The sequence below is a fragment of the Triticum urartu genome, chromosome 2 (genome assembly GCF_003073215.2).
Source record: "Triticum urartu cultivar G1812 chromosome 2, Tu2.1, whole genome shotgun sequence".
NCBI classification, from domain to species: Eukaryota; Viridiplantae; Streptophyta; class Magnoliopsida; order Poales; family Poaceae; genus Triticum; species Triticum urartu.
The window spans coordinates 662,908,048-662,975,948 of record NC_053023.1 but is presented as its reverse complement, the minus strand read 5'-3'; the positions used below and the strand labels follow the sequence as shown (position 1 = coordinate 662,975,948).

The 67,901-nt window shown below is 46.0% G+C and overlaps 2 protein-coding genes across 2 annotated transcripts; one reads left to right on the top strand and one right to left on the bottom strand.

Annotated features, from left to right (window-relative positions):
- The first annotated feature begins 31,593 nt into the window (after nucleotides 1-31,593).
- Nucleotides 31,594-34,414, top strand: LOC125539553 (putative xyloglucan endotransglucosylase/hydrolase protein 13). The gene is made up of 3 exons (XM_048703039.1): nucleotides 31,594-31,960; nucleotides 32,142-32,350; nucleotides 33,700-34,414. The coding sequence occupies exons 1-3, from the start codon at nucleotides 31,652-31,654 to the stop codon at nucleotides 34,118-34,120; spliced, it is 939 nt and encodes a 312-aa protein (XP_048558996.1). The 5' UTR covers nucleotides 31,594-31,651; the 3' UTR covers nucleotides 34,121-34,414.
- A 27-nt stretch (nucleotides 34,415-34,441) lies between these two features.
- On the bottom strand, nucleotides 34,442-36,119 carry LOC125539554 (xyloglucan endotransglucosylase protein 7-like). Its single transcript, XM_048703040.1, has 3 exons — nucleotides 35,480-36,119; nucleotides 35,167-35,366; nucleotides 34,442-35,065 (listed from the first exon to the last, which is right to left on the bottom strand). Exons 1-3 carry the CDS (start codon nucleotides 35,768-35,770, stop codon nucleotides 34,666-34,668), a joined length of 891 nt encoding a protein of 296 aa, XP_048558997.1. The 5' UTR covers nucleotides 35,771-36,119; the 3' UTR covers nucleotides 34,442-34,665.
- Between the last annotated feature and the right edge of the window lie 31,782 nt (nucleotides 36,120-67,901).

Sequence of the window (67,901 nt, the reverse complement as noted above, 5' to 3'; positions counted from 1 at the left end):
AACTTTTGTTGCTATTTTGAAAAATATTCAGAACTTGAAAAAAGTTTTCCATTTTTTTAAAAAAATTATTGTTTTCAAAATCGTTTGAGATTTCTAAAAAATATGGTATGTTAAAAAATGCTTCAAATTCGAAATATATTGTCTGTTTAGTGAAAGAATTCAAAATAATGTTCGTGTATAAAAGATAAACTTTTTTCGAAAAATGTTATGAATTTTCAATACATGTTCCTATTTTAAAAAGATGCTCACAAATTCAAATGGTGTTCATGTTTTTATAAAAAAAGTTGGTGTTATAAAAAATGTTTGTGAATTTTAAAAGATGTTCCTGTTTCAAATTTTGTTCGCGTTTTTCTGAAAGTCTACATAATTTTCAAAAACTTGTTCAGGATTTAAAAAATTGTTCATGTTTCCTACAATATTAAGAAAATTCATACCTTAAAATCTCCTCGGTTCAAAGGAAAATTAGATTGAATAATTCATGGGCCTTCTCTGAGGTACAATGACGTAACAAAACTCTTAAATTCCCTCGATCAATGAATGGAAAATAGCGGATTGATTACTTAACAGCCCGCGAAACTGAGAAACTAAATGTTCTTTTTCACGTGCACACAGGGTTTTGCTTGTATAGATAATTCTCACTAACTTTAAATGTATATTGTCTTTTCTCCCATTGCAACACACGGGCATATGTGCTAGTAAGAATATAAAGAAAGTAAATATAAAATAAAAGATAAAAACCTTTCTTAAAATAAGTAGAAAAATAAAGAGGGAATAAACTACAACATCAACAAAAGAAAATGGTAAAAAAATGGGAAAAAGGCAAACAAATCGGTGCTACAAGGCCAACCAGTGTAATAATGCATGGGAGCGATATATACTGTTTCCAATTTCGGTTGCCATACTTGGTGGTATTTGATATTTTTTATGCTAAAAATAAATATTTGATTTTTTTCAGGTTACAAATAGACCATATATCTACCATGTGATTCATGTGAGCAAAATTTAAAACTGCACACACAACATAACATGAGAAACAAACAAAGTAGCAAAATGGTCAAAATTCACATGTCAATTTAAATTGGCTACTATTCACTTTGAGAAATGTCTTTTTTATGGACTTGTGTTTTGGGTTTAATTTTTCTTTTCTTTTTTTCCGCAAAAAAATTGAAACCTTGTGCCTCCTCATTTCCAGATTATTGGAAGTATCTGGCTTTGTCATGGGTCAAACTGCTCTATATTTGAGCAAGTTTACATAAACTTGCCTCTATATTCGACCAAGTTTATAGGTAATGCACGAATATTTACAACATCATTATATATAGTATGAAGATATAGTTTATGACGAAATAATGAAACAAATTGAGTAATATAGATGTTGATATGCCTTTCTGTACACTTCTTGGTCAAACGCTAAAAGATTTGACTTAGGATAAAACTAAAAATTCAAATAATTTGGAACGAAAGAAGTAACATGGTACATATATGTTGTGTCTACATCGATTTTTTTCTTTGGATTTTTTTGAACATTTCTAAATAGGGTACGTTGTCGGGTACAATCGGTGCACCACGGTCCCAATTCACACACATTGCTAGCCCAATGAGCCTAGAGCTGGTTTGGATAATTTTCTTGTGTTGCCTGAGATAGCAGTCAAGATGGCGATATCCAAAAATCTAGTTTCTGGCATCAACCCACATTTTTAATAACGAAAAAACACTACCTAATGACTTTATAAAAGAAATTGTACATACAAAATTCACATGTTTTTGAGCAAAACCTATCCAGAGAAAGTTATAAAGAAAAACAATCCCTATCCTCCTAGAAGATAGTTCTGGGCCAAATCTTCATAAGCCAAATTGGCCACCTCCTGGTAATATAAATATCAGAGGAATACGATAGTTTCGTTTCCATCCAAATATTCTGAAACAACCTAGAGAAGCCACCCATTTTGCTGGAGCTTGAAGGGTCCATTCTGATAGTAAGAAGCATGTCGACAACATCAACTTACTACCTGGCATCCAGTTGATGAGATACACCCATGTTTCTCGATCATCAATTTGACCAACAAGATGAAAATTACATGCTACAAGAAGTAGACCACTTAATTCGAATTTGACCGAAGTTTTTAGTGAATATGTTTTGTGGCATATAACTAATATTTCATTTATCAAATTGAGTGAACGATTCATATCACTTAAAGAATAAACATGCACATATACAAGATTGTTTGTTGTTGCTTCGGCAAACAAGTGTGATTGTGTTTCATGAGAGATATACAAGCTTAGTTAACTATCTGAAATGGTGTCCTGCTTCATTTGTTCAAGGTGTCGCCTTACTAAAAAGTGCACCTTGAGAGATATACAACCTTAGTTAACTCTATCTGAAATGGTGTCCTACTTTTTAGTAAGTGTTGAGGTTAGATTTAAACCTTCCAGAAAACAACTACATATATATAGGTTGGGTGATTAGTGGAGATAATTGATAATTGTATCTCTGCTCCACAGGAATCAAACACCATATTTGACGACCTATATATCGTCTCGGCAGGACAGTTTACCAATTTACTGTAAGTGTTCTACATACTCGTCGATAATGAGACATGTATGATGAATTCTTTAATCTTAAAGCTGCATGCCTTGCATCCCTATATTCTTGCTCTTTTCATAAGAAAAATGTGAAGCTTCAAACATCCAAAAATATCAAAGCATGTGGCGTAGAGCCCTAGCTAGAGCACTAGATTTTTTGGGCTAGCCAACCAATAAAAAACGGTTTACGTTCGCCACAAGTTGACCCTATACAGGAAACCAGAAAAACCCTAGAAAGGAACAGATATATGCTCCATGGTAACACAACCACGTCGGCAGCCGTCCAGAACCCAGCCACCACCAGCAGCCGGTCGCGGCAGTTTTCAAAACTCAATTTGACAAAGCAAGCGCGACCAACCAGGAGCATGCATGTATATGTATACCTGACGATACATTCTTCTAGACTCCAAGGAAATTACATACTCTAGTATGGCTCATGACTAGAACTTCTGACCGCGACGCAGTCACCTGCGTCCAATTAGCAGACATGGAGCTGAGAGTGACTAAGCGAGACCCGCCAAGACATGGAGATAAGATGGACACGCACGCGACGTGCACGACGCGTGCAATCCAGCGCAAACCTATTACGTACCGGCTAAGTATTACAATACGGCTAGTTATCTAGCTGCATCAGCCGGCCATGGATGCTGGGTCTCAGAAACTTATCCTTAATTACATGTGTAAGATTTAACAGCGACGTGTAAGCAATACATATCTGTCCGCTAATCCGACATCGAACATGGACAAGTAACACACAAAAGGGGCTACACAGAGCCACGTACGAATACGTAATTGGCAGTATGAATTAAGGAACTGCAGCGAAGTCGACTGCAGTTGCACCAGGACCAGGCGTTTCAGTCGACAGGTTGCCCTTCCATACGCGCCACCCCAACCATATCTGTTCATTTTTTTGTATATTTATTTATAATTTCTCTAGACTAAGGAGGAGCTAGCTAGATCTTCTCATCATTTCAGAGAGAGGATCTACGGCGCTCCTAATTAAGGAGCTCGTTTCTATGTATGTAGAACACAAGTGAAAGACTTAATTACAAATTTGAATTAAAACCACGGCCAGTATTTTGGAATGGAGGTCGTACCCCCTATTTGATCGATTAAAGTTCGTTAATTTTCTGTTGGTGTGGAGCTCTATGAGTATACAGAAGAAAGACAACTTATCCAGTGACAGAACGAGTCTTCTACCGGTGGTATACAAGGATTGGACTCTTGAGAGTGCCGTGCAGATAATTCTCTCGTGAATTCAAGAAGAGATAATTCTCTCGTGAATTCAAGAAGAGACAATATCATACGCTCTCTTGTGGAATAAACTTACGTAAAACAGAAGAGGTGAACATGTGATGAGAGTTTGGGTGTTTATTTCTGTCCGTTCAACTTCCATACTTAGCTAGGTTTGACCACGGCTAGAGAGTGGATTATGTGAGCTTTAGACTCTTATTCCTCCCAATTTAATTGCATTTTCTATCAAGTTATGTGGGATTTTGGTCCTAGCCTCCTAGGCCAGGGCTCCTGCAGGCTGCACCTCTGTCTTTTATTCCTATATATATAGATATAGACTAGTATGGTACAGAGACATACTCTTCTTATACTTGAGAAAAGAAAAGGTCCATATGTTGCACTCCATCCTCGCTCCAACCTGCTGTTTATTTTTGGTCTCTAATTTATTGAAGATGTTACCATTTATGGATTGAGATATTGATTCTCTCTCCTTTAAATATTGAACTTAGGACTAACACCGTGTTTGGGATGCACCGATGCAGAAGACTACCAGAAGATGGTGAGGTTGCAACTTATACCAAACACACACACGTGGATGTAAAGAACGTACCTAAACAACACTAAACTACGTGCTCACCGTCCTCGTGCACCCACGTAGCAGCAGGCAAGTATCCAAGCAGGTCAGGAGCCTCTGGCTGGCAGCCGACCGGCCTCCGGTCTGAGAATTCAACTTGACGTCCGGGAGGAAGAATCAGGTGACCATGAGCATATACTTCCAAGTGAATCACGCCAAGCAAAAGCAATAGTCCCATTGTGATTGCAACGTACGCCCGCCACTTAGCATAGATCGACTTGAAAAGTGAGAACGGGACGGCCCAGATATTTGAAAGATGTGTCGAAATAATATCGATAGGATCGACATGCACGCGGCGTAACTGACGCGTCCAATACAGTACAAGTCGGTCGGTTACTCCATTGATGTTATGCATGAAGCTGTCCGTCGCAGTATGGACGAATTTCTGATTTTCAAACCGCCCAGTGTTGATTTACCACGGGATTATTCAAAATCGCCGAAATTTGCACCGTCCAACTACAAAACATGGCGTTGCTTTTGCCCTCAGATTGTCTTGACGCTGATTTTCGCTGATGCAGTGGTTTTTCTCGTCACCGTCCAACTAATATGTGCTCGCATGCCATGCTAGTACAGCCACGTAGGGAAATTATTCGAAGCAGGGAGGAGCTTCCAAGCCTCCAAGGTCTAAGGTCACGGCCGACTGGCCGAATTTAGATTTGAACTTGACAACCAGGAAGGAAGAATCCTCCGGCCGGTGACCGGCCACCGGCCGTGAGCATACTCCGTGTGAACCATGACAAGTAGTAGCCCCATCTAGATTGCGACGTACTCCCCGTTTAGCATACGTCGATATATACGGAAAGATATAACATATGAGCCTCTTTATTCCTAGAGCTTTTTTGCCGAGTTATTACGTTTTTGTGACGTGGTAGACGAGTGGAGTTGATGTGTCAGTCACATAGAGCTCCACAAAAGTACAATTGCAAGATCTAACTGGATCAAAGCAAGTCAGACCTAGGCATTACTATGAGAGATACTGTGTGAACACGCAGAAGTGAAAAGTACTCGTTGGTTTGGAGAACCTCGTCGAAAATCATATATATGGCCAATAGTTGAAGATTTTCTCTAGAATATATGTGCATCCATACATCTCTAATTTGTACGGTTAAATACAAAATCGCTAGCTAATCTATTAGGAAAATTAATATCATGACATATCACAGAACTTTTTTCATGATCATCTTACGGTTCGGCACTAACATATTTATCTCTACTTCTAATGGACAAATTGATGAATAGTCTCCGCGGTTTATTTCCGTTGGTTTTTTTCGTCTCTCCTCCCACCACCCCCTCCCACCCTAGTTCATCGGTTTATTTTCCTCTCCACTCTTTATTACAACCAGAACTTTCCTAACGTATAACAAATCACAGATCTAACTTCCTTAAATTATGCAAATCAATCGATTCCTTTTATTGATTCAATTTGTCTTAGGAAACAAATAACAGATTTTCAGGAAACAAATAATACATTTTAATCTAACTTTCCTAACTTATCTAAATCAATCGATTTCTCTTATTAGTGAAATTTGTTTTAGGAAACAAATAACAGACACGTCACAAATTTCCTCCCAATAAATAGTTTCTTAACATTTGCAAACTTTCCTAATCAGACACGTCACAAACGAGTAGGTACTGATATTACGTACTAAACAATAAAACCCCATTTGCATAGAAATCAGTTCAAAAATCCTAACTTTCCTAAATTTTTACATTTCCTTTATAGCAACCAATATTTCCTATGTTTCCACCTATTGAAGGAAATCACCCCTCCATCGATATTAGCATTTTTTGGAATGAGATCTCCGGGTTATGATTTTTTTTGCGATTCTTTCCAATTGTGACCTCTCCTTTCACTCCGGCTGCTTCTCGCATAAACACCTCCACCACAGCCAGGTGACACCATCTCAGACCTCCTGCCTCTCCACATCTTCTCCGCCACCTCCTTCTCGTACTCCATTAACAATCCCTTCGCCACATTTGTCCACGGCGGTGTTGAGGGCATGTCGCAGTAGCATACCAGCGATAGACCAGCGCATAGCAGCAGGAAGCCGCACGCAGTAGGCGAGGCGAGCGGACGACGATGGAGGGCAGAGATGCGGCCGGCATGGCTGGGGGGCGGCCGGCAGAAGATGGCCACGACTGGAGGCGGCGCGAGGCAGGGGCGCGACAGCGGAGCGAGCGAAGGGATAGGCGGTAGCAGACGGGGCGAGCGCAGCCAGCGAGAGTGTGGCGCACGGCCAGGGTGTGTGTCACGCGGGGCACAGTGGTGCGGTGGCTGCGGTGAGCGCGACGGCAGCGGCGGGCGCGACCTACGCGGTGTAGCACGGGCGTGGGCATGGAGAGGGAGTGGCCCCGCGGGCGCGGAAGAAAAGCGGCAGGCTCGGGGATGGGCGTGCATAGGAGCGGGCATGTGCCACGGGGTCAATCCGAGGAGCTCGGTGCGTACCCCTGCAATGGCCATGGTGGACGGCGGTTCTCGGCCACGGCGAAATACCTAATGAGAGCAAACGAGAGGGGAAACAGGGGAAAGGCAAGAGAAGATCATGGCGGTGTCAATGGTGCCCTAGGGGAAGACATGGGAGCTTGGGGCGGCGCGGATCGAACGGCAATGTCGCGGTGGCCCAAGGTTGAGGAAGACGGCAGCGACGTCGATGCGGGGGTGCTGGACTTGATCTAAATATATCGGCTAAATAGGCTATGCTGATTGGCACTAAAGTTGAGCTAGCACCGCTTGATTATGTTACATATAATCGCCAAGATCTCATCAGCGGCGTCATCTCTTTCATGTGCTTTACTGCATCACATATGTGAGAATTTAATGGTAAAAAAGGTCGTCAATGTTACTTAATATGTATGAGAATATTAAATGTAATATTAACATAATTGATATTGAACTCTTAAAGTTAATGTGGCCCCGTTGCAACGCATGGGCGTTCTTCTAGTATTCTACAAAGTACAAGCTGTCAAGCCACAAAATCAATTGTGTGAAGGGTACCTTGGCTCCTGCTCTCTATGAACTCATCTAGGGTTTCCCTGCCTCTCGTCGGCGCCGCCACCGGTCCGCCTTGTCTCCTATGATCCTTGGACCATGGAGGCGTGGTGGATCCCGATCTTTGCTGGCGGGAGGACTCCATTTTTAGGTTCTTTTCTGAGTTTTGTTAGGGTTTGTGATATGCTCAAGAAGACGAGACGGTGGCAGCTTCTTGAAGTTTGAATAAGGTCCTCCCCGTCTAGCCCCCGTCCCGGTGATGTTTCAAGCACCGTCGGAAGGCACGTGGAGGTTTGTCTTCGGCGGATCTCGTGGGATCCGGTTGGGGTTTGTCTTCGGTGGATCCGATTGGATCCGATCTTCGTTTGTCTATGTTTGTGTGTCTGCAGGTTGGATCTTTTCAATCTGCGCTTCTCTTCATCGGCGTCAGTTACTATTCTGGTGCGCTGGTCCTACGGGGCCTTAACACGGCGACTTACCGACTGTCTACCACAACAATGTTTGCTCAACTCCGACGAAGGAGGGCGATGACGGCGGCGCGCTTCGGCTCGCTCTAGTACTTGTAGTCGTCACTAAAGGAAATATGCCCTAGAGGCAATAATAAAGTTATTATATATTTCCTTATATCATGATAAATTTTTATTATTCATGCTAGAATTGTATTAACCGGAAACATAATACTTGTGTGAATACATAGACAAACAGAGTGTCACTAGTATGCCTCTACTTGACTAGCTCGTTGATCAAAGATGGTTATGTTTCCTAGCCATAGACATGAGTTGTCATTTGATTAACGGGATCACATCATTAGGAGAATGATGTGATTGACTTGACCCATTCTGTTAGCTTAGCACTCGATCGTTTAGTATGTTGCTATTGCTTTCTTCATGACTTATACATGTTCCTATGACTATGAGATTATGCAACTCCCGTTTACCGGAGGAACACTTTGTGTGCTACCAAACGTCAAAACGTAACTGAGTGATTATAAAGGTGCTCTACAGGTGTCTCCGAAGGTACTTGTTGGGTTGGCGTATTTCGAGATTAGGATTTTTCACTCCGATTGTCGGAGAGGTATCTCTGGGCCCACTCGATAATGCACATTACTTAAGCCTTGCAAGCATTGCAACTAATTAGTTAGTTACGGGATGATGTATTACGGAACGAGTAAAGAGACTTGCCTGTAACGAGATTGAACTAGGTATTGAGATACCAACGACCGAATCTCGGGCAAGTAACATACCGATGACAAAGGGAACAACATATGTTGTTATGCGGTCTGACCGATAAAGATCTTCGTAGAATATGTGGGAGCCAATATGAGCATCCAGGTTCCGCTATTGGTTATTTACCGGAGACGTGTCTCGGTCATGTCTACATAGTTCTCGAACCCGTAGGGTCCGCACGCTTAAAGTTTCAATGACGGTTATATTATGAGTTTATGAGTTTTGATGTACCGAAGGTTGTTCGGAGTCCCGGATGTGTTCACGGACATGACGAAGAGTCTCGAAATGGTCGAGACATGAAGATTGATATATTGGAAGCCTATATTTGGATATCGGAAATGTTCCGGATGAAATCGGGATTTTATCGGAGTACCGAGGGGTTATCGGAACCCCTCGGGGGCTTAATGGGCCATAGTGGGCCTTAGTGGAGAAGAGGAGAGGCGGCTAGGGCAGGGCCGCGCGCCCCTCCCCCTCTAGTCCGAATAGGACAAGGAGAGGGGGGCGCCCCCCCCCCTTTCCTTCCTCTCTCCCTCCTCTTTCCCCCCTTCTCCTAATCCAACAAGGAAGGGAGGGAGTCCTACTCCCAGTGGGAGTAGGACTCCTCCTGGAGCGCCTCCTCCTGGCCGGCCGCACCTCCCCCCTTGCTCCTTTATATACGGGGGTAGGGGGCACCCCATAGACACAACAATTCATTTGATCTTTTAGCCGTGTGCGGTGCCCCCCTCCACCATAGTCCACCTCGATAATACTATAGCGGTGCTTAGGCGAAGCCCTGTGTCGGTAGAACATCATCATCGTCACCACGCCGTCGTGCTGACGAAACTCTCCCTCAACACTCGGCTGGATCAGAGTTCGAGGGACGTCATCGGGCTGAACATGTGCTGAACTCAGAGGTGTCGTGCGTTCGGTACTTGATCGGTCGGATCGTGAAGACGTACGACTACATCAACCGCGTTGTGCTAACGCTTCTGCTTTCGGTCTACGAGGGTACGTGGACAACACTCTCCCCTCTCGTTGCTATGCATCACCATGATCTTGCGTGTGCATAGGATTTTTTTTGAAATTACTACGTTCCCCAACAGTCGCTAGGTGGTCTACGGACCTGGATGTAAATTTTACTTCTAGTATTCTATGTACTACCTTGAAAGTTGATGAATAGATCAGAAGTTTTCTCGGAAAAAAAGAAAGAAATACAAGCTGTCAAAGTTAGACGCTCAAGACTCTGTTTATGCTCCAAAGTGACACATATATTTACTCACCAAGAGCTGGAGTAACAAAATACATACTGTCTCAAAGTGAGAACTAAAAAAGTACAGCCTACGTAGCTAGCCATTAGGCGTGATGTGAGGAACTTCTCAAAGTCCTCCGGCCCTTGCTTACAGGTGTAAGGAATAACAGCGACCCCTGCTCTAATTAAGCTCCACTGGTAAACCTAACACAATGATTAAACTAGACGCACGATAGGGGCATCTTCAATGTCGACCCGCAAACCTCCCGCAACCGTTCGGACCACGCGGTCCGGAACGCGGGGAGCCATCCAACACCGATCTGTATCGGTCCGTGGAGTGGTCCGGACGGGATTTCTCCTGTAAACTGGAGACAAAAGTGGGGGCGGTTTGCAGGAGTCCAGATCGATCCCAACGATGCTTCTAACCGTCTTGACCCACCAAAACCCCTTCCCCCCTCCCACGCATTTTCGGTGAGCGCCACCCGAGGCATCTCGTCTGACGCCACCCGTACGTCCCTCTGCCGCCCACTGGTGCTATATAAACCGCTGCCCTGGTCATAGCCATAGCCATCCCTCTCTGCGCCACTCCCCACCATGGATCCCTCCGCCGCCAAAGCTCTCTGGGACGAGCTGACGTCGAAGCAGAAGAAAACCATGGCTGCCATTGCTGCCGACTAGCAGGCCGGCAGGCACCCGGACGACGCGCAAATGGAGGACGCCTCCGACGACGAGCCAGCGCCACCCTCCTCTTCCTCGGTGGCACCCTCCTCCTCCACTCCATCCTCGCCGATGCATTGTGAAAGGATCGAGAAGAGGTGTCTAGAGGGGGGGGGGTGATTAGACACTAAGTGCCAAAAGTTGCAGTTTTTAATATTCTTAAGTTTAAGTGGAGTTTAAGCACAAGTTTAACAAACACAATACATATCAAGCAAGCATGCAATGAGTATATGAGCAGCGGAAAGTAAAGCATGCAACTTGCAAGAATGTAAAGAGAAGGGTTTGGAGTATTCAAACGCAATTGGAGACACGGATGTTTTTGTCGTGGTTCCGATAGGTGGTGCTATCGTACATCCACGTTGATGGAGAATTCAACCCACGGAGGGTAACGGTTGCGCGAGTCCACGGAGGGCTCCACCCACGAAGGGTCCACGAAGAAGCAACCTTGTCTATTCCATCACGGCCGTCGCCCATGAAGGACTTGCCTCGCTAGCGGTAGATCTTCACGAAGTAGGCGATCTCCTTGCCCTTACAAACTCCTTGGTTCAACTCCACAATCTTGTCGGAGGCTCCCAAGTGACACCTAGCCAATCTAGGAGACACCACTCTCCAAGAGGTAACAAATGGTGTGTTGATGATGAACCCCTTGCTCTTGTGCTTCAAATGATAGTTTCCCCAACACTCAACTCTCTCTCACAGGATTTGGATTTGGTGGAAAGAAGATTTGAGTGGAAAACAACTTGGGAAAGGCTAGAGATCAAGATTCATATGGTTGGAATAGAATATCTTGACCTCAACACAAGTGTAGGTGGTTCTCTCTCAGAAAATGTGTATTGGAAGTGTAGGTATGTTCTGATGGCTCTCTCCACGAATGAAGAGTGGGTGGAGGAGTATATATAGCCTCCACACTAAATCTAACCGTTACACACAATTTGCCAAACTCGGTGGGACCGGATGGTTAAACTCGGTCGGACCGATTCAGCAAACTTACACTACAAGAAATATGTCAACTTATGACCTTCTGTCAGTGACCCTCGAAGAATTGGTCATAAATTTATGACCATTTTAGACCAATTGGTCAAAAGCTGCCTGGGGGGCTCTAAACTCTAAACCATAACGACCATTTTGGTCAGAAAGGTCATAATTTCATTAGAGGAAATGGTCATAAAGCAAATAGCGCTAGTCCACTGCCTTATTTCTAGTTGTTAACGACCAATATAGATGGTCATAGCCTTGTAAATTGTGGTGGGTTGCTATGACTAGGCGCCACCTCATCAGTTTTGCCTATGTGTCATGTCCATGTGGCAGTTTTTGCCCTAGGTTGTGAAGCAACCTATATTTCTGTCATTCCCAAAATTCCCAAAAAAATCTCATAAATTCTTTGGGTCATATCTTCGTCAAATATGTGAAAACCTTCCTTGCCTAGTTCAAAAATAATTCAAAAATATTCATTTTCCTATTCTGTTCAAAACAACAGTTTGTGAAGGAAGTACCACTTTGGCATGTCCAAATAGTATCCATTTTCTACAGTGCTTTCCTATGCCCAAATAACCATCCTCCACCAAATGCCAGCTCAATCCATTCATTATTTTGAGCCGAGCTTCAACATTCGTATTTATGTCCAGTGTGGTAGTTTGCAAAGCAAGTACCACCTAGGACTCTCCTTTTGAGCTGAAAATTTGTGAAGGCGGTCTTCTTAGTAACTGTTCATCCTCAGCCAAAACTCACTCCCATTAGCCATGTACATTTCCCGTACCGCTAATCAAACACTTGGCTACTAATTCATGTTTGAGCATCGATCGGTCTCCTCGTGAGAATCTTATGTTGTAATTTTCTTCCTAGCACCTACCTGGGGAGTGCCCAACCCACTAGACATGCCTAGGCCGCCCAGAACACATGGAAACACCACGGTCACGCGGTGACCACGTGGCGGGCATGCGAGTTTACGCGCTCTAGAGTTGGGGCCCTCGGCCACCGCCCAAACCTCGACGTATCGCCACCAAACCATGTATTTATGATTAAATAGGTACTTATGTAACTAGAAATGATTTTTGGAAAAAATAAATAACAAACTATGAGGCAGCTGCAGTTCAAATTTGACCCGCTTCCAACTGAATCGGCGGAAATTTGTCTTTTTCATGAGAGGTGGATCAAAAATTTTTACACCCAACAATTTTGTCAATTGTGCATTAAATATGTCCTAGTATTTTATAAAATTTATTTGGTACAATTTTGCAACAATTATTTGGGAGGTCCTTCACAAAAAAACCTCCTTTTGGGCACTCAAAAAATGGAAAATGGTTTTTTCGTCCAAAGAAAATGAAAACTTCCTTAGGCAACATTGTTTGGAATTCCAAGATGTACCCTTGTGCACAATATGAGATCATTTTAACAAACCATGCCATGAACGTGGCCATAAGATTGATCATTTGGCTTGAAAGCCATGAATCTTCACGCATGATAGCTCGTTTCTGAGAACACTTTTTTAAAATAATTGCCGTATTACAAGTTTGTTATTTTTCTTGGGAACTTGGCCACATATAATGAAACAATGCGAAGGTTTTCCATTTTTTTTGATTTTTTTTGAATTTTTATGCCCGTTTCAAAATGCGGTCAAAATGGCGGGAATAACCGTTCCTAGCTAGTGGTTGAATCTTGAATTTTTTTGGTGTTTCTTTGATTAAATAGATACTTATGTACCTAGAAATGATTTTTGGAAAAAATAAAGAGCAAACTACGAGGTAGCTACAGTTCAAATTTGACCCGCTTCCAACTGAATCGGTGGAAATTTGTCTTTTTCACGAGAGGTGGATCAAATTTTTTTACACCCAACCATTTGGTCAATTTTGCATTAAATATGTCCTAGTATTTTAGAAAATTGATTTGGTACAATTTTGCAACAAATATATGGTAGGTCCTTCACAAAAAAACCTCTTTTCGGGCACTTGAAAAATGGAAAATGAACTTTCCGTGCAAAGAAAATGAAAACTCCCTTAGGCAACATTGTTTGAAATTCCAAGATGCACCATTGTGCACAATATGAGATCATTTGAACAAACTATGCCATGAATGTGGCCATAAGATTGATCATTTGGCTTGAAAGCCATGAATCTTCACGCTTGATAGCTCGTTTCTCGTATTACACACATATAATGACACAATGCGAAGGTTTTCCAATTTTTTGATTTTTTTGAATTTTTTATGCCCGTTTCAAAATGCGGTCAAAAACCGTTCCTAGCTAGTGGTTGAATCTTGGAAATTTTTTGATGTTTCTCTGATTAAATAGATACTTATGTACCTAGAAATGATTTTTGGAAAAAATAAAGAGCAAACTATGAGGCAGCTACAGTTAAAATTTGACCCACTTCCAGCTGAATCGGTGGAAATTTGTCTTTTTCACCAGAGGTGGACCAAAACTTCTCACACCCAACAATTTGGTAAATTGTGGTTTAAATATGTCCTATTATTTTAGAAAATTGTTTTTGTACAATTTTGCAACAATTATTTGGTAGGCCCTTCAAAAAAACTCATTTCAGGCACTCGGAAAATGGAAAATGAATTTTCCGTGCAAAGAATAAGAAAACTTCATTAGTCAACATTGTTTGCCATTCCAATATGCACCCTTGTGAACAATATTAGATCATTTAAACAAACTATGCCATGAATGTGGCCATAAGATTGAGCATTCGGGTTGAAAGTCATGAATCTTCACACAAGATAGCTCATTTCTGAGAACACTTTTTTAAAATAATTGTCGTATTACAAGTTTATTATTTTTCCTGATAACTTGATCACATATAATGACTCAATGCGAAGGTTTTCCAATTTTTTGATTTTTTTTAATTTTTATGCCTGTTTCAAAATGCGGTCAAAACGGCGGGCATGACTGTTCCTAGCTAGTTGTTGAATCTTGGAAAACTTTTTGTGTTTCTCTAATTAAATAGATACTCATGTACCTAGAAATAATTTTTTGAAAAAATAAAGTGCAAACTATGAGGGAGCTGTAGTTCAAATTTGAACCGCTTCCAGTTGAATCGGCGGAAATTTGTCTTTTTCACCAGAGGTGGATCAAAACTTCTGACACCCAACAATTTGGTAAATTGTGGTTTAAATATGTCCTAGTATTTTAGAAAAATGATTTGGTACAATTTTTTAACAATTATTTGGTATGCCCTTCACAAAAAAACTCATTTTGGGCACTCGAATAATGATTAAAAATAGCTACAAAGATAAAAAAAATTGCATGCAAACTGGCTATCATCCATAAAATATGCTCTAAATTGATAGAAAATTTTAGTTGTGCCATTTTGCAAAATATTTTTGATGGTTGCTTCACAAAACCCTCCTAGTTTTAGTACATAGAAACTATTCTAAATCATAATTTTTCTGAACCAATCAGAGCTCTTCACGCGGATCACCCCCCTTAGCCGATCTGGACCGTCCACATCCGACGGATCCAACGTCTCTCAGGTCCCCTCTCAACCCAACCCAACCCAAACCCTAGTAGCCCCCCTCTCCTCGCTCGATCCAGATCTCGCTCCCCTCGTCTCCCACAACGCCGCCGCCACCCACCCCGATCCCATCCCCCCTCGCCTCCCTCCCAAACCTTGCCGCCGGCGGCCTCTCCCCCTCCTCTCTGCTTCCCTCCCACCTCGTCCCCATCTCCTCTAGTGCTATCTACCTCTAGTGCAAAACCACCGCCCGCCCGCCGCAACCAGCCCACAGATTTCCTCCCACCTTTCCCCTCCTCCCCTTCTCCGGCCAAGAACCTCGCCGCCGCCTCCGCCCCTTCCTCGTCGGCCCGCCATGGCGCTGTACCATTATCCCCTTCGCCGCTGCCGCTCATGCTCCCTTCTCCCCATCGCCGTCGCCACCTCTGCTTGCTACACCATAGCCACACGGCCACGTAGACGAGGCGGCGGGCGGGCGAGGCGCACCGGCGCGACCCTCCGTGCGCGCGCACCGGCAGGCCCTCGAGGTGGCGCCGTCGGGGATCGTCTCCGGGCTCGACCTCTGCCGCCTCAACTCCTCCCGCGCCGGTGGCTCGCTCCGCAAGGTCGCTGCCGAGGCCGGCGCCGCTGGGGCCTGCGTCTTTGCCGACCTATATGCCCTCGGGGGCGCGTCCCTGCCGGACCCGCTGGATGAGGAGGACAGGGCCAAGTGCCTGCACTCCATCGTGCTCGCCGGCGACGAGTTCCCTCCACGACCATGGCCTCGGCCTCCCTTCCCCGACCGCCAAGACGCCGGCGCGGAGGCTGCTCTCCGCCACCGTCAGGGCCATGGCGCCGGCTAGCCCCAACAAAGGTACTGCGCAGTCACGGCGGCGGATGGCAAGTTCATGCCGGTCATCGACAAGAAGGCCGACTACTCCTTCGTCTACCCATTCGGATGGCAGGTACTCCTCCATGAATCCTCTCCTCTGCTCTGCTCCATACGCATGCATACACTTGGTGATGCTGCTGAATGAATGAATGAATGTGTGTGTGGGTGGGTGCAGGAGGTGTATGTGCAAGGGCAGGACAAGGTGTACAAGGACGTGATCGACCCCGCCGTCCGCGAGTGGACCTCAAGGGCAAGAGCTTCCAGAAGAACATGCAAGCAGCTCCGCTGCCAAGCCATCAGCCCAACCAGATGGAGTTGGCTGTGCTAACCTCTTTAGAGCCATAACAATAAGTTTACTCGAATCAGGGAAGATTCTGCATAAGTAACTAAATTCAGCAGCCCAATGCTGTACAACATAGCAAATGCCAAACTGCCCATTTATGCTCTGTTTTTCTAATCCTGGTTATGTACCTCCAGCTAAATGCCTTGCCTGTGTATTATATACTTTATTCTTCTTGCTGGAGTACTAGAAGAGTAGTGCTATCTTGCTGCTGGTGACACTCCATCGACTACTCACTGTTAATTTATTCTAAGTGGCCATAATTCCCTTCCTAGCAGCACCACAGAGTACCACCTGCTCTCTTGTCTCACCCATAACAACAATTTACTCGTAGTATGTGTCTTGGGTACTGATTCATTAGTCAAGCAAAGACCGAAGTCATCTTTTGCTACTGTTAGCTCTATGGATGTGTATTTACCTGCAACTTCTGCCAGCTCTAACTTGGTTATATACCAGTTCAATTCAGTCAATCTGTTGGAACTAGTTTGTCTATTACTTGTATTCGATTTCATATCCTGCCATATGCCATTGTCGACTTTCTTAGGTACATAATTGTTATGTCTTGCAATCTGGTATTGATGATTGTCAATGTATTCATTTATACCTTTCTAGTGTACCTTGTATGTGACCCAGCTGATCTGTATATCAATGCTCTGTTTCCAATAGATGTATGCTGATGCCTGATGGCTGATTCCTTAAAACTTCATTGTTGCAGCAGTAGCATTTTTCCTTAGTGCATAGATGTATGAGCGATCACTTATGCTTGAAACCTTGCTCTCTTTCCCAGGAACCATCGTGGTCTGCATCACTACTGGGGCGGGAGAGGAAAGATTGTTGGTGTCTCCAAGAAGCAATAAATTGCTTCACAAAGATCCCCGCATAGCTTCACTACTACTGTGTTGGTCCATTTCCAGAATCTTAAGCAGTGTTCTTGTTTAGACGATTACCTTGGATGATGCTTTTGCTTAAGGAGAGGCTCAAGAAGATCAAGTATAAACTCCTCCCCCTCTTGTTTGTTTTTGCTTCATACTGTTTGGTGGTTGATACATTACTGTGCAAGTTCTATGGTATGTGAGTTCTTTCTGTTGCTGCAAGCATTGACACAATATGTCATGTGCAGGGAGCTCCGCATCCGAGTTTCAGCCATCCTCTACAGCAAGGAGCTCTGGGCCAAAGGAGCAAGCAGCGCTGCTAGTTCCTTGAGGCCAGATCGAGTAAGATGGTGCACCATGGCGTGTGGTGGTGTATTTTGCTTCCGAGAACAATACTGTTTATTTGAAGTGAGATGTACTCATCTAGTGCCTGGCAAAAACTTGAAGGATGAAGTGTCATGTACTGTGTATGTTGTAGTGAGCTGTAGTAGGAGTGAAACGAAAATTTATCTGCTATTGTATGTGTTATTTCCATGTAATGTCTTGTGTACATTTTACTTGAACATTAAATTCTCCAGAAAAATGTTCTTACTAGACCTGGTAGTGGCCACGGCCCAAATATACTCGTACTATTAAGATGCCATGGCCCAAAATAACCTGGGCTGAAAAGCTATTCAGAAGTATTATAAGCAGGCCTCGACTCAAATAGAAAATAGAAACAAAAAGGAAACAAACTATGTGGAAGGTAAAAGCCCATTATAGAAAAGGCCCAAAAACATCAAGAAAAAAAATCCTAAAAGGCTGAATTAATGGGCTCGGCCCATGTAAAACGCCGAATCGGACCAGGCTGAATCTTGTGCCACATCAGCTTACCACGGTGGATGCCTACGTGGCCTGGGGAGGTTGCTAGTGACCAAAACGCCACAGTAGACGTATTTTGGTCATAAACGTCTTCGACCATTCCAGAAGAAAGGTCGCTATAGTCAGTTTATGACCGCCAGCTTTTGACCTTCTGTTTTTGGTCACAAAAAGGTCGCAAATGAAAAACCATGACCTTTCAGTGACCAATAGTGGTGGTCACAAGTTGACATATTTCTTTTAGTGTTAGTGACCGTTAGGATTTTCGGTGGGACTGAGATGCAACTCGGTAGGACCGATATGGTTAGGGTTAGGGCATAACGTAATCTCGGTGTGACCGATTACACAAACTCGGTGGGACCGATTTTGGTAATAAGCTAACCAAAGAGTTGGTCAGGCAAACTCGGTGAGACCGATTACACAAACTCGGTGGGACCGATTTTGGTAATAAGCTAACCAGAGGGTTTGCATTGTAATCTCGGTAGTACCGATTGCTCAAACTCGGTGAGACCGATTTTGGTAATGGACATACACAGAGAGATTACAATCCCATCTCGGTGAGACCGAGATCCCTATCGGTGAAACCGATTTGCTAGGGTTTGTGGCAGTGGCTATGACATCTGAAACTTGGTGGCGCCGGATAGATAGAATCGGTGGGGCCGAGTTTGACTTTTGGTTTAGGTCATATGTGGATGTGGGAAGGTAGTTGAGGGTTTTGGAGCATATCACTAAGCACTTTGAGCAAGCAAGCCATTAAGCAACACCTCATCCCCTCTTGATAGTATTGGCTTTTCCTACAGACTCAATGTGATCTTGGATCACTAAAATAGAAAATGTAGAGTCTTGATCTTGAAGCTTGAGCCAATCCTTTGTCCTTAGCATCTTGAAGGGGTTCCACATCCTCTAGTCCATGCCACTCCATTGTTGAACTATTCTGAAGCATACTAGGTAAAAGTGTTAGTCCAACAAGAGATATGTTGACATTAATTACCAAAACCACCCAGGGAGCACTTGTGCTTTCATGTTGCACCATGACCATTGGCGAGGCCTGTGCCCATTATATGGACATGGTGTGGGAGGAGCAGCTCTGGGAGGCACTGGCCGATGCCAACTACAACCACAACCTCCTCTAGGAGCATCTGCAGGAGGAGGAGCAGTTCGCCACCAGCATGGCGGTTGCGCCGGATGCGAACTTGGCGAAGCAAGAGGCGCAGCTCGAGTCCTACCTCTTCACCCGTGAGATCCGCCTCGCCGATTGGCGGTACCGACAGCGGGTGGCGGTCGCGAACAACGAGCGCGGTGACGACGCTGGCGTGGCGTTGTTCGGCGACACCGAGGAGGTGGACATCGTCGAGGCTGCGCCCCGGTGACAAGACGACAAAGAAGATGGCAGGTCTGCGGGCGCCGCCGGATGCGAGGAAGAGTAGTGCACGGTAGGTCGCGCCGCTCGGGTTCTAGGAAGGCCACCGCTCCTCCCCCCCCCCCCGTCAACGGTAAGCTTGCTGGGATGAGCATCTTCGACCGATTAGTCACTTGGCGGTGACGTCAAGGCGAACAGCTTCAGTTCCCGGGGCTCCGAATGCGGTGGTCAAGGAGGCAGAGCTGGAGAGCACCGAGGTGGAACTGGAGATGGTGAAGCTTCAGTTCTCAGGGCTGATGGTCGGAGACGGGGACTGGACACCATCGATTATTTAGATTAGGTATTAATTATACTCTAGAGCCCACCTAGGGCCGCATTGATGTATTCGTAACGAAATCCGTCATATTTATATAAAATACGGTATGTTTATATGAAATCCGGTCTTGTTTATATGAATTCCGAACTTGTTTGAACGAATTTCGTCTGGTTGGTTCGAGTTGTTGTGAAAATGTATACGAGGTTCAATGTCGATCTCCAGCATCCATGTCCACGAATTGATCTCCTCAGTCCGCAGACAAATGTGGGATATTTTTTTTCGAGAGTATGCCAATAGCGTACCATATTTTTATAGAAGGGAGAAAAAATTTACAAGATTCGTGCGATCAATGCGAACATCGATCACCCGAGCACCCACACACACCTACAGGAATATCAAACGGGACCTCTCACAAAATGATCTAAGGCACCCACTCCACCTGCACTATGCCAGTCTCGGATTTCGTCAAGGATGGCTCTAGCTAACTCATTGTAGTCCTTGACTTGTTCCGGTCGGTTGAACACCTTAGCGTTCCTCTGCTTCCACAACAACCAAGCCGCAGCAATGACGAGCGAGTCAAAGCCTCTCTTTTGCTTCCCTTGAAAGCCAGCTCGTTCCCTTAACCACCATTCGGCAAAAGTGTCCGTGTTGTTGGGGGGTAGAATGTTGATTTGCAGGGAGTCGAAACATGTGTGCCACACCTGTCTTGCGTAGACACATTGCACCACGATATGCTCAACCGTGTCCTCGTCCTGCAGACAAGTGTAAAGGGGTTGTCCTGCAGACCATGTCGTGCCCATCTGTCAAATGTTCATAAGCGGTGCTGCACCGCGAGTGAGGGAGTCCTGGATTAGGGGGTGTCCGGGACTATATCCTTTGGCCGGACTGTTGGATATGAAGATACAAGATTGAAGACTCGTCCCGTGTCCGGCGGTCTATATAAACCGGAGGGTTTTAGTTCGTAGGACAACGTACACATCAAGAATCATACCATAGGCTAGCTTCTAGGGTTTAGCCTCTGATCTCGTGGTAGATCTACTCTTGTACTACCCATATCATCAATATTAATCAAGCAGGACGTAGGGTTTTACCTCCATCGAGAGGGCCCGAACCTGGGTAAAACTTTGTGTCCCTTGCCTCCTGTTACCATCCGTCCTAGACGCACAGTTCGGGACCCCCTACCCGAGATCCGCCGGTTTTGACACCGACATTGGTGCTTTCATTGAGAGTTCCTCTGTGTCGTCGCCATCAGGAAGGATGCCTCGCCCTGTCTTTAAAGACGCCACCGTTGCTAAGGGAGCTTTGGCCGTCGGCCAAACCCTCCGGCTAGGTGGTTTTCTTATGACCGCCCGTTCGGCTTCTGCGCCGACGATGACCTCTCGAGCCATCAAAAACAATCTTCATGTCAGCTCGGAACTCGCCGAGCAGTTAGATCCAATGGAGCTCTCCTCCATAAACGAGCTCTTGGATCGCTTCGCCGCCCTGGGAGTCACCACAGATTACGACCAGATTGGGCCTAAACCCGATCTGAGAGAGATTAACTCTCCCCAAGTCACCCATCACGTTGCCGTGGTAGAGGGACAGTGCGGCGACCCTTCATCTATCTTAAGGACTCGCTACATCCGGATTCCCGATCCCTCCAAGCCGGATACCCGCGGAGGGGAGGATATCACTCAAGACCTGAATTTAGAGTCAGGCGACGAGCTGGATTCATTGGACAACATCCAGGAATCCAAATTTTCGAGTTCGGAAATTCCTCGGCCTCTGAGCCTTAGATGGGGCGAGGCTTCGGATTTAATTCCACCCACCCACCCCAACATAAGCGATCTATCCAAAATCAGGCAAGAACCCGATGAAACAGTACATCATTACTGGGCCAGATTCCTCCTGGTTAAGAACAGGCTAAGGGACTGCCGCGAGGAAGACGCAATCTCAATCTTCTGCAATAATTGCACGGACAAGGGAATACTCAACGCCATAAGTCGCCGTGATATTACACGCTTCGCTGACTTGGCGTCCATTGTACGAAAGTACTGTGCGATGGAAAGCGCCTGGAAAACCGAAACAAAATTTTGGGACAATCCGGCCCTGAATACAAACCCAGTCCGAAATAAAAGGGTGCATCATCACCAGTCACCCAGGTCAAGCATTAAAAAGCAAAAACCCTCTACAAAGCATGGAACCGTACTGGAAGGATGGCTTAATGGACCATGTAAAATTCACAGTACAGAGGACGCCACACCAACTCACAGCCTCAGAGCATGTTGGATACTCCGGCAAGTGGCCAAAATTGGCGAAAAAATCCTAATTCCGGAGGCCACAGAAAGCCACCCCAGAGACACCAATACGGTATTAACAGTCTTCGAGACTTCCGCATCAAATAATATGCGAAAAAGGACACTCCGGAGCCTTGCCGAAGTCTACCAAGTAGCAACAATAAACCCATGGAGTGACACGGCTATTACCTTTAATGCCAGTGATGAACCTAAATCCCGAACAGCCCGAGCACCAGCCGCATTGGTCCTCAGTCCAATAGTGGACGGCTTTCGTCTTACCAAGGTACTCATGGACGGCGGCAGCGGATTGAACCTCATTTATGAGGAGACCCTTGAAAAATGGAAATAGACTGGAACCGCATTGAGCGAAGCAGCACAACCTTTAGAGGAATAATCCCCAGTCGGGAAGCGCGCTGTAGAGGAAAAATCACACTAGATGTGGTGTTCAGCATGCCGGATAATTACAGGTCCGAAGAGGTCACGTTCCAGGTGGCTCCATTCAGCAGCGGTTATCACGCTCTGCTAGGGCGGGAAGCGTTTACAATCTTCCAAGCAATACCCCATTACGGGTACATGAAGCTCAAGATGCCCGGGCCTAACGGGATCATCACTCTCGCTAGTGATCCGGACATAGCACTCCGCGCCGAAAACAAGACAGCCGCACTGGCCCTCGAGGCACTATCCGAAGCCCTAGCGGCTGAGGAGCTAACTACGCTACGCTCTACGGTGAATAGGGACGATGTGGTACTCGACAAAAGATCCAAGTCCACCTCCTTTAAACCGGCAGATGAAATAGTCAAATTCCAAGTCCATCCAACGGACCCCAATAAAACAGCTTCCATCGGGGCACAGTTAAACCCTGATGTCGACGCCGCATTGCGAGAGTTCCTACGAGAGAACTGGGACATTTTCGCCTGGCACCCTTCAGACATGCCAGCAATCCCACGCAGGCTGGCCGAGCATATCTTAAATATCCAAGCAGGATTCAAACCTGTCAAACAGGCACTTCGGTGTTTTTCCGAACCTAAGAGACAGGCCATGGGAGAGGAGCTAGCAAAGCTATTGGAGGCCGGATTCATCAGAGATATAAAACATCCGGACTGGCTAGCAAACCTGGTGATGGTACCAAAGAAGGACAAATCCTGGCGCCTGTGTGTTGATTTTAAAGACCTTAACAAGGCTTGCCCAAAGGATCCCTTCCCCCTCCCCTGCATCGATCAAATTATCGATGCTACCGCAGGACACGATTCATTGTGTTTCCTCGACGCATATTCTGGCTACCATCAAATCAAGATGGCAGAACCAGACCAAGCCGCAACGGCATTTATCACACCATACGGGCATTCTGCTTCAACACAATGCCCTTCGGGCTCAAAAACGCCGGCGCAACATATCAACGCATGATTCAGACATGTTTGGCAAGCCAGATCGGCAAAACAGTGGAGGCATATGTAGATGATGTGGTCGTCAAAACAAGACATGTTGAATCTCTAGTAGACGACTTGAGGCTCACATTTGATAACCTCCGAACATACGACATCAAGCTCAACCCGGAAAAATGCGTTTTCGGCGTTCCAGCCGGAAAGCTCTTGGGCTTCATAGTATCCGGTAGAGGAATTGAAGCAAATCCAGCCAATATCCGAGCTCTGTCGCAACTGGATATCCCAAAGGACCTCAAACAAATACAAAAGTTAACCGGATGCGTGGCGGCTCTAAGCCGCTTTATCTCCCGCTTGGGAGAAAAGGCCCTACCCCTTTACCGCCTCCTTCAGCGCACCGAACACTTCAAATGGACGGATGCAGCCACGGTCGGACTCAACGAAATAAAAGCCATACTGGCAACAAACCCAGTCCTGGCCGCACCAAACATTGGCGAACCAATGCTATTATACATTGCAGCAACACATCAGGTTGTAAGCGCAGTGCTCGTCGTCGAACGAGAAGCGGACGGACACAAATTCCCCCTTCAAAAGCCGGTCTATTACGTGTCCACTGTCCTCACTCCCTGCAAATCACGGTACCCGCATTATCAAAAGATTGCGTACGCGGTATTCATGGCATCCCGAAAGCTACGACACTACTTTCAAGAGTATTCAATAACAGTAGCCTCGGAAGTACCACTTAACACGAGTGGGCGGACACCTATTCGGGGTACCGGGACTTCGATCTCAGGTACCTGGGGGGTCAGGATTAGCCCTGGGTAATCGGCCGTAATGGCCACCAAGGCGTTGTCCTTGCTCAATTGATGGAACACTCTATCAATCAGCTCCACAGATATGTCCGGATCCTCTTGAGAGTCCGGGTCGAGGGACCGTCCTGGGTCCTCGGGTTGTGGAGGAGGGCTGCTTATTTCCTTAACAACCCGGCGCAGTTCCTGTGTTGAAGTCATCAGACTGAATATTTAACAATGGGAATACAAAATGGATGGACAAGTAAATACGGCCGCTTACCCAGCTTGGGGGATTGTGCATGGAGAATCCACCCTGAGGGTTGACGCGGAGAAATTCCTTATCTTCTCCCTTATACAAAGTGGACAAGATCTTTAGTAGAGCGGCAGCTGAATCCGGCCCCTTACGGCCGTAGCGGGTGGCGTCATCCTCCCCGTTGAAGTCCCACATGGGGTGGCTTCTATACTGAAGCGGTTGCACCCCCGCATAATGCATTCGGCCATAACCCCGATCATGGTTAGTCCGGAATGGGCTAACAATCTTATTCGGCCCATCAGGTAAATGATGTCCCTGTCACCTCCCCTCTGAGGGCTCCGTGGGCGCCAGCTTAGGCGCTTCTTTAAGGGAGCACTGTTGAATTCAGGGAGGCCGATCCGGACAGGATCCGGCAGCGGGACGTCTTCTATATAAAACCATTCCGAGGGCCATTCTTCGAACGCCTTCTTTGGGGTTCCGGACAGATATCCGGTCCCGGCGATGCACCACACTTCGGCTCTGCCCACTTGATACATTGACCTTCTTGGAACGGGGCACGAGGCAAAATAGCTCCTTCCACAGTCCGAAATGAGCTTCAACACCCAAGAACAGCTCGCAGAGGGCTACGAAGCCCGCGATATGTAATACTGAGGCAGGCGTGAGATTATGTAGCTGGAGGCCGTAGAACTCCAGCAGCCCTCGGAGAAATGGATGGATTGGAAATCCAAGCCCCCTTATTAAGTAAGGGACGAGGCACACCCGCTCTCCTTTGGAGGGATTAGGTGCATTCTCTGATTGCTCTCCGCCGTTGTAGACGGCAAGACCGGCTCGAACCGGGACCATATAGGCCGGGGGGAGAAATCCCTTGGTCTGGAGCGTCACTAGCTCGCTATGCGGATGGAACATCTCTCCCAATATCCAGGCTTAGGGATGGAAGGGCGAGGGGAGGAGTTGCGATGGCTGGCCATGGTGGAATGGACCTTTGTCGGATGCGCTTTGATGAACACTCGCAGAGGGGAGAAGGTGTGGATTGGATCTAAATCCTCGTCCCCTTAAATAGGGCATCTCATTTACGCGGCTAGGGGTGTGAATGTAAAAACACTCAGACTTTTCATATTCGTTTGACACGTGGGAAGCGGCCATTATTGAGCGTAGAAGCCAAGGAGCGTAAACATCTACAAGAAACCGGACTTTATTCAACAGGTACACGGAATTTGGAGGAGAACCCGCCTTGCAATGCCGAAGACAATCTGCGCGCCGGACTCATCGTCATTGAAGCCTGGTTCGGGGGCTACTGAGGGAGTCCTGGATTAGGGGGTGTCCGGACAGCCGGACTATATCCTTTGGCCGGACTGTTGGATTATGAAGATACAAGATTGAAGACTCCGTCCCATGTCCGGAAGGGACTTTTCTTGGTGTGGAAGGCAAGCTTGGCGATACGGATATGCAGATCTCCTACCATTGTAACCGACTTTGTGTAACCCTAACCCTCTCCGGTGTCTATATAAACCGGAGGGTTTTAGTCTGTAGGACAACGTACACATCAACAATCATACCATAGGCTAGCTTCTAGGGTTTAGCCTCTTCGATCTCGTGGTAGATCTACTCTTGTACTACCCATATCATCAATATTAATCAAGCAGGACGTAGGGTTTTACCTCCATCGAGTGGGTAAAACTTCGTGTCCCTTGCCTCCTGTTACCATCCGGCCTAGACGCACAGTTCGGGACCCCCTACCCGAGATCCGCCGGTTTTGACACCGACAGCGAGCCAGACAAAGATCTTGCACTTCAACGGCGCCCAACTACGCCATATCGCCACAGCTGTAGACGATCCGATCGCTCCTTGGTTGAGCCTCATATAGGTGGATCTTGCCGTGTATAAACCCGATGGATCATGCAACCAAAAGAATGAGTCCTCCATTTGCGCGTCTCTAGGCACTGTCGCGATCGCATGCCTCAAATGATCTGTTTGTAGCAGCGCTCCGAAGGATGTCTGTGGTTGAACGTCGAGTGCCCACCTTTCACCAGTTAAGGCCTGGGCCACCGTGCGGGAGTTTCTGATCCTTTTTTCCACTCCAGCCACCAGCATTGGCGCAATGTCCCTGACAGAAAATCCATGGATCCACCTATCCCTCCAAAACAGAACCTTGTCTCATTTGCCCACTGTGATCTGCACCAAGCTGTCGAATACTTGCCTGGCGTCGTCATCCACCATAAGCCCTAGCCCGTGCCATGCATGGCCTTTGCGGGTCTGTGTGCCGCATCCACTCCCATCGCACCCTAAGTGCTAGTGCTTGCAGACTTAGATTTTTCACTCCCAGGCCTCCGAAGCAAGTCGGCTTGCAAATCGCTCTCCATGCCACTAGACATTGACCTCCGTTCATTTGATCTTTCCCAGCCCAAAAAAACGCACGCATCCAACCATCAATATCCTCAAGAACCCAGCCATGGGCCTTCATCACGAGCAATTGGTGTACAGGTCACGCTGCTAGCACCAATTTCACAAGCACAAGCCGGCTTGATCTCTGCAATAGACCTTTTTGCCAAGCCGGGAGGCAATGCCGAACTTGGTCCAAAAGAGGTTGCCAATGTGCCTTAGTGAGGTGCTTTATGGCCAGCTGCAACCCGAGATATTTGCACGGGAATTCTCCGATGGGGCATTGCAGCAAATTCTGAACTCTCTCTTTGTCGTCCTGGTCCTCGGAGATCAGGATCGCCGATGATTTTCTGTAATTGACCCTTAGTCCCGAAGCTTCTCCAAATAGCTGCAGCGCGAATCTGACAAACAAAAGATCCTGATTTGTCGGTTTGACGAATAGAGCCATGTCATCCGCGTAGATATATAGTCGTTGGGTCGCCGAGATTCCGGTGTAAGAGCTCAGAACTCCGTCTGTCATGGCCTTGGAGACCATGGCCGTGAGAGCCTCCATGGCAATGACAAAAAGCAGCGGGGAGACCGGGTCCCCTTGTCGCAGTCCTTTAGCATGCCAAATCCTCTTTTCCGGGGCCTTGTGGGAGATTTTTTACGGATTGCGGTTGAAGATACCCTAAGTTCTATGGATGGCCACTTAGCGACTAAATGGGCTTAAAGGGAAAAGGAACTCCACGGGGCTTGACGAGATCGAGCTCGAGCCGGCCAGTTGCGCGTTGTTATGCGCCAACCCAACCAGAGCTGTGCACGTATGCTATACCATGCGTTCGTCAGTCGACATGCACGGGCCGACACCAGTATTATCTCTATACCAAAATTTTAGACGTTTCTACGGTTCAATTGGTACGGAAGGAGTATAAAGCAGGCCTGAACACTAGTATAAAGCAGGCACAATTGCCCGTACAGTTTCAACTCATGCCAACATACAAGGCCAAACACTCAAAACGTATAGAAAACATGTCGAGGCCTCTGTTAGCAAACACGACCAACCAGGAGCTAGCATATGTATACCTGATGATATATACATACTTCCATGTTAGACTCCAAGGAAATTACGTACTCTGGTATGGCTCATAACTGGAACTTCTGATCAACATTGAATTTTTTTATTTTTTAACAACAACATTCAAAAAAAAAACTGGAACTTCTGATCGCGACAGTCACGTGCGTCCAATTAGCAGACATGGACCTGAGAGTGACTAAGCGGGACCTGCCAAGACCAAGACACGGAGATAAGATGGACACGCACGCGACGTGCACGACGCGCGCAATCCAGCGCAAATCTATTACGTACCGGCTAAGTATTACAACACGGCTGGTTATCTATAGCTGCATCAGCCGGCCATGGATGCTGGGTCTCAGAAACTTCCCCTGACACTTATCCTTACGTGTGTAAGATTTAACCGCAACGTCCTGTGCGGGCAATACATATCTGTCTGCCAATCCGACACCGAACGTGGACAAGTAACACACACAAGGGGCTACACAGGGCCAGGTACAAATACGTAACTGGAGTATGAATTAAGGAACTGCAGAGAAGTCGACAGCAGTTGCACCAGGACCAGTGGTTTCAGTCGACAGGTTGCGCTTCCATACGTGACACCTCAACCATCTGTGCATTTTAGCTGTTTAATACTCATCAGTTCTCTCTAGAACACAAGTAAAAGTCTTAATTGCTACCCTCTATTTGGTTGATTAAGTCCGTTAATATTTTGTTAGTGGGACACTGGGATTCTATTGAGTATATACAGAAGGAACATTTGAAGTCTGCTTGATGCAATTTCTCCATTGAGTATTCAGAAAGGCACCTCATGCAGTGACAAGTAAGGAATGAGTCTTCTACCAATGGTGTAGAAGGATTAGACTCTTGAGAGCGGCGTGCAGATAACTCTCTCCGAAATTTAAATTTAAGAAGAGGTACTGTAGTTATTACTCCCTCCGTCCCAAAAATTTTGTCTTAAATTTGTCTTGATACGGATGTATCTAATACTAAAACGTGACTTGATACATCCGTATTTAGATAAATTTAAGACAAGAATTTTGAGATGGGTGGAGTAGTTAACAGTGAGCGTTGTACACAATATCCATAGGCTCTCGTGGAATAAAATTACGAGTTAAAACAGAAGAAGGTGAAGAGTGTTCAATTCTGTCAGATCGAACTTGCATACCTAACTACTCTCTCCGTTCGGAATTATTTGTCTCGGAAATAGATGTATCTAGAACTAAAATACATCTAGATCCATCCATTTCTGCGACAAGTAATTCCGAACGGAGGGAGTAGGTTTGACCACGGCTAGAGTGAATTGATCTGTGGGTTAGGCTCCCATTCCTCCCAATTTGATTGCATTTCCTATCATGTTTATGTGGGATTTTAGTCCTGGCCAGCCTCCAAAGCCGTTGCTTCAGCATTACCAGGACATGCATGTCCGTGGATGTCCTCGCCGTCCCTGTACAGCCACGTACAGTACATGGCAGGCAACTACCGAAGCAGGTCAGGAGCCTCTGGCAGTCTGGCTGGCAGCCGACCGGCCGCCGGTCTGAGAACTCAACTTGACATCCGGGAGGAAGAATCCGGTGACCATGAACATATACTTCCGAGTGAATCACGCCAAGCAAAAGCAATAGTCCCATTACGATTGCAACGTACGCCCACTTATCATAGATCGACCTGAAAAGTGAGAACAGGACGGCCCAGATATTATTTAAAAGACGTGTCAAAATAATATCAATAGGATCGACATGCACGCGGCGTACCTGACGCATCCAGTACAGTTCCAGTCGGCCGGTTACTCCATTGATGTTAATGTTATGCATGAAGTTGTCGGTCGGAGTATGGACGAAGTTCTGATTTTCAAACCGCCTGATGTTGATTTGCCACCGGATTCTACAAAATCACCGAAATTTGCACCGTCCAACTACAGAACATGACGTAATAACATTTGCCCTCATGTTGTTTTAATGCTGATTTTCGCTGATGCAGTGGTTTTTCTCGTGAATGTGGATCCTTATAAAGTTATGATCACCCCTCAATCAACATGGAAAGAACCTACTCAAGTACTACATAAAATAATAATAATAATGTTTTGAAGAAGATTGGGAAGATATAGCACACAAGCTTTTTTTTGAATCTTACTATTACTAAAATAAAACTCATATGGTGTGCTTCACTCTTACACTCCAACATGTTATTACTTTTGTGGTCTCAGCCACAATTTATTCTAGTTGTTATTAGTACTAACTTTATACTAAAGTTAGTATAAAGTTGAGTCATCTATTTTAAAACGGAGGGAGTATAAATTATACATACTCTCGTTTAATTTATAGGGAGTCCCCATAGCACGAGAGTCTACCACATCATGCAGTATGTGCCATGAGACCACGCACGCTCAGCCGCTCGTTGGGGTATTCCGTTCAATGTTTGTCATACACTCCAATTCTTGATGAACTTTTAACAACACACTTGGATCCACCGTTGCAGGATGCTACCAAAGATGGCGTGGTTTCAGCCTATATCAAAAACCCCACATATATATACGTGGATGTGAGATCGAGCGCACGTAAGTAATAAGAACACTAATATGTGCTCACCATGCCATGCTAGTACAACTGACAGCCACGTAGAGAAAATTTTCGAAGCAGGGCAAGAGTTTAATAAGGTCACGGCCGACTGGCCGGTTTTAGAATTCAACTTGACAACCTGCAGGAAGGAAGAATCCGGCCGGTCGGCCGGTGACCGGCCGTGAGCATACTTCCGTGTGAACCATGACAAGTAGTAGCCCCATCTGGATTGCGACGTACTCCACATTTAGCATATGTGCCTCTTTATTCTTACACCCCTTTTTCCGAGTTATTACGTTTTTGTGACGTGGTAGACGAGTGGAGTTGATGTGTCAGTCACATAGAGCTCCACAAAAGTACAATTGCAAGATCTAACTAGATCGAAGCAAGTCGCAGAGGTGAAAAGCAGTCGTTGGTTTGGAGAATCTCGTCGAAAATCATATATGTGGCCAATAGCTGAAGATTTTCTCTAGAATATGTGCATCCATACATCTCTAATTTGCACGGTAAATATAAAAGTATTAGCTAATGTGTTTTTAGTGAAATTAGTACGTATCATCATATATGTCAAGAAACAGTTTTCATGATCATATTACAGTTTGGCGCCAACATATTATATACCACTACAAAGTACTACCTCTGTACCAAAATATAAGAAGTTTTTGTTGAATTACAAAAAACGTCTTATATTTAGGTAAGGAGTAGCTGTCAAAGTTAGACGTCCAATACTCGCCCAAAGATAATAATCAGGCGTTCAAGACTCTGTCTATGTTCCAGAATTGACTCATATATTTACTTACGAACTGATGGAGTAAAAGATTACATTCTAACTTCTGCAAGAATTAAAAAGCACAGCTTAGGCAGCTAGCCATTGGGCGTGATGTCAGAAACTTCTCAAAGTCCTCCTGCCCTATCCTTACATGTGTGGTTTAACAGCGACCCATGTAATTAAGCATCCGCCAGTTAACCGATTAATAGTACAATCATTACATCGCATGCACGTAAGTTCTATAGACGGCCACGTAACGACTTAATTGGCTCGAATGGAAAAAAGAACTCCACGGGGCTTGACGAGGTCGAGCTCGAGCCGGCCAGTTGCGCCAACCCAACCAGAGTTGTGCACGTATGCTACGTTTCCACGCGTGACTCGTCAGTCGACATGCGTGGGTGGCGTACCCAACTCGACGGCCTGAACACTATAAAACAGGCACAATGCTCTGGTACAGTTCCATCCATCTCGTGCAAACATACATAGCCAAAGCACTCGAACACGTATAGAAAACATGTCGAGTCCTCTGCTTGTTGCAATGGCCGCGGCGGCGATCGTCGTGGCCTGCTGTTTAGCGGCGTGTCCGGTCGGCGCGGGCGCGAGCGCTGGTGGCTTCTACGACAACTTCGTGGTGAAGTGGGGCACGGACCCGGACCCCGACCGGCGGGTCGAGATCGTCGACGGCGGCCGGCTGGTGACGCTCACCCTCAACAACGTCTCCGGCGCCGGGTTCCAGTCCCGGGACGCCTTCCTCTTCGGCGAGTTCACCATGGAGATGAAGCTCGTGCCCGGCGACTCCGCCGGCACGGTCACCACCTTCTACGTAAGCCCGTCTCGCCTAACCACCAATACTTTTCATGCATACTTCTCTCCCAGATATCGTCCGATCATGCGTTGAATGCATGCACCAACATACTTTCCTTCCAATTTGATGTACGTACACGTACGGGCGTATATTGGGCTTGTGTTTTGATTGTGCATGCACGATGATGTTGATGATGCAGCTGACATCCAAGGACCCGACGGCGGCGGGGGACGGGCACGACGAGATCGACTTCGAGTTCCTGGGCAACGTCAGCGGGGAGCCGTACCTGATGCAGACCAACGTGTTCGCCCAGGGGGTCGGGGGCAGGGAGCAGCGGTCCTACCTGTGGTTCGACCCGACAGAGGACTTCCACAACTACACCATCCTCTGGAACCCTCTGAACATCATGTACGTGCTCATCGACGTGTCCCCCATGCACGCATCTAATCATTCATTCATTTCTTGCATATTTAAATATGTCATTCGGATCTTGCAAATATGTGCCGTTTCTAACGTTGTGTTGTCTCGGCCAAGCTAGCTAGTAGCTGAAAATTAAGCAGGCATGAACCCGGCGATAAGTTTACATGAAGACCAAACACGAGAGGACAAATGTTTGTGTTTGGAGACGACTCTTTCAACGCGTGTTCACGCATGAAAATATGACCGTTTAACTGAACTTGCCGGCCCAAAATATCATATACGTATGGGCTTGCGCGCACCAAGTTTTTGGGCCTTCCTCCCTGGTTTGTCCTAGGCCCGTTTACTCACAAGATATTTTTTCCAGTTCTCAGAAAAAAATATCCCTTCTTCTCAAAAAGAAAAAAAGAAAAAATATATCCCAAAAAATTACACGGTCATTCCTTTTTTTTCCTTTGCGAACCTCCTCCTCTGTCCTCTCAAATTCATTTTTTTTTGAAACAACGAGCCTCCTCCTCTGTCCTCTCAAAAAAGATAGAGCGATGATTTTTCTCAAATAAAAGTATGCAAAAATGGAAGGCGACTAGTATGTTTCGTTTTGGTCAGAAGTTAGGAAAGCTAGTAGGATTCAAAAAATTCGTCCAAATTAAACAACCATTGTATAAGAACCTTTCACTGTCGGTTTGGAGCCGAGGAAGGTAGAAAAGACTTGAACAGCAACTTGATACTCCGGCCATCTTTTTTTTTTTGTGGGATAATGTGGGTTTTATTCCTCAGAAACAGAATTACAGTCTGCTAGTACATCATGAGTAACTATGTCTGGCACACGGCGCAACCAACAAGCGGTGCTACCACCAGATCTTCCAATACTAGCTAAACTCCGGCCATCTGTGAAACGATATCTCGAGACTCAACGGTCAAAATCATTCTAAACCCTCTCGGGAAGAGGGCTTAATTTAGCCGCGTCGGCATATTTGGAAGCACGAGAACACCACCTGTCCCAGCCAGCTGCTCTTTCAAACGAAGAAGCGATCGAGGAAAACGTGAGGAGGCACATGAGGTGCCTGCGCAGGTAACATGCACGTCAACTTAGCCCCTAAACAAACCAGCTAATGATGCGATAATCGTACTGGTACGCGGAGTCAAATGCTAGATTCTGCCAAAACAGAATTTTTTTACCCGGCATCTGAATCAAAATCTCGGCAAATTCAATAGCACCCAAGGCCAGTTGGCCCATCCATGCATCCAGGCATCTTCTCACCACTGCGCTGATCGAATTAATGCATCGGATCTCCTGCATCTGTCTGACAATTTGTTTCCGTCGATGCTCTGTTTTCCAGCTTCTCTGTGGACGGCGTGCCGGTGCGCGTGTTCCGGAACCACGACGCGAACGGCGTGCCGTACCTGAGCAGGCAGGCGATGAAGGTGCACGCCACCATCTGGGACGGCGACACCTGGGCCACCCGCGGCGGCCGGGTCAAGATCGACTGGGCGCACGCGCCCTTCGTCGCCTCCTACGGGACCTACGCCTCCAGCGCCTGCGTCTCCGCGGTCGGCAACGGCGATCAGGACGGAGCGCCGTCGGCCTTCTGCTGCCCGGGCGACGCCTCGTCGTGGATGGCCCGGCGGCTGGGGCCCGACGGCGAGCGCGCGGTGGCGTGGGCGCGGGACACGTACATGGTGATGGACTACTGCGACGACCCCTGGAACCTGGGCCGCCCCGCCGAGTGCGACATGGACCGGCTCGCCTCTGCCGTCTGATTGTTCGGCTCCGTCGGCCATACTACCGAACACGTGTCGTCGTGTTATTAGACGAGACAGACGTACGGTGTTTGTGTTGGTGCTTCTAGCGTAGCCTGCTAGGTCGTCTCACTCAAGATGTGACGTGTAGCCGTGTAGGCGTAGCGTATATAATACAGGATCTAACTAGGAGTTTCTCTAGCGGATCGTAGCAAGGAGTCATTTGATTCCTGCAGAAACCTGCTCCTGCTGTAACCTGTAGCCGAGTAATTCATGCATATACAGACGCTGAGATAAGATTAACTCATTTCTCGACATTTTGAGCCTGGAAGAAGAGCAAACTGGCCAAAAAAATTGCTCTGTGTGTCATATAAATGTTGATACAAGTGGAGGAAAGGGGAGGACGTTCAGAAACCCAATGAAAGAATCAAGCCCGCTGCGCCGCACGTACCTGTTTCTTCAGATGTACAAAAATAATCAGGGTACGACACCGTATATCGAACCCAAACAATATGAATCGGTCGCTCAACCCCCTCGCTCAGCCAAACCCAATGAGATCATATTCTTCACGGGCGGGGCGGGAGCGAGCACTCCTTGGGCCTGGTGGCGTCGGTGTACCGGTTGCTCCTGTCGGTGCAGTAGTCGTAGAGGACGTAGCCCATGTAGCGCACCCACTGCAGGTCGGCCCGCGCCTTGGGGGAGAGGTTGAAGAGCGGGGACCCGGCGGGCTCGGCGCCGCACCACGACACGCCGGGCGACGGCCGGCAGTAGGTGATGTTGTAGTTGCGGTAGTAGGAGACGAAGGGCGCCAGCGACCAGTCCGTCTTGACGCGCCCGCCCTGCGTCGCCCAGTCGTCGGCGTTCCACAGGCTCCCGTACACCCGCTGCTGCTGCCACGACGGGAACGGCACGCCCTGGTCCTCGTTGTTGTCGAACGTCCGGATCGTCACGCCGTCCACCTCGATCCTGCACAAATTCAGTTCACGTCGCTCTATATGTTCAGAAACATCGGTACGGTCGACCCACATGCTATACGTACATATCACGCAAGAAAAGAGATTAATTACGTGATGCGCTTGGGGTTCCAGACGATGGAGTAGGTGTGGTAGTCGGCGCTGGGGTCGAACCAGAGCTTGAACTGCTGCTCCCGCCCGCCGACGCCGTAGGCGAACACGTTGGTGTGGAGGGTGTAGGGCTCGCCGGTGGAGTTGCCCAGGAACTCCAGGTCGATCTCGTCGTGGATGTCCCACGGCCCCTCCGAGATGGTCTGTATGCACGTGCACCGAGATATTCACCCATGTCAAAAGTCAACTCGACCGACGCACACACAGCCACTGGTACGGTGCACTAATGCAAACTAATTACGGATCGAGATCTTACGTAGACGGTGCAGACGGTGCCGGCGGAGTTGCCTTCGACGAGCTTGATGTCGATGTCGATGCGGGCGAAGAGGTACATGTCGTTGGACTTGAAGGCGGAGCCCCGGTTGAAGTCCAGCGAGAGCGCCAGCGCCTCGCTGTCGCCGTCCATGAAGTAGTAGGTGTGGTCCGCGCTCCATATGATCTGGATGTCCTTGTAGATGTCCGCCCTGCCCACGTCCACGGCCAGGACGAAGGCCAGGGCCACGCACAGGAGCCGCAGCTTTGGCCTGCAATGCAATGGCGAAGCCATGGCTAACTAGCTAGCCCTGCTGCTGCTGTGTGCAGTGCCGGGACACTAGCTAGCTAGCCTCTGTCTTGCTGCTTCCCACGCGGACAGGGAGAGAGGTCAGCGGCTCCTGTATATATATTGGAGAGTGGAGTGTGGAGACGAAGGTGATGAGGAAATGGGGGAGAGATGGAGGAATTTGCTGCAGAGGGCGGCAAGGCAAGTGAGGAATCGAATGCCAGCCTTGCCGCAGGGAGGGAGAACCTGCTGCTGGTCTGGGAAGACAAGCTTGCTAGGTTGCTAAGCGAGTAGGTGCTCGTATATAAGCGTTTCGGGAGCACTGGCCGGCCGTCCCAGCGGACGCCGTGCACATGCAATGCACGAGAGGTCTCTTTGCTAGACGGAGAGCTGGGCATCAACGCATGGGAGCCGTAGGTTTGCTGGGCTGGTTAGATCTCAGTAAACTGCTATCTTATCAGAGGCACGCTGACCTATCCTCACACCACACGTCGACTCAGATTCGCTATTTGTCAAACGAATTAAGTGGAGTGCTCATAGTTTAGTGTTGGCATAACGCTATTTGTCAAACGAATTAAGTCGATCTGTAACTGTTTTGACTTTTACTGGTGTGTGGAGAGCGATCGGCGGGAGACAGATTTGGACGGCTGGCTTGCCAAGATGTTCAAGCAATGCCCACCGCACGCGACCGACGCCAGGTTAATTTCCAATTGGGCGTTCCTCGCATCGGGGAGCGCGCATTACGACTTCCAGTAACTAGGCTTATTGAGAAGCACTAGTGTACTGGTGAAGTTAGTGTCGGGGACAGCAAAGATGCTATGCACAACTTTAGCAAATACGCACACTAAACAACCCCTTCACTTGTTGTGAGCTCTGAGGACAACATCAATCAACAAGCAGTGGAATAACACAAACAGTATGCATATATGACAAGAGACTTGACGTGAAAAAACCTTCTCAACTTGAGAAGTAAAAATGGTTGTGAACCGACCGGTCCACACAACTTCATTATGAAAATAGTCAGTACAAAGTATTCTCTAAAAACCTCTAAGACATTTACAACACACTCTTCATATTGCCAACCGGCAATAGCAATAAGAACCACAAAAGACAAGATTTCTGCAAAACAGGCTTTACACAACATCTATCCTTTAAGTATTTTACAAACTACTCTCAAACCACTGAACCAAACAACACAACATTTGGCAGTAGTTAGAAACTTCCACCCCCTTAATATTTCATCTCAGTCGAACATTGTTTGCCTACCCAATTTGTTCGTCTTCCAAAACTAATATGTCCTAAAACAGCAGCAGTTCGAGCTGGCAAAACCACTCTCAAATCTGATGCTCCACTGACCCAATCCTCAAACCAGCTAACCAGATCAAAGTACTCAAAAGGAACGAGCTCACCAGGTTCAGGGCCAATCTAAGCAAGTTCCAGCCTCGAATAACCAGCTTGAACAATGTCTAGTCAGGTGCAACAGATCTGGATAGAACCTCCACTTCTTTCTCTCACACACAAGTTGTGTTCTTGTTGTGTGCTCTATCATTCTCATAATGGCAGCCACCACCAACAGGGGTGGAGTGGCTAGGTTTTCTCCTTCTTGCTCCTTTCACTAGGAAGCACTCATAGTTGTTGGATTCAATAAAGATCAATGGCTCATATGTGTTGGACTTATGTGGGCTGATGTTGGGCTACAAACACACCTCCATGCGGAGGGACTTAGCTAAAAAAAACTCTCGTCCCAACATCATGGAGGGTCTCATTGCCTTTCGGCAGCCATGCCATCGAGCCGACGACATAATTCGAGCTTCTTCCTTGTCACCCCCTTGGTCAATATATCAACCCCATTATCATCGGTGTGAACTTTCTCAGTCTGCATTTGCCTGAAATATAGCACATCTTGAATCCAATGATTGTGGACTTCGATATGCTTAGACTTGAAACGAGAAATTGCATTCTTACTCAAGTGGATGCCACTTTGGTTGCCACAAAACAACACATACTTGTCTTGCTTAAATCCAAGCTCAGAAGCCAACCGTTTAAGCCACAATAGCTCTTTGCTCGTCTATGTTACTATAATAAATTCAGCTTCAATCGTATTCAATGCCACACACTTTTGCAACCTTATTTGCCATGACACCGCCCCCCTACATAGGTAACCAAGTAACCTAAAGTAGACTTCCTTCTGTCAAACATCTCCCGCCATGTTAGAATCTGAAAGGGCAGTCAACTTGGGCTCACCACCACCAAAGCAAAGCTTCATATTAGTGCTACCCCGGAGACATTTCAAAATTCACTTCACAACTTCTCAATGAGGTCTTCCCAGATTAGACATAAATATGCTCACATTACTAACTGCATGAGCAATGTCAAGCCTTGTGCACACCACAACATATGCCAACTGCATGAGCAATGTCAAGCATAAGGAACATTATGCATTTCCTTTTTCTTCTCATCAGTGGTAGACGCTACTTGGTGCTCAACTTTAAATGGGCTACTAGTGGCAACTCACAACTTTAACACTATCCATTCTGAACCTTTGAAATACCTTCCCAATATACTTCTCACGAGACAAATACAACTTATTGAAATTTTTGTCTCTCTCAATTGTCATCCCGAGAATATTCTTTGGTGGACCTATGTCTTTCATATAAAAACATTTGCTTAACTCTTTCTTCAACTTAGCAATCCTAGAGACATTCTTGGCAACAATCAGGATATCATCAGTATGGAGCAACAATATGCTAAAGTCATCACCTGAGAACCTCTGAATAAGCACACAATGATCTGAGCTACACTTCTTGCAGCCTTGCTCCCCCATGACAGTTTCAAATTTCATGTACCATTGTCTTGGTGCTTGTTTCAGGCCATAGATACTTTTCTTCAGCTTGCACACATAGTCTTCTTTGCCTTTCACATGAAACGACTCAAGCTGCTCCACGTAGATTTCTTCCTCCAACTCACCATGAAGGAATGTAGTCTTCACATCCATTTGCTCAACCTCCAAGTTGAGATTTGCTAGCATGCCAAGGATTACTCTATGTTGGAAATATGACCTAGAGGCAATAATATTTGTATTATTTATTTCCAAGTTTATAGTTAATGTTTATTATTCTATGCTATAACTGCTATGGTTCATGAATATGTGATTCAAAGGAAAGCTCATTAGCACCTGTAGAAGTATAAATGGTAAAACCAGATTTCTAGTCTTGCCTCTAGGACTAGCTCAAGTGTTTATTTGATGATTCCATTTTCCTGATCATGTGGATATGCTAGTAACGTTCGAGGGCATAATGTTGGTAGAACACTCGTGTTGAATTGACCCAAGTTGTTTGTTACACTTAGATATTATATTGTCTAAAGCCTATAGTTCATAACACAGGAGTTAACATATGTTTGATTCCATAGACCATGAGAGTGTCAAATCACTCCACACCGGACGTTGCACTTTGGGGTTGTTCCAATGTCATCCGTAATAGGGTGATCATATCAGTAGCTTACGGGTTCATCAGAAACATATGACGAGAGACTAGATAGCTCGAGACTGGGATTTGCTCCTCTGACAATGGAGATATATTCTTTGGTCCCTCTCGGTGTGACTACATATATCATCGTCTGGCCAGATAAAGAGTGAATTGATCATGGAGATGCCGGAACACGAGAATGAGAAAAGAAAACAAAACCGATGATGAGGACGACCGGTATAGTGAGCATCTGTTGATCTCACAAGGATACATATATATATATATATATATATATATCACCTTAGGTTTTATAACATATTGTGAAAGCAAAAGGAACGACATATGATAACCAATGGCTCACTCGAATATAATTTGTGTAAGTATAGTGATCAATATGGATGTCCATGGTTTTGCCGTTGACCAATTAACGAAAGGAGTTTTCATTCATGTCTATATTTTATCGAACCTACAGGGTCACGCACTTAGGGGATTACTAACTTTTGAGTTCTATAGGAGTTAGGAATATGAGAAAATATTACCAGAAAAGTTTTGGAAATAAAATAAATTGTGTCGAGAGAAACCGAAAGCCTTTCGGGGTTACCAGAAAGTTTCAAAGAAAACCAAGTAATAATGGGTAATGATAGGAGGAAAATGTTTCAAAGGACCTAATATATAATATAGGACTTTTGCAATGATCTAGGAGTCTCTAATTTTAGTTCGAGTCAATATGATAAGAGAAATATCAATTGGCCCATTAGTGGAGAGTTAACGGGCCATATAATGGAGCCCTTCCTCCCTTGGGCTTATTGGACAAGCTAAGGGGGGAGGGGAGTTGGACTCCCCTCCCCTAGGAAGCACAAGGGAGGAGGAGATCCCCTCCTCCAAGTCGGCCTCCCCTCCCCTCCACCTATATATATACTATAGGTGTTGTCCCTTTTGCAACACACAAGTTCTACTGATTGGAGCCTCCTCTAGTTCTCTCTTGTTCTCGGGCATCAAAATCTATAGAGATATATCAAGATGTCTGATAGTGCTTAGCCAAAGCTTGTACATTTAAATAGCACTTAGCCAGAATCAATGTCCTCGGACTCTTGACGAGCGAGTACATATGAATGATGTTCCATATGCTTCCACAGTTGGTTCCATCATGTATGCCATGCTATGTACAAGAGTAGATGTTTCCTATGCGCTAAGTGTTAGCATTAGGTACCAAAGTGATATAGGATTGGAACACTGGGCCATAGTTAATAACATCTCAAGTAGCTCAGAAGGACCAATGACTTGCTTCTTGTGTTCGGAGGTGATGAAGACCTCATTGTAAGTGGTGACACTGATGCAGGCTTCATGACTGACCCAGATGACTTCAAATCTCAATTAGGCTATGTTTGCATTTTGAACGGTAGCGGAGTGGTCTGGAAAAGTTCCAAGCAAAACACTTTGGCGGATTCTACGATGGAGGCGAAATATTTCACGGCTTTAGAAGCCTCCAAGGAGGCAGTATGGATCAAGAAGTTTCTTGAAGAGATTGGTGTGGTTGCAAGTGTGCTGGACCTGGTGGAGATCTATTATGATAATAGTGGTGTAGTGGCTCAGACAAAGGAGCCAGGTCCCACCATAATACAAGACATATTGCCCACAAATATCACATCATCCGACATCATGTCGAGGGAGGATCTTGTGAGAGTACGCAAAGTTCACACGAATCTAAATGTGACAGTCCTGATGTACAAGCCTATACCATGAGCAAAACACGAGCAACACAGGTTAGCTATTGGTGTTAATTAAACTATGTAAACTGGGTTGCTGACTCTAGTGCAAGTGGGAGTCTGTAGGAGATATGCCCTAGAGGTAGTAATAACAATTGTTATGTATATCCAAGTTTGTAATTAATGTTTATGTTCTATGCTATAACAGGAATGGTCCTTGAGCTTGTATATCCATAAAGGATCGTTGGAAAACCCATGTGCATGTGTTGAATAATAAATGGTAAAATATATTCCTATTTGTGCCTCGCTCTAATACTAACTCAAGTGTTGCATGATATTCATGTTTTCCTGATCATGGGCATGATTATGTCGGTAACTTTCACGACACAATGTTGGAATAAAACTTGTGTTGAATTGACCCAATTGATGTTATGCTATGAGATACATTCGTCATGAGTTAATGGTTTTATAACATAGAGAAAGTTACACGTTTGCACAATTCATTAGACCATGAGACTATCGAGTTCCTTCATACTTGCTTCATGAAATTTTGGGTTTGTTAAACTTCATCTATTATAGGGTGTCTATTACGGCAGCTTACGAGTTCACGGAAAAGTATGACAAGGAATTATATAGCTCAAGATTGGGATTTGCTCTTTCGACAATGGAGATATTGTTGGAAATATGCCCTAGAGGCAATAATAAAAGCATTATTATTATATTTCCTTGTTCATGATAATTGTCTTTATTCATGCTATAATTGTGTTATCCGGAAATCGTAATACATGTGTGAATAACAGACACCAACATGTCCCTAGTAAGCCTCTAGTTGACTAGCTCGTTGATCAACAGATAGTCATGGTTTCCTGACTATGGACATTGGATGTCATTGATAACGAGATCACATCATTAGGAGAATGATGTGATGGACAAGACCCAATCCTAAACATAGCACAAGATCGTATAGTTCGTTTGCTAGAGTTTTCCAATGTCAAAGTATCTTTTCCTTAGACCATGAGATCGTGTAACTCCCGGATACCGTAGGAGTGCTTTGGGTCTACCAAACGTCACAAGTAACTGGGTGACTATAAAGGTAGACTACGGGTATCTCCGAAAGTGTCTGTTGGGTTGACATGGATCAAGACTGGGATTTGTCACTCCGTATGACGGAGAGGTATCACTGGGCCCACTCGGTAATGCATCATCATAATGAGCTCAAAGTGACCAAGTGTCTGGTCACGGGATCATGCATTACGGTACGAGTAAAGTGACTTGCCGGTAACGAGATTGAACGAGGTATTGGGATACCGACGATCGAATCTCGGGCAAGTAACATATCGATTGACAAAGGGAATTGCATACGGGGTTGATTGAATCCTCGACATCGTGGTTCATCCGATGAGATCATCGTGGAGCATGTGGGAGCCAACATGGGTATCCAGATCCCGCTGTTGGTTATTGACCGGAGAGTCGTCTCGATCATGTCTGCTTGTCTCCCGAACCCGTAGGGTCTACACACTTAAGGTTCAGTGACGCTGGGGTTGTGAAGATATGTATATGCAGTAACCCGAATATTGTTCGGAGTCCCGGATGAGATCCCGGACGTCACGAGGAGTTCCGGAATGGTCCGGAGGTAAAGAATTATATATAGGAAGTGCTGTTTCGGCCATCGGGACAAGTTTCGGGGTCGCCGGTATTGTACCGGGACCACCGGAAGGGTCCCGGGGGTCCACCGGGTGGGGCCACCTATCCCGGAGGGCCCCATGGGCTGAAGTGGGAGGGAACCCAGCCCATAGTGGGCTGGGGCGCCACCCCCCCAAGGGCCCATGCGGCTAGGGTTGGGGGAAACCCTAAGAGGGGCGCCCCCTTGCTTGGGGGGCAAGCCCCCCACCCCTTGGCCGCCGCCCCCCCTAGTAGATCCATCTACTAGGGCCGGCGCCCCCCCTTGGCACCCCTATATATAGTTGAGGAGAGGGAGGGACTTCATACCTCAGCCTTGGCGCCTCCCTCTCTCCCCGTTACGTCTCTCCCTCGTAGTATAGGCGAAGCCCTACTACTGTGACGCCCTGCATCCACCACCACACCGTCGTGCTGCTGGATCTTCATCAACCTCTCCTCCTCCCCTTGCTGGATCAAGAAGGAGGAGACGTCTCCCGTCCCGTACGTGTGTTGAACGCGGAGGTGCCGTCCGTTCGGCGCTTGGTCATCGGTGATTTGGATCACGTCGTGTTCGACTACACCATCACCTTTCTTTGAACGCTTCCGTGCGCAATCTACAAAGGTATGTAGATGCATCCAATGACTCGTTGCTAGATGAACTCCTAGATGGATCTTGGTGAAACGAGTAGGAAAATTTTTGTTTTCTGCAACGTTCCCCAACAGTGGCATCATGAGCTAGGTCTATGCGTAGTTCTTCTTGCGCGAGTAGAACACAATTTGTTGTGGGCGTAGATTTGTCAACTTTCTTGCCGCTACTAGTTTTATCTTGCTTCAGCGGTATTGTGGGATGAAGCGGCCCGGACCAACCTTACACGTACGCTTACGTGAGACCGGTTCCACCGACTAACATGCACTAGTTGCATAAGGTGGCTGGCGGGTGTCTGTCTCTCCCACTTTAGTTGGAGCGGATTCGATGAACAGGGTCCTTATGAAGGGTAAATAGAAGTTGACAAATCACGTTGTGGCTTTAACGTAGGTAAGAAGACGTTCTTGCTAGAACCCTAATTCAGCCACGTAAAACTTGCAACAACAATTAGAGGACGTCTAACTTGTTTTTGCAGCGAGTGGTTTGTGATATGATATGGCCAAAGTTGTTATGAATTATGAATGATCTATATGTGATGTATGAGATGTTCATGCTATTGTAATAGGATTCACGACTTGCATGTCGATGAGTATGACAACCGGCAGGAGCCATAGGAGTTGTCTTTATTCTTTTATATGACCTGCGTGTCATTGAGAAACGCCATGTAAATTACTTTACTTTATTGCTAAACGCGTTAGCCATAGTAGTAGAAGTAATAGTTGGCGAGCAACTTCATGGAGACACAATGATGGAGATCATGGTGTCATGCCGGTGACAAGATGATCATGGAGCCCCAAGATGGAGATCAAAGGAGCTATGTGATATTGGCCATATCATGTCACGTTTATTATTTGATTGCATGTGATGTTTATCATGTTTTTGCATCTTGTTTACTTAGAACGACGGTAGTAAATAAGATGATCCCTCATAACAATTTCAAGAAGTGTTCTCCCCTAACTGTGCACCGTTGCTAAAGTTCGTCGTTTCTAAGCACGCCGTGATGATCGGGTGTGATGGATCCTTACGTTCACATACAACGGGTGTTGACGAGCCTAGCATGTACAGACATGGCCTCGGAACACATGCAAAACACTTAGGGTTAACTTGACGAGCCTAGCATGTACAGACATGGCCTCGGAACACAGAATACCGAAAGGTCGAGCATGAGTCGTATAGAAGATACGATCAACATGAAGATGTTCACCGACGTTGACTAGTCCGTCTCACGTGATGATCGGACACGGTCTAGTTAACTCGGATCATGTAATACTTAGATGACTAGAGGGATGTCTAATCTAAGTGGGAGTTCATTAATAATTTGATTAGATGAACTTAATTATCATGAACTTAGTCTAAAATCTTTGCAATATGTCTTGTAGATCAAATGGCCAACGTAGTCCTCAACTTCAACGCGTTCCTAGAGAAAACCAAGCTGAAAGACGATGGCAGCAACTATACGGACTGGGTCCGGAACCTGAGGATCATCCTCATAGCTGCCAAGAAAGATTATGTCCTACAAGCACCGCTAGGTGATCCACCCGTCCCACAGAACCAAGACGTTATGAACGCTTGGCAGACACGTGTTGACGACTACTCCCTCGTTCAGTGCGGCATGCTTTACAGCCTAGAGCCGGGGCTCCAAAAACGTTTTGAGAGACATGGAGCATACGAGATGTTCGAAGAGCTGAAAATGGTTTTTCAAGCTCATGCCCGGATCGAGAGATATGAAGTCTCCGATAAGTTCTTCAGCTGTAACATGGAAGAAAATAGTTCTGTCAGTGAGCACATACTCACTATGTCTGGGTTACATAACCGCTTGTCTCAGCTGGGAGTTAATCTCCCGGATGATGCGGTCATTGACAGAATCCTCCAGTCGCTTCCACCAAGCTACAAGAGCTTTGTGATGAACTTCAACATGCAGGGGATGCAAAAGACCATTCCTGAGTTGTTCTCAATGCTGAAATCAGCGGAGGTAGAAGTCAAGAAGGAACATCAAGTGTTGATGGTCAATAAAGCCACTAAGTTCAAGAAAGGCAAGGGTAAAAAGAATTTCAAGAAGGACGGCAAGGAGGTTGCCGCGCCCGGCAAGCAAGCTGCCGGGAAGAAGCCAAAGAATGGACCCAAGCCCGAGACTGAGTGCTTTTATTGCAAGGGAAGCGGTCACTGGAAGCGGAACTGCCCTAAATACTTAGCAGACAAGAAGGCCGGTAAAACAAAAGGTATATGTGATATACATGTAATTGATGTGTACCTTACCAGTATTCGTAGTAACTCCTGGGTATTTGATACCGGTGCCGTTGCTCATATTTGTAACTCACAGCAGGAGCTGCGGAATAAACGGAGACTGGCAAAGGACGAGGTGACGATGTGCGTCGGGAATGGTTCCAAGGTCGATGTGATCGCCGTCGGCACGCTACCTCTGCATTTGCCTACGGGATTAGTTATAAACCTCAATAATTGTTATTTAGTGCCAAGTTTGAGCATGAACATTGTATCAGGATCTTGTTTAATTCGAGATGGCTACTCATTTAAATCTGAGAATAATGGTTGTTCTATTTATATGAGAGATATATTTTAGGTCATGCTCCGATGGTGAATGGTTTATTCTTTATGAATCACGAGCGTAATGCTACACATGTTCATAATGTGAGTACCAAAAGATGTAAAGTTGATAATGATAGTACCACATACTTGTGGCACTGCCGCCTTGGTCACATAGGTGTCAAACGCATGAAGAAGCTCCATGCAGATGGACTTTTGGAGTCTCTTGATTATGAATCATTTGACACGTGCGAACCATGCCTCATGGGTAAAATGACCAAGACTCCGTTCTCAGGAACAATGGAGCGAGCAACCAACTTATTGGAAATCATACATACTGATGTGTGCGGTCCAATGAGTGTTGAGGCTCGCGGTGGCTGTCGTTATGTTCTCACCCTCACTGATGACTTGAGTAGATATGGGTATGTCTACTTAATGAAACACAAGTCTGAAACCTTTGAAAAGTTCAAGGAATTTCAGAGTGAGGTTGAAAATCAACGTGACAGGAAAATCAAGTTTCTACGATCAGATCGTGGAGGAGAATACTTGAGTCACGACTTTGGCACACACTTAAGAAAATGTGGAATAGTTTCACAACTCATGCCGCCTGGAACACCTCAGCGTAATGGTGTGTCCGAACGTCGTAATCGCACTCTATTGGATATGGTGCAGTCTATGATGTCTCTTACTGATTTACCGCTATCTTTTTGGGGCTATGCTTTAGAGACTGCTGCATTCACTTTAAATAGGGCTCCGTCGAAATCCGTTGAGACGACACCGTATGAATTATGGTTTGGGAAGAAACCTAAGCTGTCGTTTCTAAAAGTTTGGGGATGCGATGCTTATGTCAAGAAACTTCAACCTGAGAAGCTCGAACCCAAGTCGGAAAAATGCGTCTTCATAGGATACCCTAAAGAAACTATTGGGTATACCTTGTACCTAAGATCCGAAGGCAAGATCTTTGTTGCCAAGAACGGACTCTTTCTGGAGAAAGAGTTTCTCTCGAAAGAAGTAAGTGGGAGGAAAGTAGAGCTTGATGAAGTATTACCTCTTGAACCGGAAAATGGCGCAACTCAAGAAAATGTTCCTGAGGTGCCTGCACTGACTAGAGAGGAAGTTAATGATAATGATCAAGATACTTCTGATAAAGCTCCTACTGAAATTCGAAGGTCCACAAGGACACGTTCCGCACCAGAGTGGTACGGCAACCCTGTCTTGGAAATCATGTTGTTAGACAACGGTGAACCTTCGAACTATGAGGAAGCGATGGCGGGCCCAGATTCCGAAAAATGGCTAGAAGCCATGAAATCCGAGATAGGATCCATGTATGAAAACGAAGTATGGACTTTGACTGACTTGCCCGTTGAACGGTGAGCCATAGAAAATAAATGGATCTTTAAGAAGAAGACAGACGCGGATGGTAATGTGACCATCTATAAAGCTCGGCTTGTCGCTAAGGGTTATCGACAAGTTCAAGGGGTTGACTACGATGAGACCTTCTCACCGGTAGCGAAGCTGAAGTCCGTCCGAATCATGTTAGCGATTGCCGCATTCTATGATTATGAAATATGGCAAATGGACGTCAAAACGGCATTCCTTAATGGTTTCCTTAAGGAAGAATTGTATATGATGCAGCCGGAAGATTTTGTCGATCCTAAGAATGCTGACAAGGTGTGCAAGCTCCAACGCTCGATTTATGGGCTGGTGCAAGCATCTCGGAGTTGGAACATTCGCTTTGATGAGATGATCAAAGCGTTTGGGTTTACACAGACTTATGGAGAAGCCTGCGTTTACAAGAAAGTGAGTGGGAGCTCTGTAGCATTTCTCATATTATATGTAGATGACATACTGTTGATGGGAAATGATATAGAACTCTTGGACAGCATCAAGGCCTACTTGAATAAGAGTTTTTCAATGAAGGACCTTGGAGAAGCTGCTTATATATTAGGCATCAAGATCTATAGAGATAGATCGAGACGCCTCATAGGTCTTTCACAAAGCACATACCTTGATAAGATATTGAAGAAGTTCAATATGGATCAGTCTAAGAAGGGGTTCTTGCCTGTGTTACAAGGTATGAAATTGAGCTCAGCTCAATGTCCGACCACGGCAGAAGATATAGAAGAGATGAGCGTCATCCCCTATGCATCAGCCATAGGTTCTATTATGTATGCCATGCTGTGTACCAGACCTGATGTAAACCTTGCCGTAAGTTTGGTAGGAAGGTACCAAAGTAATCCCGGCAAGGAACACTGGACAGCGGTCAAGAATATCCTGAAGTACCTGAAAAGGACTAAGGAAATGTTTCTCCTTTATGGAGGTGACGAAGAGCTCGTCGTAAAGGGTTACGTCGACGCTAGCTTCGACACAGATCTGGATGACTCTAAGTCACAAAGCGGATACGTGTATATTTTGAATGGTGGGGCAGTAAGCTGGTGCAGTTGCAAGCAGAGCGTCGTGGCGGGATCTACATGTGAAGCGGAGTACATGGCAGCCTCGGAGGCAACGCATGAAGCAATTTGGGTGAAGGAGTTCATCACCGACCTAGGAGTCATACCCAATGCGTCGGGGCCGATCAAGCTCTTCTGTGACAACACTGGAGCTAGTGCACTTGCCAAGGAGCCCAGGTTTCACAAGAAGACAAGGCACATCAAGCGTCGCTTCAACTCCATTCGTGAAAATGTTCAAGATGGAGACATAGAGATTTGTAAAGTACATACGGTCCTGAATGTAGCAGATCCGTTGACTAAACCTCTCCCTAGAGCAAAACATGATCAACACCAGAATTCCATGGGTGTTCGATTCATCACAATGTAACTAGATTATTGACTCTAGTGCAAGTGGGAGACTGTTGGAAATATGCCCTAGAGGCAATAATAAAAGCATTATTATTATATTTCCTTGTTCATGATAATTGTCTTTATTCATGCTATAATTGTGTTATCCGGAAATCGTAATACATGTGTGAATAACAGACACCAACATGTCCCTAGTAAGCCTCTAGTTGACTAGCTCGTTGATCAACAGATAGTCATGGTTTCCTGACTATGGACATTGGATGTCATTGATAACGAGATCACATCATTAGTAGAATGATGTGATGGACAAGACCCAATCCTAAACATAGCACAAGGTCGTATAGTTCGTTTGCTAGAGTTTTCCAATGTCAAGTATCCTTTCCTTAGACCATGAGATCGTGTAACTCCCGGATACCGTAGGAGTGCTTTGGGTATGCCAAACGTCACAACGTAACTGGGTGACTATAAAGGTAGACTACGGGTATCTCCGAAAGTGTCTGTTGGGTTGACATGGATCAAGACTGGGATTTGTCACTCCGTATGACGGAGAGGTATCACTGGGCCCACTCGGTAATGCATCATCATAATGAGCTCAAAGTGACCAAGTGTCTGGTCACGGGATCATGCATTACGGTACGAGTAAAGTGACTTGCCGGTAACGAGATTGAACGAGGTATTGGGATACCGACGATCGAATCTCGGGCAAGTAACATATCGATTGACAAAGGGAATTGCATACGGGGTTGATTGAATCCTCGAACATCGTGGTTCATCCGATGAGATCATCGTGGAGCATGTGGGAGCCAACATGGGTATCCAGATCCCGCTGTTGGTTATTGACCGGAGAGTCGTCTCGGTCATGTCTGCTTGTCTCCCGAACCCGTAGGGTCTACACACTTAAGGTTCGGTGACGCTAGGGTTGTGATGAAGATATGTATATGCAGTAACCCGAATATTGTTCGGTGGTCCCGGATGAGATCCCGGACGTCACGAGGAGTTCCGGAATGGTCCGGAGGTAAAGAATTATATATAGGAAGTGCTGTTTCGGCCATCGGGACAAGTTTCGGGGTCACCGGTATTGTACCGGGACCACCGGAAGGGTCCCGGGGGTCCACCGGGTGGGGCCACCTATCCCGGGGGGCCCCATGGGCTGAAGTGGGAGGGAACCCAGCCCAAAGTGGGCTGGGGCACCACCCCCCCCCAGGGCGCGCCCCCTTGCTTGGGGGGCAAGCCCCCCACCCTTGGCCCCCCCCTAGTAGATCCATCTACTAGGGCCGGCGCCCCCCCCTTGGCACCCCCTATATATAGTTGAGGAGAGGGAGGGACTTCATACCTCAGCCTTGGCGCCTCCCTCTCTCCCCGTTACGTCTCTCCCTCGTAGTATAGGCGAAGCCCTGCTACTGTGACGCCCTGCATCCACCACCACGCCGTCGTGTTGCTGGATCTTCATCAACCTCTCCTCCTCCCCTTGCTGGATCAAGAAGGAGGAGACGTCTCCCGTCCCGTACGTGTGTTGAACGCGGAGGTGCCGTCCGTTCGGCGCTTGGTCATCGGTGATTTGGATCACGTCGTGTTCGACTACATCATCACCGTTCTTTGAACGCTTCCGTGCGCGATCTACAAAGGTATGTAGATGCATCCAATGACTCGTTGCTAGATGAACTCCTAGATGGATCTTGGTGAAACGAGTAGGAATTTTTTTGTTTTCTGCAACGTTCCCCAACAGATATATTCTTAGGGCCCTCTCGGTGTTACTGTATCCATTATCATCTGGACAAACTGAAGGAAATATGCCCTAGAGGCAATAATAAATTTATTATTTATTTCCTTATATCATGATAAATGTTTATTATTCATGCTAGAATTGTATTAACCGGAAACATAATACATGTGTGAATACATAGACAAACGGAGTGTCACTAGTATGCCTCTACTTGACTAGCTCGTTAATCAAAGATGGTTATGTTTCCTAACCATGAACAAAGAGTTGTTATTTGATTAACGGGATCACATCATTAGGTGAATGATCTGATTGACATGACCCATTCCATTAGCTTAGCACCCGATCGTTTAGTATGTTGCTATTGCTTTCTTCATAACTTATACATGTTCCTATGACTATGAGATTATGCAACTCCCGTTTGCCGGAGGAACACTTTGTGTGCTACCAAACATCACAATGTAAATGGGTGATTATAAAGGTACTCTACAGGTGTCTCCAAAGGTACATGTTGGGTTGGCGTATTTCGAGATTAGGATTTGTCACTCCGATTGTCGGAGAGGTATCTCTGGGCCCTCTCGGTAATGCACATCACATAAGCCTTGCAAGCATTGCAACTAATGAGTTAGTTGCGAGATGATGTATTACGGAACGAGTAAAGAGACTTGCCAGTAACGAGATCGAACTAGGTATTGAGATACCGACGATCGAATCTCGGGCAAGTAACATACCGATGACAAAGGGAACAACGTATGTTGTTATGCGGTCTGACCGATAAAGATCTTTGTAGAATATGTAGGAACCAATATGAGCATCCAGGTTCCTCTATTGGTGATTGACCAGAGACGTGTCTCGGTCATGTCTACATTTTTCTCGAACCCGTAGGGTCCGCACGCTTAAGGTTTCGATGACAGTTATATTATGAGTTTATGAGTTTTTGATGTACCGAAGTTAGTTCGGAGTCCCGGATGTGATCACGGACATGACGAGGAGTCTCGAAATGGTCGAGACATAAAGATTGATATATTGGACGGCTATATTCGGACACCGGAAGTGTTCTAGGTGATTTCGGAGAAAACCGGAGAGCCGGAGGGTTACCGGAACCCCCCCGGGAGAAGTAATGGGCCAAATGGGCCTTAGTGGAGAGAGAGAGGGGCAGCCAAAGGTGGGCCGCGCGCCTCCTCCCCCCTGGTCCGAATTGGACTAGGAGAGGGGGGCGGTGCCCCCCTTTCCTTGTCTCTCCCCACTTCTTTCCCCCTCCTAGTAGGAGTCCTACTCCTACTAGGAGGAGGACTCCCCCTTGGCGCGCCATAGGGGCCGGCCGGCCTCCTCCCCTTGATCCTTTATATACGGGGGCAGGGGGCACCCCTAGACACACAAGTTGATCCACGTGATCATATTCTTAGCTGTGTGCGGTGCCCCCTTCCACCATAATCCTCGATAATATTGTAGCGGTGCTTAGGCGAAGCCCTGCGACGATAGTACATCAAGATCGTCACCACGCCGTCGTGCTGACGGAACTCTTCCCCGACACTTTGCTGGATCGGAGTCCGGGGATCGTCATCGAGCTGAACGTGTGCTAAAACTCGGAGGTGCCGTAGTTTCGATGCTTGATCGGTCGGGCCGTGAAGACGTACGACTACATCAACCGCATTGTGCTAACGCTTCCGCTGTCGGTCTACAAGGGTACGTAGATCACACTCTCCCCTCTCGTTGCTATGCATCACCATGATCTTGCGTGTGCGTAGGAATTTTTTTGAAATTACTACGTTCCCCAACAGTGGCATCAGAGCCTAGGTTTTATGTGTTGATGTTATATGCACGAGTAGAACACAAGTGAGTTGTGGGCGATATAAGTCATACTGCTTACCAGCATGTCATACTTTGGTTCGGCGGTATTGTTGGACGAAGCGGCCCGGACCGACATTACGCATACGCTTACGCGAGACCGGCTCTCCCGACGTGCTTTGCACAAAGATGGCTAGCGGGTGACAGTTTCTCCAACTTTAGTTGAACCGGGCTACGCCCGGTCCTTGCGAAGGTTAAAACAGCACCAACTTGACAAACTATCATTGTGGTTTTGATGCGTAGGTAAGATTGGTTCTTGCTTAAGACCGTAGCAGCCACGTAAAACTTGCAACAACAAAGTAGAGGACGTCTAACTTGTTTTTGCAGGGCATGTTGTGATGTGATATGGTCAAGACATGATGCTAAATTTTATTGTATGAGATGATCATGTTTTGTAACCGAGTTATCGACAACTGGCAGGAGCCATATGGTTGTCGCTTTATTGTATGCAATGCAATCGCACTGTAATGCTTTACTTTATCACTAAGCGGTAGCGATAGTCGTGGAAGCATAAGATTGGCGAGACGACAACGATGCTATGATGGAGATCAAGGTGTCACGCCGGTGGCGATGGTGATCACGACGGTGCTTCGGAGATGGAGATCACAAGCACAAGATGATGATGGCCATATCATATCACTTATATTGATTGCATGTGATGTTTATCTTTTATGCATCTTATCTTGCTTTGATTGACGGTAGCATTATAAGATGATCTCTCACTAATTATCAAGAAGTGTTCTCCCTGAGTATGCACCGTTGCGAAAGTTCTTCGTGCTGAGACACCACATGATGATCGGGTGTGATAGGCTCTACGTTCAAATACAACGGGTGCAAAACAGTTGCACACGTGGAATACTCAGCTTATACTTGACGAGCCAAGCATATACAGATATGGCCTCGGAACACGGAGACCGAAAGGTCGAGCGTGAATCATATAGTAGATATGATCAACATAGCGATGTTCACCAATGAAACTACTCCATCTCACGTGATGATCGGACATGGTTTAGTTGATTTGGATCACGTAATCACTTAGAGGATTAGAGGGATGTCTATCTAAGTGGGAGTTCTTAAGTAATATGATTAAATTGAACTTAAATTTATCATGAACTTAGTCATGGTAGTATTTTGCAAATTATGTTATAGATCAATAGCTCGCGTTGTTGCTTCCCTGTGTTTATTTTGATATGTTCCTAGAGAAAATTGTGTTGAAAGATGTTAGTAGCAATGATGCGGATTGGATCCGTGATCTAAGGTTTATCCTCATTGCTGCACAGAAGAATTATGTCCTTGATGCACCGCTAGGTGACAGACCTATTGCAGGAGTAGATGCAGACGTTATGAACGTTTGGCTAGCTCAATATGATGACTACTTGATAGTTTAGTGCACCATACTTAAATGGCTTAGAATCGGGACTTCAAAGACGTTTTGAACGTCATGGACCATATGAGATGTTCCAGGAGTTGAAGTTAATATTTCAAGCAAATACCCGAGTTGAGAGATGTGAAGTCTCCAACAAGTTCTATAGCTAAAAGATGGAGGAGAATCGCTCAACTAGTGAGCATGTGCTCAGATTGTCTGGGTACTACAATCTCTTGAATCAAGTGGGAGTTAATCTTCCAGATAAGATAGTGATTGACAGAATTCTCTAGTCACCATCACCAAGTTAGTAGAACTTTGTGATGAACTATAATATGCAAGGGATAACGGAAACAACTCCCAAGCTCTTCGTGATGCTGAAATCAACGAAGGTAGAAATCAAGAAAAACATCAAGTGTTGATGGTTGACAAGACCACTAGTTTCAAGAAAAGGGCAAAGGGAAGAAGGGGAACTTCAAGAAGAACGGCAAGCAAGTTGCTGCTCAAGTGAAGAAGCCCAAGTCTGATCCTAAGCCTGAGACTAAGTGCTTCTACTGCAAAGGGACTGGTCACAGGAAGCAGAACTACCCCAAGTGATTGGCGGATAAGAAGGATGGCAAAGTGAACATAAGTATATTTGATATACATGTTATTGATGTGTACTTTACTAGTGTTTATAGCAACCCCTCAGTAATAGATACTAGTTCAGTTGCTAAGATTAGTAACTCGAAACGGGAGTTGCAGAATAAACAGAGACTAGTTAAGGGTGAAGTGACGATGTGTGTTGGAAGTGGTTCCAAGATTGATATGATCATCATCGCACACTCCCTATACTTTTGGGATTAGTGTTGAACCTAAATAAGTGTTATTTGGTGTTTGCGTTGAGCATGAATATGATTTGATCATGTTTATTGTAATACGGTTATTCATTTAAGTAAGAGAATAAATTGTTGTGCTGTTTACATGAATAAAACCTTATATGGTTACACACCCAATGAAAATAGTTCGTTGGATCTCGATCGTAGTAATACACATAATCATAATATTGAAACCAAAAGATGCAAAGTTAATAATGATAGTGCAACTTATTTGTGGCACTGCTGTTTAGGTCATATTGGTGTAAAGCGCATGAAGAAACTCCATGCTGATGGGCTTTTGGAATCACTTGATTATGAATCAGTTGATGCTTGCGAACCATGCCTCATGGGCAAGATGACTAAGACTCCGTTCTTCGGAACAATGGAGCGAGCAACAAATTTGTTGGAAATCATACATACTGATGTATGTGGTCCGATGAATATTGAGACCCGCGACAGGTATCATTATTTTCTGATCTTCGCAGATGATTTGAGCAGATATGAGTATATCTACTTGATGAAACATAAAGTCTGAAACATTTGAAAAGTTCAGAGTGAAGTGGAAAATCATCGTAACAAGAAAATAAAGTTTCTACGATCTGATCGTGGAGAAGAGTATTTGAGTTATGAGTTTGGTCTTCAGTTAAAACAATGTGAAATAGTTTCACTACTCACGCCACCTGGAACACCACAGCATAATGGTGTGTCCGAACGTCATAACCGTACTTTATTAGATATGGTGCGACCTATGATGTCTCTTACCGATCTACCACTATCGTTTTGGGGTTATGCATTAAAGACAGCTACATTCACGTTTAAAAGGGCACCATCTAAGTCCATTGAGACGACACAATCTAAACTGTGGTTTGGCAAGAAACCAAAGTTGTCGTTTCTTAAAGTTTGGGATTGTGATGCTTATATGAAAAAAAAATCATCCTGATAAGCTCAAACCCAAATCGGAGAAATATGTCTTCATAGGATACCCAAAGGAGACTATTGGGTACACCTTCTATCACAGATCCGAAGGCAAGACATTCGTTGCTAAGAATGGATCCTTTCCAGAGAAGGAGTTTCTCTCGAAAGAAGTGAGTGGGAGGAAAGTAGAAAACTTGATAAGGTAATTGTACCATCTCCCTTATTGGAGAGTAGTTCATCACAGAAATCTGTTCTTGTGACTACTACACCAATTAGTGAGGAAGCTAATGATGATGATCATGTAACTTTAGATCAAGTTACTACCGAATCTCGTAGGTAAACTAGAGTGAGATCCGCACCAGAGTGGTACAGTAATCCTGTTCTGGAAGTCATGTTACTAACCATGACGAACTTGCGAACTATGAAGAAGCGATGGTGAGCCCAGATTCCGCAAAATGGCTTGAGGCCATGAAATCTGAGATGGGATCCATGTATGAGCACAAAGTATGGACTTTGGTTGACTTGCCCGATGATCGGCAAGCCATAGAAAATAAATGGATCTTCAAGAGGAAGACGGACGCTGATAGTAGTGTTACTATCTACAAAGCTAGAATTGTCGCAAAAGGTTTTCGACAAAGTTCAAGGTGTTGACTACGATGAGATTTTCTCACTCGTATCGATGCTTAAAAGTCTGTCCAAATCATGTTAGCAATTGCCGCATTTTATGAAATCTGGCAAATGGATAACAAAACTGCAATCCTTAATGGATTTCTTAAAGAAAGAGTTGTATATGATGCAACCAGAAGGTTTTGTCAATCCTAAAGGTGCTAACAAAATAAGCAAGCTCCAGCGATCCATCTATGGACTGGTGCAAGCATCTCGGAGTTGAAATAAATGCTTTGATAGTATGATCAAAGCATATAGATTTATACAGACTTGCGGTGAAGCCTGTATTTACAAGAAAGTGAGTAGGAGCACTACAACATTTCTGATAAGTATATGTGAATGACATATTGTTGATCGGAAATAATGTAGAATTATTCTGCAAAGCATAAAGGAGTGTTTGAAAGGAGTTTTTCAAAGAAAGACCTCGGTGAAGCTGCTTACATATTGAGCATCAAGATCTATAGAGATAGATCAAGACGCTTGATAAGTTTTTTTCAACGAGTACATACCTTGACAAGATTTTAAAGTAGTTCAAAATGGAACAGTCATAGAAAGGGTTCTTACCTGTGTTACAAGGTATGAAATTGAGTAAGACTCAAAGCCCGACCACGGCAGAAGATAGAAAGAGAATGAAAGTCATTCCATATGCCTCAGCCATAGGTTCTATAAAGTATGCCATGCTGTGTACCAGATCTATTGTATACCCTACACTGATTTTGGCAAGGGAATACAATAGTGATCTAGGAGTAGATCACTGGACAACGGTCAAAATTATCCTTAGTGGAATAAGGATATGTTTCTCGATTATGGAGGTGACAAAAGGTTCGTCGTAAAGAGTTACATCGATGCAAGTTTTGACACTGATCTAGATAACTTTAAGTCTCAATCTCGATACATATTGAAAGTGGGAGCAATTAGCTAGAGTAGCTCCGTGCAGAGCATTGTTGACATAGATATTTGCAAAATACATACGGATCTGAATATGGCAGACCCGTTGACTAAAATTCTCTCACAAGCAAAACATGATCACACCTTAGTACTCTTTGGGTGTTAATCACATAGCGATGTGAACTAGATTACTGAATCTAGTAAACCCTTTGGGTGTTGGTCACATGGTGATGTGAACTATGGGTGTTAATCACATGATGATGTGAACTATCGATGTTAATCACATGGTGATGTGATCTAGATTATTGACTCTAGTGCAAGTGGGAGACTGAAGGAAATATGCCCTAGAGGCAATAATAAAGTTATTATTTATTTCCTTATATCATGATAAATGTTTATTATTCATGCTAGAATTGTATTAACCGGAAACATAATACATGTGTGAATACATAGACAAACAGAGTGTCACTAGTATGCCTCTACTTGACTAGCTCGTTAATCAAAGATGGTTATGTTTCCTAACCATGAACAAAGAGTTGTTATTTGATTAACGGGATCACATCATTAGGTGAATGATCTGATTGACATGACCCATTCCATTAGCTTAGCACCCGATCGTTTAGTATGTTGCTATTGCTTTCTTCATAACTTATACATGTTCCTATGACTATGAGATTATGCAACTCCCGTTTGCCGGAGGAACACTTTGTGTGCTACCAAACGTCACAACGTAAATGGGTGATTATAAAGGTGCTCTACAGGTGTCTCCAAAGGTACATGTTGGGTTGGCGTATTTCGAGATTAGGATTTGTCACTCCGATTGTCGGAGAGGTATCTCTGGGCCCTCTCGGTAATGCACATCACATAAGCCTTGCAAGCATTGCAACTAATGAGTTAGTTGCGAGATGATGTATTACGGAACGAGTAAAGAGACTTGCCGGTAACGAGATTGAACTAGGTATTGGATACCGACGATCGAATCTCGGGCAAGTAACATACCGATGACAAAGGGAACAACGTATGTTGTTATGCGGTCTGTACCGATAAAGTATCATGTCTTCGTAGAATATATTAGGCAACCTATTATGATAGTTCTCTATCGTCAGTCTCTGATTTGTTGTGGTTATTGGGGCATTTGGTTGATGCTTGGTGGGGCGTTTGTTGTTGTTGTGCTTCTTTGGTCTTTTTCATTCAGGTGGGGTTGTGTCTGCTGATTATAGAATGTCGCTTGTTTCTGTTCTATGATTGTCTTCATTGTTTTCCGGGTGGGGCGTAACTCCGCGTGAGGGTTTTTGGTGCTGGTGCGTTGCTCTGCGTACGCCATAGGAGGGTAACTGACTTCTGTGTTATTGGTGAGTATTATGAGAATTTTGGATGTTATGAGTTTTTGATGTACCGAAGTTAGTTCGGAGTCCCGGATGTGATCACGGACATGACGAGGAGTCTCGAAATGGTCGAGACATAAAGATTGATATATTGGACGGCTATATTCGGACACCGGAAGTGTTCCGGGTGATTTCGGAGAAAACCGGAGAGCCGGAGGGTTACCGGAAACCCCCCGGGAGAAGTAATGGGCCATATGGGCCTTAGTGGAGAGAGAGAGGGCAGCCAAGGTGGGCCGCGCGCCTCCTCCCCCTGGTCCGAATTGGACTAGGAGAGGGGGCGGCGCCCCCTTTCCTTTCCCTCCCCACTTCCTTTCCCCTCCTAGTAGGAGTCCTACTCCTACTAGGAGGAGGACTCCTCTCGCGTTTCGGCTGCGCCATGGCGTTGGTTTTGAGGAGCTGAGGTAGCTCCACTTTGTGGTTGTCGCTGCATATTAGTGGCGCGGCTTGTGCTGCCGCCTACCTCGCGTCTCCCGCGGTAGATACTCTTATTTGTCAGTGCGGGTGCGGCCGAGGGGCGAGCGCCCTTATGCACACTATGGGTGGAATGCGCGACATGATATCATGATCTTTTATGCCACGTTGGTGCGGTCTGCCCACTTTCCACCATGAATCATCTTCTTGTGATAATGATTGTAAGGTAAAGCTTTGTGTTTTGCTGAGCTGTTGGTTTTTTCGGCTTGGTGTTTCTAACTGGGTGGTGTTAGTGGCGAAGCTCGTAGTATCGATTTGTTTGGATGTGGAAACAGGCAGTCGGGTGTGTTTTTTTTTATCATAGATTCGTCCAGCCACGCTCCTAGTCAGTGTTGCTGACCTTAATCTCTCCCGACACTTTCTGTCTGGATCGGGTGTGTTTTCAGTTCCGGGGGATCATTCATCCTGTCGTGCAGAAAACTGTTGCCGTGTTGATCGGAGTTCGGGGATCGTCATCGAGCTGAACGTGTGAACTCGGAGGTGCCGTAGTTTCGGTGCTTGATCGGTCGGGCCGTGAAGACGTACGACTACATCAACCACGTTGTGCTAACGCTTCCGCTGTCGTCTACAAGGGTACGTAGATCACACTCTCCCCTCTCGTTGCTATGCATCGCCATGATCTTGCGTGTGCGTAGGAATTTTTGAAATTACTACGTTATAACGCCCCGATGCGGCTATAGCTCCCACGTGTCGAGGCACGACTTAGAGACATAACCGCATTGAAAGCAATGTGCAAGTCAGGCAATCATTACAACATCCCATGTAATATATAATAAAGGGGAGATACATAGTTGGCTTACACTCGCCACGTCACATCAGAGTACATAAATAACATCCATCATACAAACACTCATGGCCCGACTACGGCGCCAAAATAGAAGAAAAAACATGCGACAAGGCCCTGAATCAAACCCCAACTAGGCACCACTACTGATCATCGGGAAAGGAAACATAATAACGCTGAGAGTCCTCGTTGAACTCCCACTTGAGCTCGTACTCGTCACCTGGAGCGAGAATCACCTGGACCTGCATCTGGAGTTATAGTATCTGTGAGCCACAGGGACTCAGCAATCTCGCACCCTCGCGATCAAGACTATTTAAGCTTGTAGGAAGGGTAAGGCAATTATAAGTGGAGCTGCAGCAAGCGACTAGCATATATGGTGGCTTAACTTATCCGCAAAAGAGAGCGAGAAGAGGAGGCAAAGCACAGCGAGAATCTAAAGGAACAACCTGCGCAAGCATAACTCCAACACCGTGTCCACTTCCCGGACTCCGCCGAGAAGAGGCCATCACGGTAACACACTCAGTTGATTCATTTTAATTAATTAAGGTTCAAGTTATCTACAACCGGACATTAACAAATTCCCATCTGCCCATAACCGCGGGCACGGCTTTCGAAAGTTCAATCCCTGCAGGGGAGTCCCAACTTAGCCCATGACAAGCTCTCACGGTCAACGAAGGAATAGACCTCCTCCCAAGACGTTCCGATCAGACTCGGTATCTCGGTAATTCAAGACACTTCGACAGGTTAAAACAAGACCAGCAACACCGCCCGAATGTGCCGACAAATCCCGATAGGAGCTGCACATATCTCTTTCTCAGGGCACACTCAGATTGTCCTAGGTACGGGTAGGCCAGCCCAGAGTTGCCCCTGGTGGCCACCGGTAGCTGACAGGTGGACCAACACTCAGAGGAGCACTGGCCGGGGGGGGGGGTAAAATAAGATGACCCTTGAGTCTGCAGAACCCAAGGGAAAGAAAAGGCTAGGTGGCAAATGGTAAAACCAATGTTGCTGGAAAAGCTTTAATCAAGGCGAACTATCAAGGGGTTCCCATTATAACCCAACCGCGTAAGGAACGCAAAATTCGGGAACATAACACTGATATGCACGGAAACTAGGGCGGCAAGAGTGGAACAGAAAACTAGGCGAGAGGCCGAGCCTTCCACCCTTTACCAAGTATATAGATGCATTAAGATAACAAGATAATATAATGATATCCCAACAAGGTAAATAAAAGATGTTCCAACAAGGAACGGCCTCCAATCTTCACCTGCAACTAGCAACGCTATAAGAGGGGCTGAGCAAAGCGGTAACATAGCCAATCAATGGTTTGCTAGGACAAGGTGGGTTAGAGGTTGACATGGCAATTGGGAGGCTGACAAGCAAAAGGTAGGCATCGTAGCATTGGCATAGCAAGAGCGAGCAAACTAGCATAGCAAAGATATTAGTAATTTCGAGGGTATGATCATCTTGCCTGCACAGTTGTCAGAGTTGACTGGATCCTCACAAGCAAACTCAACGGGCTCCTCGGTAGCGAACTCGTCTCCCGGCTCTACCCAAACAAGACAAACAAGCAACAAGGATACAATCAACCACGTGTAAGACCAAGCAATATGATGAAATGATGATATGCTATGCGGGATGCGATGCGGGATGCAAAACGCAAGATATGACAGGAAAATGCATGAACCTGGCCTCAACTTGGAATTCCAAGTGTGCCACTGGATAGAGGGGATGAAATCGCTTGAAAACGACATAAAGATCATCGGATTCGGAGTTATGGTTTGGAAATGGCAAACGTTTTAAGAATGACACCGGTCTGCGATTTACAGCAAGTAGGCATCTAAATGCAACGAAATGAACATGCTACAGCCACCGAACATGACAACAAAATATATGGCAGGGATGCACACAAGATGCTTAACAAAAGACTAGCACTGAGCCACGGCAAATTCATCCATTATGAGGTTCAAACAAGCATGGCAAAAACGCAAATGCAAAACAGATTCCAGACTTAGTGATATTAACACTTGTCTGGAATTTCAGAGCACGATGCTCTCTTCGGAGCAGCAAAACAACATGATATAAGACCTGAACATGACAAGTAAGAACATGGCATGGAGGTACTCAACAAGCTTAACAAAAGACCCAAAGTGACCTGGGGCCAAAATGGTTCACAAAATATATTAACGGGCACACGAACATAGCTAAAACACAATCAGTTTTCAGACTTAGTGAAAACTGAGACATGCTGTAATATAACTCACGAAGGCATGTAAATGAGCTCGATGCACTCACCACGGTGCAAGTCATGGCAAGGAAATCATACATCCATTAAGAAGGCACAAAATTCTAGCTAGACATGGCAAGAACAATGGCATAGCATGCACGGATCAACTACAACAACGCCGGCAAAATCGCAAACGAGTTGACGATCTGCCCAGATTCACCACGAAGCAAAAGTAGAGCTCGATTCACTCAAGCAATGTTGCTCCATAATTGCAAACAAAGACATGGATGTATAGAGCATAACATGATTAACAAAACTCCTTTACTGATCATCCTCAAAAGAGGCACGGATCACTAGGAAACAAGCCGAACATATGGCATCATGAACTAAAATATCCCAGACTTTGTGAAAACAACTAAGTCCCTGAAAACAGATTTCCCGGGTGCCTCTCTTTGCAAGCTTTCACAAGTCACCACACACATCCTAAAAATGCATGGGTTGCACCTCTAGAAAGAAGAAAAAATGCTTAACAAAACATATGAAGGACTCACAGGCATAGCATGCACACAATAATCATGGCAAAAAAGACAAAAGTCTAAGATGAACTAGCAGATCTGACAATTAACTCACGAAGCCTCCTTCTAACAGCATTTTGGGCATCAAGATGAGCTCAACTGAAAATGATGCAATGGAATGAAATTATGTACTCGTCGAGGCGAACATTTTGATATATAATATGTCCAAATCGGAGCTACGGATGCAAAGTTACGGGCGGTTAAAGTATGCATAAAAAACTAGGGTTAGGGACGAAAAAGTCAACCGAGATGACCCAGATCCAGATCTGGCGCGTTCTTCGATGTTCGCCGGAAACACTGTATCTCGAATCGCCGTAGAGGAGAGGGACGGCCGGAGCTCGGGGAAGAGGCCGGGGCTCACCGGCCGGAGCAAGGCGGCGCCGGCGGTGGTGGACGGGGGCGGCGCCGGCTCGGGCGGCGACCCACGGCGAGACAGGCGGCGGCGGGGCGCGGCTCGCGCGCCGGCGAGGTGCGGCGGTCGCCAGCCAACGATGGTGGCCGCGGGCAGTGGTCGGGCGCGGGGGAGAAGACAGGCGGCGGCGGGCGCGGAGATAGGCTCACGGGGGCTTCCCGCGGGCCTAGAGGGCCTCGGGCGTCGGCGGCGAAGCGGTCCCGCGGGCGCTGACGTGGCGGCGGCGGGTGGCGAATTTTGTCCGGCCGGGTCGGACGTGTCCGGCTCGGCGCGGAGATCTGTTTTTTTCCTAGGGTTTCGTGGGAAGAGATGATCCGAGAATGGAGGGGGCTATATATAGGCATAAGTGGAGCTAGGAGAGTCCAAATAAGGTGCGGTTTTCGGCCACGCGATCATGATCGAACGCTCTAGGACATGGAGAAGAGTTTGGTGGGTTTTGGGCCAAAATGGAGGGGTGTTGGGCTGCAACACACACGAGGCCTTTTCGGTCCCTCGGTTAACCGTTGGAGTATCAAATGAAGTCCAAATGGTACGAAACTTGACAGGCGGTCTACCGGTAGTAAACCAAGGCCGCATGACAAGTCTCGGTCCAATCCGGAAATGTTTAATTCCCACACACGAAAGAAAACTAGAAATGACCACCGGAGGAGAACGAAGCGCCGGAATGCAAAACGGACAATGGGGAAAAAGCTCGGATGCATGAGATGAACACGTATGCAAATGCAATGCACCTGATGACATGATATGAGATGCATGAAAATGAAAACAACACACGGAGACAAAGACCCGAACCCGAGAAATAAATATAACTTAACGCCGGAAACGGCAAGAGTTGGAGTACAAATTGGGAAAGTTACATCCGGGGTGTTACACTACGTTCCCCAACACAAACACGGTGTGATTTGATCACAAGGATACCGGAACGTGGGAATGAGAAAAGAGAACAAAACCGGTAACGAGGAAACTGACATAGTGAACAAGTTGTTGATTCACGGTGATGCCATTAAATCTCACCTTCTGTATTTGTAGCATATCGTGAAGGAACATGAATAGCATTCGGTAACTATAGGTTCACTCAGATATTCATTCATGTGGGCATAGGGATCAATATGGATGTCCACGTTCTGCTATTGATCATTGACCGAAAAGAGTTCCGATCATGTCTATACTTCACCGAACCTACATGCTCACACACTTAAGGGTAATATATTTGTTGAATAATAGACAGGAAGTCCAAGAGATAGCTACCAGAAAAGTTTTGAGACGGTGAAAAAGTTTCAGAGAGAAAACTGAAAGTGTTTCGGAGTAACCGAAAATGTTTCGGAGATAAAAATATCATATAGGAAATGTTTCGAAACATGTCCAGAATTATTTTAGGGGGTTCCAAAAATGTTCTAGACCTTCCAGAAATTTTTTCGGATTAAATGGTCATGAAAAAAACTTGTCCAAATTTGAAGGGACAAGATCCCATAAATCATGGGATAATGATGGATGCAACACTATTATGGTACAACCCCTTTTTGTGGCCTTTTGGAAATCCAGCTTTTGGGGCTTTCCCTAAAAGTCAAGGATGATGATATGGGGTGGTGGGCCCCACCAAAAGGGGCCCACACAAGGGTGGCCGGGCCAAGGAGGAGCTCCTCCATGGAGTTCCCCTTTCCCTCTATTGTGGCTTTTATGTGGAAAATATCCAAGCACTTTTTGGTGTTTTCCCCCTAGCCTATACCCCTTGATCCCACTATAAATAGGGGTGGGGAGGGGATCTCCATTTGACTCAAGTTTCTCTCCACACAAGCCAGGCAATGATCTGGCATCCCTCTAGTTACTAAGCTCCCGTGAAATAACGAGCTCACAATGATTTCGTCTGTTTTTCACTTCATGTCCACGCTTGTCAGTTGGTCTACCGCTATTTTCTACCTCCCCGCCGCACACCCGGTCCACCAGCGCCCGCAGCGCCGCCGTCTCTGACGGCTGCTCCGCCGCCCCGTGGTGCCAGTGCTAGTCCCCCGACGACGATGGGCTCATCGGCTCCGGCGACTCCATCTCTGCTCCGGCTTCGAGGGGTAGGTAGCTCTGCTGCTTGGCCTCTGTCGTTGGCCTCGCTCGCTGGTGGGATCCGAGAAGGGGTGGGGGTCAGGTCGTCATGGTCTTATTGGGAGCATGGGCGGGGGCGGATGGCGACGGCGAAGGACGGGGACAGCGACCACGCCGTTACCTCTCCGTTCCATTTCTCTGGCTTTCCGTTCCGTCGAGCGTTGTGTATCGGCCACGGGCATGGGGAACCGTGGATGGCTGACCTCCACGGCTCCCCGAGCCGCCCGCTGCTCTTTCCACTACAATCGCCTTCGCCCTGCACATAGACCTAGCTCTTGCTGGCCTTGTCCGTCATCTTGACTGCTCTAAGGTGGGGAGGAGACCCCATGAACTGGCGACGCGCGGCCCATAGGCTCGAGAACAAATCCACATAACCAGACGAGGTGCACGACGTGGAGGAGGTCGTGTCCAGCCCATGCAAGTGTGTAGCAATTAGTGAATTGAGTTGAGGAGGCGTCTCTGGAAGCGAAGGTTCTTAGGAAAACAAAGCGACCTTAGGTAACTAACCACATCTTATCTAAGCAGACTTCCTCGCCGGTGCGAACCAAGGTCGCCGTGAGATTGCATTTGTGTTGGGCGTTGGCAGATGAACCAATGCAACTCTTCAATCCTGGGCCACCTCCATGTGAGTGCTCTTTTAGCTCCACTCTCTTAGGCATCTCTGAAAGTGCAACTATCCCTGGGTGGTTTTGGTAATTCCTAACAACATATAGCTCATTGAGCTAATGCTATTTCAAGATAAATATTTCAGGAAAGCTCAATGATTGGCGTGGCATGGATTAGAAAAGTGGACCTCTCAAAATGCCAAGGACAAAAGGATTGGCTCAAGCTCAAAGCACAAGACTCTACATTTTTCATTTTAGTGATCCAAGATCACATTGAGTCCATAGGAAAAGCCAATACTATCAAGAGGGGGTGAGGTGCTACTTAATGAGGTTCTTGCTCAAAATGCTTAGTGATATGCTCCAAAGCCCTCAACTACTTTCTCATATCCACATATGTCCCAAATCAAAAGTCAAACTCGGCCCTACCGAAGCTTTCTATCCGGCGCCACCGAGTTCTCTTGACATAGCCACTGCCAGAAGCCCAGAAACCCTAGTCTTTTTGGTCTCACCGATAGGTATCTCGGTCTCACCGAGATGGGATTATAATCTCTCGATTTCCCTTCGTAACGTTTCGGTCCAACCAAGATGAGCGATCGGTCCCACCGAGATTGCAATGCAAACTCTTTGTTTCCCTTTCGTAACGTTTCAGTCCAACCGAGATGAGCGAATCGGTCCCACCGAGTTTGCCTGACCAACTCTCTGTTTGTCTATTACCAAAATCGGTCCCACCGAGTGTGTGTAATCGGTCTCACCGAGATTACGTTATGCCCTCACCCTAAAGAAATCGGTCCCAACGAGTTGAAGTTCGGTCCCACCGAAAATCCTAACGTTCACATTTTGAACTAAATCGGTCCGACCAAGTTTCATGATTCGGTCCTACCGAGTTTGGTAAATTGTGTGTAACGGTTAGATTTTGTGTGGAGGCTATATATACCCCTCCACCCACTCTTCATTCGTGGAGAGAGCCATCAGAACATGCCTACACTTCCAACATGCATTTTCTGAGAGAGAACCACCTACACTTGTGTTGAGGTCAAGATATTCCATTCCTACCACATAAATCTTGATCTCTAGCCTTCCCCAAGTTTCTTTCCACTCAAATCTTCTTTCCACCAAATCCAATTCTATGAGAGAGAGTTGAGTGTTGGGGAGACTATCATTTGAAGCACAAGAGTAAGGAGTTCATCATCAACACACCATTTGTACCTCTTGGAGAGTGGTGTCTCCTAGATTGGCTAGGTGTCACTTGGGAGCCTCCGTCAAGATTGCGGAGTTGAACCAAGGAGTTTGTAAGGGCAAGGAAATCGCCTACTTCGTGAAGATCTACCTGAGTGAGGCAAGTCCTTCATGGGTGACGACCATGGTGGGATAGACAAGGTTGCTTCTTCGTGGACCCTTCGTGGGTGGAGCCCTCCGTGGACTCGCGCAATCATTACCCTTCGTGGGTTGAAGTCTCCATCAACATGGATGTACGATGGCACCACCTATCGGAACCACGCCAAAAATCTCCATGTCAACATTGCATTTTCTCCCTCAAACTCCTCCCTTTACCTTCATATGCAATTGTTTTACTTTTCGCTGCTATACTCTTAGAATTGCATGTGTAGGTTGATTGCTTGACTTGTGCAAAGTTGCTAAAATCTGCCAAGAACTAAAATTGGTAAAAGGCTAGATTTTTATTTGGTCAAGTAGTCTAATCACCCCCCTCTAGACATACTTTTGATCCTACAAGTGGTATCAGAGCTTTGGTCTCCATTTGCTTTAATTTCCATAGATTTTGGTGGTCATAGCCTTGGTTTCACAACCTAGGAGAGTATGGCATCTAGCGAGGGAAATTACCACCGTAGAGGTCCTTACTTTGATGGTACAAATTTTGCTAGTTGGAAGCATAAGATGAAAATGCATATTCTTGGACATAACCCCGCCGTTTGGGCTATTGTGTGTATTGGCTTGCAAGGTGAATTCTTTGATGGGAGAGAACCGAACCGTGAAGCTACCGCAGAAGATTTGAAGATGATGTAATACAATGCTCAAGCTTGTGATATTCTCTTCAACGGATTGTGCATCGAAGAATTCAGCAAAATCAGCCATCTTGAGAATGCAAAGGAAATTTGGGATACTTTGATTTATATGCACGAAGGTACCGACTCCATCAAGGAATCCAAATTGGATGTGCTTCAAAGTCAACTTGACAAGTTCAAAATGAAGGATGGTGAAGGTGTCGCTGAAATGTACTCTAGGCTTGCTCTCATCACAAATGAGATTGCCGGCTTAGGAAGTGAAGAGAAGACCGATAGATTCATCATCAAGAAGATCCTAAGAGCCCTGGATGGAAAATATGATACCATGTGCACATTGATACAAATGATGCCCAACTACAAAGATCTCAAGCCAACGGAAGTCATTGGAAGAATTGTTGCCCATGAGATGTCACTTAAGGATAAGGAAGAGCTTCACAACAAGTCAAGTGGTGCTTACAAAGCCTCATGTGATGCCCCCACATCATCAAA

Bases quoted from the DNA above. Each gene is read 5' to 3' on its own strand.
- LOC125539554 (XM_048703040.1), bottom strand. From the start codon at position 35,770: ATGGCTTCGCCATTGCATTGCAGGCCAAAGCTGCGGCTCCTGTGCGTG. The intron at 35,367-35,479 runs GTAAGATCTCGA...ACGTGCATACAG, and splicing joins GCACCGTCTGCACCGTCTAC to ACCATCTCGGAGGGGCCGTG. The intron at 35,066-35,166 runs GTAATTAATCTC...GAATTTGTGCAG, and splicing joins TGGAACCCCAAGCGCATCAC to GATCGAGGTGGACGGCGTGA.
- LOC125539553 (XM_048703039.1), top strand. From the start codon at position 31,652: ATGTCGAGTCCTCTGCTTGTTGCAATGGCCGCGGCGGCGATCGTCGTG. The intron at 31,961-32,141 runs GTAAGCCCGTCT...TTGATGATGCAG, and splicing joins GCACGGTCACCACCTTCTAC to CTGACATCCAAGGACCCGAC. The intron at 32,351-33,699 runs GTACGTGCTCAT...TCTGTTTTCCAG, and splicing joins TGGAACCCTCTGAACATCAT to CTTCTCTGTGGACGGCGTGC.